Source organism: Thalassophryne amazonica, chromosome 6 (genome assembly GCF_902500255.1).
Source record: "Thalassophryne amazonica chromosome 6, fThaAma1.1, whole genome shotgun sequence".
Taxonomy (NCBI): domain Eukaryota; kingdom Metazoa; phylum Chordata; class Actinopteri; order Batrachoidiformes; family Batrachoididae; genus Thalassophryne; species Thalassophryne amazonica.
Window position 1 is genome coordinate 97,938,505 of NC_047108.1, and position 51,479 is coordinate 97,989,983.

At 41.7% G+C, this 51,479-nt stretch overlaps 1 protein-coding gene across 3 annotated transcripts; it reads left to right on the forward strand.

The window, feature by feature from the left end:
• The first annotated feature begins 1,636 nt into the window (after window positions 1-1,636).
• LOC117512714 (protein phosphatase 1 regulatory subunit 12B) lies at window positions 1,637-51,047 on the forward strand. 3 transcript variants are annotated; one of them, XM_034172896.1, is made up of 9 exons: window positions 1,637-2,185; window positions 23,521-23,537; window positions 23,630-23,759; window positions 26,959-27,063; window positions 28,598-28,600; window positions 29,170-29,224; window positions 29,467-29,481; window positions 29,854-29,885; window positions 50,399-51,047. In XM_034172896.1, exons 1-9 carry the CDS (start codon window positions 2,075-2,077, stop codon window positions 50,483-50,485), a joined length of 555 nt encoding a protein of 184 aa, XP_034028787.1. In that variant the 5' UTR covers window positions 1,637-2,074; the 3' UTR covers window positions 50,486-51,047. The 3 variants fall into 3 exon arrangements, with proteins under 3 accessions (XP_034028787.1, XP_034028786.1, XP_034028784.1); XM_034172895.1 differs by lacking the exons at window positions 28,598-28,600; window positions 29,467-29,481; window positions 50,399-51,047 and adding an exon at window positions 37,066-37,197 and having other exon boundaries at window positions 1,643-2,185; window positions 29,170-29,220; window positions 29,837-29,885; XM_034172893.1 differs by lacking the exons at window positions 28,598-28,600; window positions 29,467-29,481 and having other exon boundaries at window positions 1,651-2,185; window positions 29,170-29,220; window positions 29,837-29,885.
• The last annotated feature ends 432 nt before the right edge of the window (window positions 51,048-51,479 follow it).

Sequence of the window (51,479 nt, forward strand, 5' to 3'; positions counted from 1 at the left end):
GCTCGGCTAGGAAGCTGGACCAGCCTTGAAGGTAGACAGTCTTGTAGGGTGGCGTGACATCCCACTACCTTCAGATGACGCCTGTGACCCACAAGGTTGGCGTCTGGATGAGTGTGACATGTGCTTGCTCCTCACAGAGGAGGCCCTCGAATTGCTAGCCCGTTATCTGGATGGATGAGCTAGATCATTTGGAGGTTCATCTAGTTGAAGAACAGAGCCCACCAGGTAGTAACTTAGGTAGCGGGGTGGATGCCGCTCTCTCTGGGAAAGAACCGGTCTCTCTATGGCGTCCTGGGTAGCAAAAGTAACGCCTGGCTCTGCTGAATCCATAGTGTCGGGGAGGAGCTTTATCCAGCTCGAAGGACCAGTGTAATGGAGAGTTTGAATCTCCATGGGGTGTGCGGATTAGAGCCGGTGACACTACGGGAGTGTGACTCTGGTTAGAGAATCACGGATGCAGTTCAGGAGTTATATGGGCTTTAATCAGAAGAACGTGGTTCTGTGAACACAACACAGTATGCAATATATCAGTAAAATGATAAACAAATATTAACACACAGCATGTTACAGGGTGCTAACTTAGCATTTCAATCATATGACGAACAATAACATCAACAATAATAATAATAAACAAACCTCATTAACAGGAGGTAAAAATAACAACATAAATCAGAATATAAATCTCTTCAGTGCATACCAACAGCAACGGAAATCAGGAGTGCAAATGAATCAACAACCGATTCAGTTAACTGACATTAACAAGAAACCAAGAAATATCTGGATAAACAAATAATCATCTCCAGGATGCATACATGTTGGTGATAACATAAATCAGCTGGTACTTACATTTCTCATTTACACACGTTTTCAGCAAGAGGAGAGAAGCACACACAGCTGTGTAACTGCTCCTCATGCCACACCCTGATCATGCAGGCTGCACATGCACAGGCAGCAGAAAAAAAAAAACTCGGGTGAAACTCCGCCTCTCTTAAAGGGCCAGCAGCAACAGAACTTAGAAGGAACAGAGCTTAATATTAACAAGGCTTTCCTACAGAAAGTACACTGCTCCTTCCCAAGTGCAGGACCAACAGACTGAAAAACTCCTTTGTCCCTCAGGCCATCAGACTGTACAACTCCTCACTCAGGGGGAGGAGGAGAAACAGGAAGACAGGGGACGGGAAGGAGAGGAACAGTAATAGCCAGTAAACCAGCATTGATCAGTATGTCTGGTATTTATATTGTGCATCTATATTTATATTTGGAAACTGTTTTTCTTTTTACTTTCACTTTTGATTCTCTGTGTGCTTCTTACCCCATGTGCTGCTATTCAGTGCTGCTGGAACCTCAATTTCCCAAGGGATCAATAAAGTTCTGTCTAATCTAATCTAAAAATGGAAGTAAAAATAATCAAGGAACATGATCCCAAGTAACACCAAAATGGATGAACTCTTCTTTTTGTCGATATTGTTCATTCCATCATGTTTCATGGATATTGACTGAAAAATGTTTTTGCATAATCCCACTAATAAACAAAAACACCAGTGATCTCCAAGGATGATGTTGGCTCCTCCACTGTCCTTCCAGCTCTGGACTCCTCTGACAGTACATCAGTCGACAATTTTAGCCCCCGGTGGCGAGTCGGCCCAAAGCAGACCCTCTGGCAGGCTGCCACACAGAGCTGCCAGAGCCGGATTGAGCAGGGAGGGGAGTGGAGGTGACAGGGCTGGGAGGTCCACCAAGGAGTGAAAGGAGAAGGAGAGAGAGGCAGCGGTTTTATTTTGGACTTTTCCCTCTCCGTGTTGACACAGTCTTTGCTTGTCATCCACACAGATCACTTTATTATTTTCAGTTTTCTCTGATTACTGCCTCATTGTCTGAGCTTTAGTGGAGGCGTGACCAGAAATCCTTCCAAGCTGTTTGCAGCTCATGCGACTGCGAAGTGGGACTGGAACATAGACACAGCTGTTGTTGGTGAGGATTGGGCAGAGTCATGGACATCTGTGTCACTGCTGCTTGAGGGAATCTGTGAACGAGTGCAGCTGTTACCTGGCGGCTTCAGTGAATGTTAAAGTAGATGTTGGAGATGTCATCCTACTACTCCCGGTCCAAGGATCTGACCCGCACCAGGAAGTCCCTGTCAGACTCGCCGCCATCCTCTCCGTCTGCTATGGAAAAAAACTTCAGAGTAAGAGCAAAACCTTATAGATCTGTGATTTTAAACTATCTGATTCCACTTTACAGAGTACAGGTTGAGGGCAGTGGTTGGGGTATTTTTTTTTTGCCTCTTTGAGCTCATGAAGAATCACAATCTATGAAATTCTTTGCATCCTGAAGGTAAAACTAATGGAGGCTGATTAGTTTTGTGCTTCTGAGGTGCAGATGTTGGAGCTTTAATCCAACAATCTGGTTCAACTCCAAATAATAATAATGTCACATTTCAGTCATTTAATTTGATTCTATAACATTTGATAAATTTGATACAGAAAAAATGCAAAATTTGGTTCAGCTTGATGTATAAAATACATCATTAAGTACATCTGGTTAATTGAATACATATATATATATATATATATATATATATATATATATATATATATATATATATAGTACAGTAACTATCCAGTCATCAAACATACCAATAAAAGTACACAAAAAAAAGCCTGCTTTGCCAAAGAAGCCCTCAGCCCACTTTGCTTCTGTTTGATGCCCATCCGTCAGAGCTGTCATAGAGCTATACCCTGGCTGGTGTCCACTGCACACTTAACTTTTATCATGATCCTCCCAGAATCTACCAGGCTCAAATAAACCAACATTTTCTTGATTGGACTGACCTCCACAACTGCCAGACCTCTGCCTGAGCCGGTGCATACCACAGGTTCCTCAGTGTGTTATGCCAAGGCCATAAAAAATAATTACGTCCTACAGTGAACTGGATGTCTGACATTCAGAAAATAGTGTGTCGTTTTGCGCACTGACATTTGGATTAGCAGAATTAATATGTTCAGATGAACAAAAACACTGATTATTTCATTTCATGACCCCTGAAGTATTTGACTGAGCGCCTGGTCACACTTTCTTGAATCGACTGCTGGATTTGAACCATTCTGTAATTTCCTGTTATTTTTTCTCTCTCTCTGCCTAAATGTTTTATTCTCATGGGTGCTGTTTGACTTTTGTACTCCATTTTGTTATGTCAGTGAATCAAACTGAGCTGAACATGCAGAATGCGAGGCGGGCGCATTTTAACCCGGCTGAAAGCAAATAAGTGGAAAGAAAGTTCCTGCAGCATTAGAGGAAAGTGTGTTTTTGTGCTGTATCGTGCAGTGCTGCTTTTTATCGCATATTTACATTACCGCACGTGGATGCGGCTGCACGTCTTTACTTTTTTAAAGATGTGTCAGTTTCTCTGTACTGTGAAACTCAAAGCATGAATTTTCCATGATGTCAGCCAAATTTGAATTGGCAACGTGCTCATGGGAGAGAGAAAAGGCGGAGGGGATCGGAGGGGTCGGCGCAGTATTTTTAGGACGCACCACGAGTTTTTGATGAGAACCTGCTTCTCTTTAGTGAAATACAATGTGCAATGCAGCTGGAAGCAACAGGCCGAACTATAAACAGGAACAGATTTGCCTTGCTGGATGACATCCTGGTCATCAGACAGATGGCGTGTCAGTGCCAAGCGTTTGAAAAACTCCTGCATTCAGTGTAAACAATAAAAGCAGAAGAAGGAATGGCTGAAAGGAGGAAAGGTGAATGTGGAAGAATCGTCTTTTATGGCTGTGTGTGTAGTCAGGGGTGGAGGGAGAGCATGAGTGCATGTGTGTGTATGTTTTTGTGTGTACTTGAGGGTTTTGCTCATATTTTCCTATGTGACGTAATGAGGTGAGAACAGCCTCTTAGGGATGATTTCACTGACTATTTCAAATTGCTGTTAACTATTCTGTTTATCCATAGTAGTGATCACATGTGTGCTGCCGACCCCCCACACCCCACACACCCCACATCCCAGGCCTGTCTGATGTTGGTCTTGGCAGGACATAAATCTGAAGGCAGTTGTGTTTACAGAACGCCCTCAGTTAAAACTGTTGAGGTTTCCATCTCTCTGTTGTTTTTCTCTTCTGGTTGAGCGTCTCCTCCTGCATCTGTTCTGCTTCACACAGTTTACGGAGCCACATGTGCCACTTCTGACTCTGGTTTGCTCCAAAAAACAAAATCTGATTGGCTTTCCTGTCATCAGTATTTGGTTTATGCTTCAGTTTTAGTGTGATGGCAGATGAACGGGTTCCTGAGGCAGACTTTATTTGATGTCCTGTTTGGATTGTTGAAGAGCTGAAATTTGTAGTTTTTGTGACATACGTGGTGTGTGTCCCGCAAGATCTGCAACCTTTACGCTGTTGAATTTCAGGGGTGCACCAGATTTATACAGGCACATCTCCAAAAATGAGAATATTTTTTGTCAGTTACGGCAGAAAGTCAAAATTTTATATATTCTACTCATTACATATAAATGAATGAATTAATTTTCAAACATTTTTTGCAATTATGACCTACAGCTCAATAAAATAGAATAAAGTTATTTGAAAATTTTAGAATATCCATAAAAAAGGGCTTTACATAAATGTTGAACTTCTGATGTTCATTTATGCATTCAACACTTGACTGGGGTTACATTTGCACAAATCAAATCAAAACAATTTTATTTATATAGCGCCAAATCACAACAAACAGTTGCCCCAAGGCGCTTTATATTCTAAGGCAAAAGCCATACAATAATTACAGAAAAACCCCAACAGTCAAAACGACCCCCTATGAGCAAGCACTTGGCGACAGTGGGAAGGAAAAACTCCCTTTTAACAAGAAGAAACCTCCAGCAGAACCAGGCTCAGGGAGGGGCAGTCTTCTGCTGGGACTGGTTGGGGGTGAGGGGAGAGAACCAGGAAAAAGACATGCTGTGGAGGGGAGCAGAGATCAATCACTAATGATTAAATGCAGAGTGGTGCATACAGAGCAAAAAGAGAAAGAAACACTCAGTGCATCATAGGAACCCCCCAGCAGTCTACGTCTATAGCAGCATAACTGCTCTGATGGTTCAGGGTCACCTGATCCAGCCCTAACTATAAGCTTTAGCAAAAAGGAAAGTTTTAAGCCTAATCTTAAAAGTAGAGAGGGTGTTTGTCTCCCTGATCCGAATTGGGAGCTGGTTCCACAGGAGAGGAGCCTGAAAGCTGAAGGCTCTGCCTCCCATTCTACTCTTAAAAACCCTAGGAACTTGTTGTGTGGGCCGCTGAAGAGGAGGTACTGCTGGCCCACCACCACCAGAGGGCGCCCTGCCTGGAGTGCGGGCTCCAGGCACCAGAGGGCGCTGCCGCCTAATGGGAGTAGCCTGGGTGACAGCTGTCACCCATCACCAGACTCAGCTGTTCCACTCAGCACAGAGGTATATCAGGAGGACGGCGTCTCCACCTCAGTGCCGAGATATCGCCTTATGTTAAAGGTAACGTTCTCTGCATTAATATTCTGATTAACTGGCTAAAAGATTTGTTAAACCTTTGCAGGACAGCTGATTATTGTGAGCTAAATTGCTTGGAGAAGTACTCACCTTTCTGCAGTATTGACGTGAGGTGGAGTCAGCTTCTTCCCTCTCTGTGTACTGGGTGCAGCCGCATCCACACCTGTGTGTTTGTTCTCTTGCCAGCAGTACCGGATCCGACGAGCGGAGGCAGTGGCCACCTGGGAATTCGGGACTTGGCGGTTCCAGTATTTCCAGGGTTCGGTGGCAGGGGAGATCTGGGTGGTTCCGGCTCGACTTGGACGAACGTCTCCTACCTTCGAGCCTGCCCACACGACACCAGTGGAATTCGGTGTAAACCCAAATTGTCAATTGTTGTATTGGTTGTGCAGTTTCACAACAGTAAAACTTGTTATTTACTTTCTCCATTGTCCGTTCATTGCGCCCCCTGTTGTGGGTCCGTGTTCCAACACTTTCACAACAGAACTACAAGTAAGCCTGCAGTCTGAGAGCGAAGCGCTCTATTGGGGTGATATGGTACTATGAGGTCCCTAAGATAAGATGGGACCTGATTATTCAAAACCTTATAAGTAAGAAGAATAATTTTAAATTCTATTCTAGAATTAACAGGAAGCCAATGAAGAGAAGCCAGTATGGGTGAAATATGCTCTCTCCTTCTAGTCCCTGTCAGTACTCTAGTTGCAGCATTTTGAATTAACTGAAGGCTTTTCAGGGAACTTTTAGGACAACCTGATAATAATGAATTACAATAGTCCAGCCTAGAGGAAATAAATGCATGAATTAGTTTTTCAGCATCACTCAAGACTCAAGACAAGACCTTTCTAATTTTAGAGATATTGCGCAAATGCAAAAAAGCAGTCCTACATATTTGTTTAATATGCGCATTGAATGACATATCCTGATCAAAACTGACTCCAAGATTTCTCACAGTATTACTAGAGGTCAGGGTAATGCCATCCAGAGTAAGGATCTGGTTAGACACCATGTTTCTAAGATTTGTGGGGCCAAGTACAATAACTTCAATTTTATCTGAATTTAAAAGCAGGAAATTAGAGGTCTTCCATGTCTTTATGTCTGTAAGACATTCCTGCAGTTTAACTAATTGGTGTGTGTCCTTTGGCTTCATGGATAGATAAAGCTGGGTATCATCTGCGTAACAATGAAATTTTATTTGTAACCTTCATTAATGCTGTTTCTGTACTATGATGAATTCTAAAACCTGAATGAAACTCTTCAAATAGACCATTCCTCTGCAGATGATCAGTTAGCTGTTTTACAACTACCCTTTCAAGAATTTTTGAGAGAAAAGGAAGGTTGGAGATTGGCCTATAATTAGCTAAGATAGTTGGGTCAAGTGATGGCTTTTTAAGTAATGGTTTAATTACTGCCACCTTAAAAGCCTGTGGTACATAGCCATCTAATAAAGATAGATTGATCATATTTAAGATCGAAGCATTAATTAATGGTAGGGCTTCCTTGAGTAGCCTGGTAGGAATGGGGTCTAATAGACATGTTGATGATTTGGAGGAAGTAACTAATGAAAATAACTCAGACAGAACAATCGGAGAGAAAGAGTCTAACCAAATACCAGCATTACTGAAAGCAGCCAAAGATAACAATATGTCTTTGGGATGGTTATGAGTAATTTTTTCTCTAATAGTTAAAATTTAATTAGCAAAGAAAGTCATGAAGTCATTACTAGTTAAAGTTAAAAGAATACTCGGCTCAATAGAGCTCTGACTCTTTGTCAGCCTGGCTACAGTGCTGAAAAGAAACCTGGGGTTGTTCTTATTTTCTTCAATTAGTGATGAGTAGTAAGATGTCCTAGCTTTACGGAGGATTTTTTTATAGAGCAACAGACTCTTTTTCCAGGCTAAGTGAAGATCCTCTAAATTAGTGAGATGCCATTTCCTCTCCAACTTACGGGTTATCTGCTTTAAGCTGTGAGTTTGTGAGTTAGTATCCAAAGTTATGCTCAATGAGGATGTAAAACTATTGACAAGATAATCTATCTCACTCACAGAGTTTAGGTAGCTACTCTGCATTGTGTTGGTATATGGCATTGGAGAACACAACAAAGAAGGAATAATATCCTTAAACCTAGTTACAGTGCTTTCCGAAAGACTTCTGCTGTAATGAAACTTATTCCCCACTGCTGGGTAGTCCATTAAAGTAAATATAAATGTTATTAAGAAATGATCAGACACAAGGGGGTTTTCAGGGAATACTGTTGTCTTCAATTTCCATACCATAAGTCAGAACAAGATCTAAAGTATGGTTAAAGTGGTGGGTGGACTCATTTACATTTTGAGCAAAGCCAATTGAGTCTAATAATAGATTAAATGCAGTGTTGAGGCTGTCATTCTCAGCATCTATGTGGATGTTAAAATCGCCCACTATAATTATCTTATCTGAGCTAAGCTAAGCTTTCAAATGAATTAAAGCTCTGTCTGGGTTTTTGATGAATTAATAAGCTGGAGTGGAAGATTGCTGCTAATCCTCCCCCTCGGCCCGTGTTACGAGCATTCTGACAGTTAGTGTGACTCGGGGGTGTTGACTCATTTAAACTAACATATTTGTCCTGCTGTCACCAGGTTTCTGTAAGGCAGAATAAATCAATATGTTGATCAATTATTATATCATTTACTAACAGGGACTTAGAAGAGAGAGACTTAATGTTTAATAAACCACATTTAACTGTTTTAGTCTGTGGTGCAGTTGAAGGTACTATATTATTTTTTCTTTTTGAATTTTTATGCTTAAATAGATTTTTACTGGTTGTTGGTGGTCTGGGAGCAGGCACCATCTCTACGGGGATGGGGTATTGGGGGGATGGCAGGGGGAGAGAAGCTGCAGAGAGGTGTGTAAGACTACAACTCTGCTTCCTGGTCCCAACCCTGGATAGTCACGGTTTGGAGGGTTTAATAAATTTGGCCAGATTTCTAGAAATGAGAGCTGCTCCATCCAAAGTGGGATGGATGCCGTCTCTCCTAAAAAGACCAGGTTTTCCCCAGAAGCTTTGCCAATTATCTATGAAGCCCACCTCATTTTTTGGACACCACTCAGACAGCCAGCAAAGGAGAACATGCGGCTAAACATGTCACTCCCGGTCCGAGTGGGGAGGGGCCCAGAGAAAACTACAGAGTCCGACATTGTTTTTGCAAAGTTACACACAGATTCAATGTTAATTTTAGTGACCTCCGATTGGCGTAACCGGGTGTCATTACTGCCGACGTGAATTGCAATCTTACCAAATTTACGCTTAGCCTTAGCCAGCAGTTTCAAATTTCCTTCAATGTCACCTGCTCTGGCCCCCGGAAGACAATTGACTATGGTTGCTGGTGTCGCTAACTTCACATTTCTCAAAACAGAGTCGCCAATAACCAGAGTTTGTTCCTCAGCTGGTGTGTCGCCGAGTGGGTAAAAATGGTTAGAGATGTGAACGGGTTGGTGGTGTACAAGGGGCTTCTGTTTAGGACTACGCTTCCTCCTCACAGTCACCCAGCCGGCCTGCTTTCCCGGCTGCTCGGGATCTGCTGGGGGACAGCTAATGGCGGCTAAGCTACCTTGGTCCGCACCAACTACAGGGGCCTGGCTAGCTGTAGGATTTTCCAAGGTGCGGACCAGAATCTCCAGTTCGCCCAGCCTGGCCTCCAAAGCTACGAATAAGCTACACTTATTACAAGTACCATTACTGCTAAAGGTTGGCCGAGGAATAACTAAACATTTCACACCCAGAGCAGAAAAGTACAGGAGAGACAGGAGAAGCCGCCATGCTGAACCGGCTAAAAGCTAGTAGATGCGCTAAGCTAGCGGATTCCTAAAAACACACAAAGTGAATAATGTGTAAATAATTTAGAGGTGATTCAGCAGAGGGAGTGCTTTAGTTAAGGCATGTGAAGATTACACTGTGAAACAATTCGTTATCTAGTTATCTAGATCAATCTAACTATGCAGATTAAACAGCTAACAGATACAGCAAAACACTGCTGTGCTCCGGAACAGGAAGTGATACAATACCGCAGTGAGAGCCAACCACCAGTAGAGCCAAATCACTGCATCAGTGCCGGATGGTATGGAGGCAATCAGCCTGTGCTACTGCTGAGGTGTTATGGAGCCCAAGTTGCTTTGATAGTGTCTTTTAGCTTGTCTGTATTGTTGGCTCTGGTGTCTCTCGTCTTCCTCTTGATAATACCCCATAGAGAATCTACAACCCCAATTCCAATGAAGTTGGAACGTTGTGTAAAATGTAAATAAAAACAGGATACAATGATTTTCAAACCCTCTTCAACCTATATTGAATTGAATACACCACAAAGACAAGATATTTAATGTTCAAACTGATAAACTTTATTGTTTTGTGCAAATATTTGCTCATTTTGAAATGGATGCCTACAACACGTTTCAAAAAAGCTGGGACAGTGGTATGTTTACCACTGTGTTACATCACCTTTCCTTCTAACAACACTCAATAAGCATTTGGGAACTGAGGACACTAATTGTGAGTGTCATGATTGGGTATAAAAGGAGCATCCCCAAAAGTCTCAGCTATTCACAAGCAAAGATGGGGCAAGGATCACCACTTTGTGAACAACTGCGTGAAAAAAATAGTCCAACAGTTTATGAACAATGTTTCTCATGTTCAATTGCAAGGAATTTAGGGATTCCATAATCTACAGTCGATCTAAAGTTTATCAGTTTTGAATATTAAATATCTTGTCTTTGTGGTGTATTCAATTGAATATAGGTTGAAGAGGATTTACAAGTCATTTTATTCTGTTTTTATTTCCATTTTACACAACATCCCAACTTCATTGGAATTGGGGTTGTAAAAGCTTTATCTGTGTTCAACAGACTTTTAAGGTCTTTGTGATGAACTGACTTATGGATGGATGATTCCGCATTTCCCTCTGAGGCCTCTAACTTCATCGGTCCTGGTGACCCAAAACTGGACGTCTTTATGTAATTGCCTGAATTTAGTTTTCTGTTTAATTTGGGGGGGGGGGGGGGGGGTGCACAGTGGAATAGTGGTTAGCATTATTGACTCACAACAATAAGATCATGGGAATGATTCCCACTTGTGGCCTTTCTGTGTGGAGTTTGCATGTTCTCCCAATGTTTGTGTGGGTTCCCTCTGGGTGTTCCGGCTTTCTCCCACATCCAAAGACATGCCGGTTAGGTGAGTTGGAGACTTTAAATTGACTGTGAGTGTGAACAAGCTTGTCTGTCGATATGTGGCCCTACGATGGACTGGCACCCTGTCCAGGGTGTACTCCTCCTCCTTGCACAATGACAGCTGGGATAGGCTTCCCATCCCTGTTAACCTTGATTGGAGTAAGTGGGTATACAAAATGATTCTACACATAACCCTTAAATACAGCCAAAGTTTCTGACATCAGCGACTGATCTGCATTAGTATCACTGACTCACTAAGACAGCCTTTCACTGGGATGCTATTCTACACCTTGTTGCTGTCTGTTCAGTTATGAACAATGATTTATATATTGGTGTTTAGTGATAACATTCCTTTGTTGTGTTGTGCTTTTTGTTTTGTCTTGTTAGAATGATTACAGCAGACTGTCACCCCATTGAGCCTGGTCTGCTTAAGGTTTCTACCTGTCAAAATCAAACAAACAAATGCAGTTACACATCTGAAAGTATACCAGGGAAAAAGTGAGAGCAAGATTATTTTACACCAGATGAGAGAATAAAACTTCACAGATAAAAGTACAGTAAGGTACAAAAACCAGCAGCAACAACAGCAAGTGGATACTAACACCAGTTATCCCCCTCATTAGCATGACCTCACGCTACTTTAACATTTAACAGCTTTGACCAAACTTATTTTTGGTACAAATGAGCCTACACGTGGATGAAGGAAGTCCTGTATTTTTGTAAGCTATTGGGATAATTTGTGTTTGAGACATTATCTGGGACAGAAGTATCTTCCAACTTTTTTTCTAGTAAATGTACAATTTTGCAAATTTAGACTTTTCTCATGGTGGCTCAGTAGTCAGCACTCTTGCCTCAAAGCAGGAAGGTCTTGGGTTTGATTCCACCCATGCCCAGTTTCTTTCTGTGTGGAGTTTGCATGTCCTCCCCGTGTCCATGCGTGTTTCCTCCGGGCACTCCGGTTTTGTCCCACTGTCAAAAAACTGGCTCTGTCCCTGACCAAGGCAGCATCTCTACATCTGGAGTTGGTCCCCAGGTGCCAAACTGTGGCTGCCACTGCTCCTAGGGGTTGGATGGATTAAATGCAGAGGACAGATTTCATTGTATGTATCCATGTATGTAATATGGCAATAAAGGCTCGTCTGTCTTGTTTCTGTGAACATCCTCCTCCAGCCAACTCTGCTTTTTTTTAAAGTTAGTCCTAATCTGTTTTTGGTACCAGCTTGAAAACATGCATTTCTGCTGTAAAGTTGGGTATTTTAACATGGGCTTCTGTGTGAAGTGACTTGCTTTTGGACCCAGCTTCAAGTGGTATTTTAACAGCTTACTCCTCGAGGATTTAGTTCAGTTGAGAATTGCTTCTGACATTATGTGCTCCGGCTCAAACCTTTGAGAGAAGAAGCAGATGCACAAGCAGCACATACTTTACAAAGACAGTTTGCATCACGAGGAGCACAGCAAACAGTTCTTGTTGCATCTACATTTGGTGGGTAGGACTTTATTTTACGCAGTGTCAAAGGAACGATTCCTCCGCAAGTGTTTATACAATAGACCCGCGCTGCCTGTCCTTATGTGGTCATGTGCTTAAGCAGACTATCCAGGGGGAAAAAAAAAACAGGCCTCTGTGACCTCAGATTATAAAAAGCAGTGAGCCAGGAAGAGTTCAGGATGATGATGAGATCCCTTGATCAGGCTTCAAGTCCACTTAAGAACCTAGAAATTGTTGGCATCAAAATTTGTTCCACCAGCAAACTCCTTTGGCAGGCCGATTAAGGATGAGTACATTTGCAAAGACATTTTTCATCCTTTTTTCTTTAGTTTCTCCCAAAAAAATTGTTTTTATTATTTTGATTTTGATAACAAGTGTGTGAAGTTTTACAGCTTCAGACCAGACAAAACCTCAGGACCCTACTGTAATGTTTGGCACCTGCCAAGGTAAGGGTTGCACCCCAATGTCAATTTCAATTCATTTTACACCGAAGACACACCCATAATTAATAAACAGACTAAATATGACACCTTTGCACCCTGCACCTCACATTGTGCTCAGATCACATGTTTTATAAGTAAAAAAGTGGAGATGGGTGCACCCCTAAATTTAGCCGTAGTACGTGCTTTATACCGTGTGCTATACATCTGTTTCAACCCAGTCACCCAGTCTCACGGCAATTTGTGATGACATTATAAAAAGTCCATGAATCTTTTGGCTTGTGACGGGGGGCACGAAAATGGGGTGCTTTTCCTGATGACGGCACAAATAGATTTTGTGATGGGGTACGAAATGTGGGGTGACGGTCTGCGGGGTTATGGTTAGGGTTAGGGGAGGGGAGACATGTTTTTGTTATGGTTAGAGTTAGGAGAAGGGGTTGGATAGCAAAATAAAAAAAGTCACGAAAATTGGGTGCTATTCATGATGGGCACAAAAAAAATGTGAGTCTGGGATGTCTGTGTCCTACTGAACCTCCTATGACTGCTGGGGCCTATCCCAGCAGTCATAGGGGGAGAGGCAGGGTACACCCTGAAGAGGCCTAGTCTATCACAGAGCCACATATAGACCAACAAACACATTGACATTTTGCACAAACACCAATTCTAATTCATCTATTCCAATTCATCCACCAATTGATGTAACACCTGCATGTCTTTGGATGTGGGAGGAAGCCAGAGTACCTGGAGGGAACCCATGTGAACATGGGGGAACATACAACCTGCACACAGAAATGTACCAGATGGGAAGAGATACCACAGTTTTCTTGCTGTGAAGCCACCATGTCGCTCTTCTTTTTCCAGACGAAAGTACATTTTGTATTTCAGATGGCCCTGTGATAGACTTGGTGTCCTGTCTAAAGTGTAGTGACCCTGTGATAGAATGGCGTCCTGTCTAAGGTGTAATGGCCCTGTGATAGACTGGCATCGTGTCCACGGTGTAGTGACCCTGTGATAGAATGGCATCCTGTCTAAGGTGTAATGGCCCTGTGATAGAATGGCGTCATGTCTACGGTGTAATGGCCCTGTGATAGAATGGTGTCATGTCTACGGTGTAGTGACCCTGTGATAGAATGGCATCCTGTCTAAGGTGTAATGGCCCTGTGATAGAATGGCGTCATGTCTAAGGTGTAGTGACCCTGTGATAGGCTGGTGTCCTGTCTGCGGTCTAATGGCCCTGTGATAGACTGACGTGTTGTCTAAGGTGTAGTGGCCCTGTGATAGACTGAAGTGTTGTCTAAGGTGTAGTGGCCCTGTGATAGACTGAAGTGTTGTCTAAGGTGTAGTGGCTCTGTGATAGACTGATGTGTTGCCTAAGGTGTAGTGGCCCTGTGATAGACTGATGTGTTGTCTAAGGTGTAATGGCATGTGATCAACTGATGTGATATCAAAAGTGTAATGGCCTGTGATAGACTGACGTGTTGTCTAAAGTGTAATGGCTGTGTGACAGACTGACGTGTTGTCTAAGGTGTAATGGCCTGTGATCAACTGATATGATATCAAAACTGTAATGGCCTGTGATAGACTGACATGTTGTCTAAAGTGTAATGGCTGTGTGACAGACTGACGTGTTGTCTAAGGTGTAATGGCCTGTGATCAACTGATATGATATCGAAACTGTAATGGCCTGTGATAGACTGACGTGTTGTCTAAACTGTAATGGCTGTGTGACAGACTGACGTGTTGTCTAAGGTGTAATGGCCTGTGATAGACTGGCGTCCTGTCTATGGTCATCTACTGGCGTTGGTCCACATTGGTTTATCAAGTCCAAAGTCAACACAGCTGTCTATCAGCAGATGTTAAGCTCTTTTCTTTTCCTAACAGGACTTTGCACCTGTCCTCAGTGTCAAAACTGCTAGTAACTGGTTTGCTGACCATGGCTGTACTGTACTTGAATGGCTCAATAGGCAATAGACTTTACAAACCCAATTCCAATGAAGTTGGGACGTTGTGTAAAATGTAAATAAAAACAGAATGCAATGATCTGCAAATCCTCTTCAACCTATAGTCAATTGAATACACCACAAAGACAAGATATTTAATGTTCAAACTGATAAACTTTATTGTTTTTGTGCAAATATTTGCTCATTTTGAAATGGATGCCTGCAACATGTTTCAAAAAAGCTGGGACAGTGATATGTTTACCACTGTGTTACACCACCTTTCCTTCTAACAACACTTAATATGCATTTGGGAACTGAGGACACTAATTGTTGAAGTTTTGTAGGTGGAATTCTTTCCCATTCTTGCTTGATGTACGACTTCAGTTGTTCAACAGTCCGGGGTCTCCGTTGTCGTATTTTGCGCTTCATAATGCACCACACATTTTCAATGGGCGACAGGTCTGGACTGCAGGCAGGCCAGTCTAGTGCCCGCACTCTTTTACTATGAAGCCACGTTGTTGTAACACGTGCAGAATGTGGCTTGGCATTGTCTTGCTGGAATAAGCAGGGACGTCCCTGAAAAAATCATTGCTTGGATGTCAGCATGTGTTGCTCCAAAACCTGGATGTACCTTTCAGCATTGATGGTGCCATCACAGATGTGTAAGATGCCCATGCCATGGGCACCAACACACCCCCTATACCATCACAGATGCTGGCTTTTGAACTTTGCGCTGGTAACAATCTGGATTCATTTTCCTTTTTTGTCTGGAGGACACGACTTCCAGGATTCCCAAAAACAATTTGAAACATGGACTCATCAGACCACAGCACACTTTTCCACTTTGCATCTGTCCATTTCAAATGAGCTCAGGCCCAGAAAAGACGGTGGCGTTTCTGGATGTTGTTGATGTATGACTTTCACTTTGCATGGTAGAGTTTTAACTTGCACTTGTAGAAGTAGCGACGAACTGTGTTAACTGACAATGGTTTTCTGAAGTGTTCCTAAGCCCACGCTGTAAGATCCTTTACACAGTGATGTCGGCTTTTAATGCAGTGCCACCTGAGGGATTGAAGGTCACGGGCATTCAGTGGTGGTTTTCGGTCTTGTTGCTTACGTGTAGAAAGTTCTCCAGATTCTCTGAATCTTCTAATTATTTTATGGACTGTAGGTGATGGAATCCCTAAATTTCTTGCAATTGAACATTGAGAAATATTGTTCTTAAACTGTTGGACTATTTTTTCACGCAGTTGTTCACAAAGTGGTGATACTCACAGTTAGTTCCCAAACGCTTATTGAGTGTTGTTAGAATGAAAGGTAATGTAACACAGTGGTAAACATACCACTGTCCCAACTTTTTTGAAACATGTTGCAGGCATCATCTTCAACCATTTTTCCGGGTTCAGGTCGCGGGGGCAACAACTCCAGCAGGGGACCCCAGACTTCCCTTTCCCATGCCACATTGACCACCTCTGACTGGGGGATCCCGAGGCATTCCCAGGCCAATGTGGAGACATAATCTCTCTACCTAGTCCTGGGTCTTCCCCGGGGTCTCCTCCCAGATGGACGTGCCTGGAACACCTCCCTTGGGAGGAGCCCAGGAGGCATCCTTACCAGATGCCCGAACCACCTCAGCTGGATCCTTTCAAAGCGAAGGAGCGGCGACTCCACTCCGAGCCTCCCACGGATGACCGAACTTCTCACCCTATCTCTAAGGGAGACACCAGCCACCCTCCTGAGGAAGCCCATTTCGGCCACTTGTACCCGCCATCTAGTTCTTTCGGTCATGACCCAACACTCATGACCATAGGTGAGAGTAGGAACGAAGGTTGACCAATAGATCAAGAGCTTCACCTTTTGGCTCAGCTCCCTTTTCATCACAACAGTACGGTACAGCGAATGCAATACTGCCCCTGCTGCGCCGATTCTCTGGCCAAGCTCATGCTCCATTGTCCCCTCACTCGTGAACAAGACCCCGAGGTACTTGAACTCCTTCACTTGGAGCAAGACCGTATTCCCTTCCCGGAGTAGGCAATCCATCGGTTTCCTGCTGAGAACCATGGCCTCAGATTTAGATGTGCTGATCCTCATCCCAGCCGCTTCACACTCAGCTACGAACTGATCCAGTGAGTCTGAAGCCAACAGGACCACATCATCTGCAAAAAGCAATGATGAGACCCTGAGCCCATCATATCAGAAACCCTCCTCCCCACGACTACGCCTCGATATCCTGTCCATGAATATCACAAACAGGATTGGTGAGAAGGCGCAGCCCTGGCGGAGGCCAACTTCCACCGGAAAGGAGCCCGACTTACTGCCGAGCACCTGAACACAGCTCTCGCTTTGCGAGTACAGAGATTGGATGGCCCTGAGAAGGGACCCCCTCACTCCATACTCCCGCAGCACCTCCCACAGCATCTCCCGGGCTACACGATCATACGCCTTCTCCAAGTCCACAAAACACATGTAGACTGGGTGGGCATACTCCCAGGCACCCTCCAGGATTCTTGTGAGAGTAAAGAGCTGGTCTGTTGTTCCACGACCAGGACGGAACTCGCATTGTTCCTCTTCAATCAGAGGTTCGACTATCGGCCGAACCGTCCTTTCCAGCACCCTGGAGTAGACTTTACCAGGGAGGCTGAGTAGTGTGATGCCCCTGTAGTTGGCACACACTCTCTGGTCCCCCTTTTTAAATATGGGGACCACCACCCCAGTTTGCCACTCCTTAGGCACTGCCCCAGACCTCAATGCAGTGTTGAAGGGACGTCTCATCCAATACAATCCTTCCACACCCAGAGCCTTCAGCATTTCTGGACGGATCTCATCAACCCCCGGGGCCTTGCCACTGTGGAGTTGTTTGACTACCTCAGTGATTTCCACCAGGGAAATTGATGAAAATGCAGCTGTTTTTTTTAAGTGCTTTATAAATAAAGTTGATCTGATTTGATTTGATTTGGGTTTAGATCAGGGAGGCCGTTCCTCCCAATCACACCTCTCCAGGTGTCTCTGTCATTGCCCACGTGTGCGTTGAAGTCCTTCAGCAGAACAATGGAGTCCCCCACCGGAGGCCCATACAGGACTCCATTCAGGGACTCCAAGAAGGCCGAATACTCCAAAATGCTGTTTGGTGCATACGCACAAACAACAGTCCCCCCCACCACCACCACCAACACCCGAAGACACAGGGAGGTGACCCAACATAACTCCAATATAGCAGCGCTCAGCCGGGCACTCGTAAGTATCCCCACACCTGCCCAGTACCTCACCCCTTGGTCAATTCCAGAGAAGAATAAGGTCCAACCCCTATCAAGGAGAGTGGTTCCAGAGCCGAGGCTGTGCATGGAGGCGAGACCCACCAGATCTAACTGGTATCGCTCCACCTTCCGCACAAGCTCCGGCTCCTGCCCCCACAGTGAGGTGACATTCCACACCCCCCAGAGCTAGCCCTTGCCGCCCGGGTCTGGTCCGCTGATGCCCCCGACTCTCACTGCCACCCAAAGGACAGTGCAGCTGACACCTGCGGTTCCCCCTGCAGGTGGTGAGCCCACAGGGTGGAGATGGAAAATTCATGTTGCTTTTTCGGGCTGTGCCCGACTGGGCTCCATGGCAACCCCAGCCACCAGGCGCACACTGACGGGCCCTACATCCAGGCCTGGCTCCAGATGAGGGCCCCGGGCTTCCTGCAGGCCGGGTCACGTTTCCTCTGCCTCGTTCTTTCATGGTGTCTTGTGAACCATTCTTAGTCTGGCCTCTCGCCTGAGACCAATTTGCCATGGGAGACGCTACCAGGAGCACAATGCTGCGGACAACACAGGTCTCAGGTTTATAGCAGCTCACAAACCTCTCCACCACGATAAGGTGATGGTTCCCGGAGATGGAACCTTATCACTTTAACCAGAGTGTTGCAGGCATCCATTTCAAAATTAGCAAATATTTGCACAAAAACAATAAAGTTTATCAGTTTGAACATTAATTATCTTGTCTTTGTGGTGTATTCAATTGAATATAGGTTGAAGAGGATTTGCAAATCATTGTATTCTGTTTTTATTTACATTTTACACAACATCCCAACTTCATTGGAATTGGGGTTGTAGTTTACAATCAACCTAAAAAAGGTTTGACAAAATTTTGCAGTTGATCACCAATACTTTAGCCAATTCTTTTCTTATGTCAGAGTTGGCATTCTAACTGAGACATGTTGTTTGATAAAACTGATTATGTGTAGTAGTTGAGAATTGAGTTGAAAAGTTTTGTTGACAAAGTGTGTGTACACTTATGCTCATAACTACACGTTTCCTACCACACATGCATTCAGACTTGCACTTACGCTGCACATTTATTTTCCTTCATACTCTTTCATACACATATTTTCAGTAATGCAAACGTTTCTACTTTCATTTGCAGAAACAAATGTTGGAGAATCTGAGCAGGTGAGAGTCTATGACTTAAGGCCTGCACAGGCCTTCAAATCTTTAATTATACTCCATTTGCACAAAATAGTACAAGATGATCTGAGACCATAATTTGCCTCAAGTTATGGGATCACCAACATCCCACCGTGATCCGCCCCTCTGTTTCTGTCAGCATGTCTCTGTTGGCAGATTTTTTCTAAATGATTGTGACAGAAAACAAACTGACAGTCAACACATTGAGCTATCATTCTCTCATAAACCATATTTATCAGCTGGCTGCACTCATTGGTCCAAGGCTGCAGGCAGATGACAGGTCTGGTTCCCTGGGTAGAAATCTGGATAATGTTCTGTTTGCTTGTATAAACAGACACAAAACTACACCTGCCGAGGCCTTTAGTGAGCTCAGTAATTTCCCCTGGACACAATACCTGCAGTACTTGGTGAGATGGAAACATGCTCACAGCAGACCAAAATGAAAGTAACTGTGTTAAAAAAGACAGGGACACTCTAAAGCCTGCAGAGCCTCCAAGCTTCATTACAGCAACCTGGGTCTGTCCTTGGTTTAAGTCACTCAGGGTCACATTAGAAGTTACATATTCTAACCCCACATTTTACTTCCTATTCAAGTCCAGTTGTAACCATTGGCTTCTTTGGCACCATGTAGCTGCTGTTAATAATCAAAGAATGAGCAGCCTTGATTGTGACCTTACAGGTCACTCAAGGGCAAATCACAAGTCGCATATTATCACCCCCACATTTGACTTCCTATCCATTTCTAATACAACCCCTGGCAAAAATTATGGAATCACCGGCCTCGGAGGATGTTCATTCTGTTGTTTAATTTTGTAGAAAAAAAGCAGATCACAGACATGACACAAAACTAAAGCCATTTCAAATGGCAACTTTTTGGCTTTAAGAAACACTATAAGAAATCAAGAAAAAAAGATTGTGGCAGTCAGTAACGGTTACTTTTTTAGACCAAGCAGAGGAAAAAAATATGGACTCACTCAATTCTGAGGAATAAATTATGGAATCACCCTGTAAATTTCCATCCCCAAAACTAACACCTGCATCAAATCACATCTGCTCGTTGACATTAACCCTATGTCATGAAATTGACCCTATGTGTCTTTTTGCAAGGAATGTTTTCACAGTTTTTGCTCTATGGCAAGATGCATTATCTTCTTGAAAAATGATTTCATCATCCTTAAACATCAGAAAAGTGTCCAAAATATCAACGTAAACGTGTGCATTTATTGATGATGTAATGACAGCCATCTCCCCAGTGCCTTTACCTGACATGCAGCCCCATATCATCAATGACTGTGGAAATTTACATGTTGTCTTCAGGCAGTCATCTTTATAAATCTCATTGGAACGGCACCAAACAAAAGTTCCAGCATCATCACCTTGCCCAATGCAGATTCGAGATTCATCACTGAATATGACTTTCATCCAGTCATCCACAGTCCACGATTGCTTTTCTTTAGCCCATTGTAACCTTGTTTTTTTCTGTTTAGGTGTTAATGATGGCTTTCGTTTAGCTTTTCTGTATGTAAATCCCATTTCCTTTAGGCGGTTTCTTACAGTTCGGTCACAGACGTTGACTCCAGTTTCCTCCCATTCGTTCCTCATTTGTTTTGTTGTGCATTTTCGATTTTTGAGACATATTGCTTTAAGTTTTCTGTCTTGACACTTTGATGTCTTCCTTGGTCTACCAGTATGTTTGCCTTTAACAACCTTCCCATGTTGTTTGTATTTGGTCCAGAGTTTAGACACAGCTGACTGTGAACAACCAACATCTTTTGCAACATTGCGTGATGATTTACCCTCTTTTAAGAGTTTGATAATCCTCTCCTTTGTTTCAACTGACATCTCTCGTGTTGGAGCCATGATTCATGTCAGTCCACTTGGTGCAACAGCTCTCCAAGGTGTGATCACTCCTTTTTAGATGCAGACTAACAAGCAGATGTGATTTGATGCAGGTGTTAGTTTTGGGGATGAAAATTTACAGGGTGATTCCATAATTTATTCCTCAGAATTGAGTGAGTCCATATTTTTTTCCTCTGCTTGGTCTAAAAAAGTAACCGTTACTGACTGCCACAATCTTTTTTTCTTGATTTCTTATAGTGTTTCTTAAAGCCAGAAAGTTGCCATTTGAAATGACTTTAGTTTTGTGTCATGTCTGTGATCTGCTTTTTTTCTACAACATTAAACAACTGAATGAACATCCTCCGAGGCCGGTGATTCCATAATTTTTGCCAGGGGTTGTAGTAACCATGCACCTATCTACACAGTAAATTTGCTGAGTAAAATATACTTTGCCGGGATAACATTTAGTCGCAGTCTAATGAGAGTAAAATACACTCTATTATAGAGTGAAATCAGTTCTACCATCTTGTCAAATCAAGTGTTTCTACTCCAATAAGAGCTGATTTGACACTGTGATAGAGTTGATTTAGCACTGTGAAGGAGTATGTTTAACTCTATTTGGAATGGGACCAAATGTTATCCCAGCAGAGTAAATTTTACTCTGCAAAATTTACTGTGTGGCATTGCTTTATGAGTACAAATGGTTCAAGCTTGAGCAAACTTGATTGTGACATTCAAGGGTACTCAAGGTCAGTCATAGTGGTATATTTTGAAAGGCCGCATAAGATTTCCTATTACTGGGTAGTAGTAACCAACCTTGAGGTTTTTTTTTTTTACCTTCAAGGGCACTCAAGGTCAAATGCAGTAAGAATATTAAAATACTGCATACAACTTCCTATCATTGAGTAATAGTAACCAATGATAGCATGCATGGTAATAAGTGACATTTTATTGGCCTTAAGTGACCTTGAATGTGGCATTCAAAGGCACCCAAGGTCAATTGCAGTAATATATTTTGAAAGGCCACATATGACTATCACTGGATAGTCATATGTGGATATCACTGGATAGGAAATGCTCACATTGTCAGTATAGACAATGGCTCATTAATGAGTCTTTCATTGGATTCAGGTGTGTTGGAGCAGGGAGACAGGAATTGTCAGGAATGTGGCTCTCGAGGACCGAACTTGGCCACCCCTGGTATAGACAATGTGGGCACTGAGGTGGTCTCCACATACAAGTACCTCGGCGTCCACATTGACAATAGATTGGACTGGTCGGTGCAGGTAAATGCAGCGTATAAAAGGGGACAAAGTAGATTGTTCTTCCTCAGAAGACTGAAATCAGTTGATGTTTGTAGCGATATGCTTTTCCTTTTTTATGAATCTGTTGTGGTCAGCGCTCTGTTATTTGCTGTTGTGTGTTGGGGGAACAGCTTGTCTGTTAGGGACAGTAACAGACTGGACAAATTTGTCAGGAAGTGTGTGTCAGTGATGGGAGGGAGGCGGCCTCTGTGGGTGAACTGCTGGAGTGTAGGTTGAGGTGTATTATGAATTCTGTTATTAACAGCAAATCTCATCCTCTACACGACACTGTGGTCGCTCAGAAAAGCAACCGCAGTGACAGATTCCTCTCCATGAGATGCAGGACTGAGAGGTATAAAAGATTGTTTAACGCTTCTTGTTAATGTAGTTTTACTTCCATGTGTTTTTATATTTGTCTTATTTATTGGGATTTTATTGTATGGATGAATTGTGTATGTATGTTTGCTCTCGGGCAGATGAATTTCCCCTTACAGGGGATGAATAAAGTATTTATCTATCTATCTATCTATCTGGATAGTAGCAGCCATGGGCCTGTCTAGCACCATTTAGACACCACAAACAAACAAATCTTGAGTGACCTTGAGTTTATGCAAGATCAAATACAATGGTATATTTTGAAAATTACATATGACTTTGTATTCATGTCTAATAGTAACCATGGGTCCATCATTTTCTGATACAAGAGATAGAAGCATTACAAAGTCCCCCACCTCCACCCACCCCCACTCAAGTAATTTACACTTGGCAAAAATGTTGACCATGTGCTGTGACCTTGACCTTCAACCCCTGAACCTGAGAGGTTAATGGGCCTATCCCTATGTGGGACTTAACTAAGGTACAGGTTTTTGGAGATATTTTGTTAATTCACGCACACACGTGCAGGTGAAAACAATAAGCTTTCCAATGAATGTCGGCAGAGTTAATGATGGTAAACCAGACCGAAACCTGCTGAGACAGTCTACTATCATCAGTCTGAGGTCAGTTGTTGACACACCACACAGGCCATATTTTAGCTTCTGATGTCTTGATATCATCACCGTGCTGCGTGGCAACTGGTGACTAAAAGATTATCTGAGCTCACCAGTGAGGATTGACCTGTGTGAACTCTGTGAGTACACTGTAAGAGTGAATTATGTCTTACGTCTTCATGCACATCTTTCCTCTGGGACTCCAGGCCTTTGAACACCATGTGATGAGTTTTATTTGTGTCTGTTGGCTCAGAATAAGAAAGCAACTCACTGGCAAGCTTCTGTTTGTTCTCAACAAAGAAGTACATCAACAGATAACCAGAAAATAACAATTGATTCAGCATTAATGCTGTTTATTCTTTTGTTTTACAGCACGACAGACTGTCAAGGTAAGATTTCAACACTGTGTTGTCCCCTCTGCTATATTTCCTTAAATAACACACACTCATTGTGTCCTGAATATAAGACGTGTTGTCTCCAGGTTGGATTCTGGCAGCGACAGTGCCACAGAGAAACCACTGGGCCGCACCAGCTCCTACACACGAAGAGAGATGAGGCTGGCTGCTCTCAACAGACAGGAGCCAGACGGCATGTCCAAAGACTACAAAAAGGTCAAGACCTCTTGTTTAACAAGCGCATGATTCATCTGGTGCAGAGGTCTAACTTCAAATGACCACGCAGGTTCATGGAGATCAATATTGTCTCTTACAGAATCTTCCAAGGTGCCTTTCTAGCAACTTATTATCTACTATCCCGGCTCCATGGTTTGCTTGTCTTTGATTGTTTGTGTCCAGGTATTGCTAGGGTGAGATCTGCTGAGTGAAGGCACCTGGGTCCACTACTTATGTTTAAATAGAAAAGGAGCAGTTGTACCCTTAATGTCGATATTATGAGTCATACTAATATATTTTAGAAGGAAATGTGTAGATGGGACAATACCAGAATACTTTTTTTAATTAAAGCTTTTTTTTTCTCCTCTACACTCTGAGTCCATAGAAAGTAGGCAGGTAGTTCTCCCTCACCTCCCTTTCAGCCAGTCACCCCCTCTGCATCTGCACTGTAAGTGAATACATAGTGGACAAACCCTGTGTAACCCACGGGTTTTTTAATGGAGGAAGAGCTGATACGAAGCCCATATGTGGGCATCACCATGTTGGGAGCACTGGCGGCGCTTATTCTGCCTAACTAACTAAGCTAACGGGCTAACCTCGGGTTTGGGTGTTTATTACATCACATTTTTGGTGAGTGCACAGTGGTTTTCATAACAGTTTGCTTTGATGCGGACATTAAAAGTTATGAGCCGCTTAGTTTTTCAATACTGGATCAAGCTGCTGATAGCTGTTAAAAGTGCTAACACTTTTAAAATCCAACATTAAATCAGTTGAGAATTTGCAAAAAAATGTCTTCAATGATCCGATAGAACATTTCAAACACAACAAGCCAGATTGTTCTGGGTATTTGGCATAAAATCCTCCAAACAACAGACACAGCCTGCCATAACAGCTAGCAGAAGCATGGAGCTGCGTCTGAGCTACCGACGCTTTGAAGGTCAGCAGCTGTCACTCAAACAACCAAACCTCTAATAGTAAACAAGTTAGGAAAAACATTCACCCCCTGTGCAAACGACAAAAACTTTTTTTTTTTTTTTTTTTTTACAAAAATGTTTATTTATGCTATAAAGTTGGACATTTTAACATGGATTTGAATGAGAACCTGCTCATTTTTGGAGCCAGTCAAAGAACTGTGGCTTTTCTTTTTCTGGGTGAACTTCATCTGAGACTATTGAAGCTTACTGCTTGATGTGCCAACCTGGTCTCACGGAAAGTATACATTAATCTATAGCTTTGTGATATTGTGACGAAAAAGGCCTCATTTTCATCACAGCAGCACAAATTCATTTTCATTCATTCCGTGATGGCTGCACGAAATTAAAAGTGAAGCGGGGGGTGGTGGTTATGGTTAGGGTGGAGGGAAGGAGTAGTATTAGGTTATGGTTAAGGTTAGGGTTGGGGGTATGAGTAGGGTTAGTAATAGTGAGTTAAAAAAAAAAAAAAAACCCCGTCACAAAAATTTGACTCATTTCATGAACGGCACACACCAAAAAAAAAAGTCAGACTGGGCTGGATGTGCCCACAGGCCTCTTTCTCACACAACTTTTCAGCAACACAGGGCAGAAATAACGGTAGTTGGTAAGGTGGAAGAGCTAGTTTTTAAGAAAAAACAATAACAGTGCTTCTGTAATTTGAAGATTCAGATTTAAGATTTCAGATGAGGAGCAAAGCAAAGTTATCTGCAAAAGCTGCCACAAGCAAACTGTATCAAAAGATGGAACCACTTCCAATCTATTCCATCATCTACAGCAGCACCACAAACTGTTTTATGAAGAGAGTGGAATCGGTGTGTATCTGCAGTGTCCACGTCATCGCAGCTGGTCGAGTCTGCCCCAAAATAAAGCTTGTTGCAAGCTTTGTTTGGTAGTGCTGTTTTTCTGATGCATTCATTATCACTTAAAAATCCTCCCCTCTCTCTCTCTCTCTCTCTCTCTCTCTATTTCTCTTTCTCTCATCAAAATAAAAGTGGTGGCCTTCCACATCTCTAAAGAGATGTTCCCTATTGCAACACTGGCTTTAAAAAGTTACTAAAAAGAACTGGCTCACTCTTGTTGTTTGCATTTTTTCCTGATGTCATCAAATTTGGCCATCAGGTATTGTGAAGACTTTGTGCCTGTCTGTCCATCTGTCTGTCTGTGCTCAACTTAAGTCTAGTCCTATTACTGTCAGAGTCTTCAAATTCACAGGTAACATTTTTGGGACACAGAACTTGATGTATTTTAAGAGGTTAAAAGTCACATTCTGTTCCTATTTTTGTGGTATGCTTGCATGGACATTAGCGTGGTGATGTCATTTTCTGCTGTCACTAGCTGCTAACTTTGCTTCATTTTTGGCTAAATATAACACCCTTCTCATATATTATGTACAAACTAGTGATAAAACCACTAATAAACACATCTAAAAACTGAAAGCGCTGTTTTTGTAACCTCATAACACCTCTGGAGTGATTTACAAGACATTTTGCGGACATCAGTGTACATGCTAATGTCCGCTAACTCAAAGCTAACTTCCACTCTTGTCAAAAGCTCATGTACACATACACATACGCCCTCTCGCAGATACCGTTAAAATGTAAATATTGTTTATGATTGATTGATTGATTGATTGATTGATTGATAGAGGGGTTTTATTGAACATGTACATATTGCACGTGAGACAATAGGATCTTAATAACTAATTAAACAGCTGCATTTGATATTTGCACAGCTGTGCTTTGTTGAGCAGGAAAGAAAAACCTGGAAGGCTTCTCATTTTTATTAGTTTTTAAATGAAAGTGCTTATGACATCATACATGTGTTATTGAGTTCAAACAAAATATTTATCTCTTTTTGAATAAAATATTGATATATATTGTGTATCACCATTTAGCCTAAAATTACAGGGTCATGATATTTGGTCCATATGGCCCAGCCATAGTTTGAATTAATCTCTCCAGTGCATTTAATTATTCAGTTGTTGTGTCTTCAAACCATACATAACAAATAAACACAGTCATCTGTAAAACTGTGGAAATCTGTGAATGTTTAACATGAAATCCTAACTTAATTTATCTTTAAATGTTAAATGTTTGTGGCCACATAAACAACATTTGTGTGATGTTATCACTTTGTTGTTTTATTGATTAAAGAATTACTTTCAACTCTGTACTTTCAACTATGTTATTCTTGCAGTAAACCTTCCTCCTCTCTGCTCTTTTCAGATGTATGAGGAAGCTTTGCATGAGAACGAGAAGCTCAAGTCCAGGCTGCAGGACAGCAAACAAGAACTGGTCAACATCAGATCTCAGCTGGAAAAAGTCGCTCAGGTGAACCTTCTGCATCAATGTAGAGCTGAAGGTCACAGCACATGTAAATATAAAGTTATACTCAACACATGTCCACCAGAGCTGTTAACTGTGAACTGAATGTTCATTTCACTGCCATCTCCAATGTTTCCAATCAGTCTCACAAAAACAGACTATATGTAAGTTTTGTTTGTTTGTTTAGATCAGCTGCACATTTTAAGTAAAAAAACACGCCGAGCTGATGCTCGGCCACGTGGCCTCACTGGAAGAAGATGCCCCACGTCAACTCGGTGTGGCCCAAATTGCCACACATCTTCCCTCTTTGCCGTCAGCCATTTGTGGCTTTTTTGTTAATTCAACACATTTAATGAGTGAGAGACGATACTCTGATGGACTGTTCAACATCAGAATCAGTGCACGAGAAGACAAATAGAAGTGACAAAACAAAGCACACAACTTAGTCAAGATGGCATGCACCATATCAAGAGTTTGACAGATTTGCAAAAGCTGTCAAGGGCCGCCAAGGCTGCCAGTGATGAGCAGCTTCTGGTTACTCTTTCTGAGCGATCTACACAGGCTAGCGCCATCTACTGGTATGGCGAGTTTGCATCTGCACAAAGGGTACATGCTAGAAGATCATCTGTAGTCTCCAGTGTGTTCAAATGCAAAGATTCAGACAACAAGGGCTGGATGGTCGCAAACCCATGGTTGGTTGGAGACTCAGCGAGTTGACCTCAGGCTCTCTGGTGTGTCACATCCTTTAGAATGGGCTTTAATTGTGACCTGTCTAAGGCACATATGTACAATAATCATGCTGCTGAACCAGCATCTACATATGGCACACCAGCCCATGACCATCGCATCCAGCTTCAACATCTAACAAAGAGGACTGACTGCACATTTTAGAGCAGTCTTTTATTGTGACCACTCCAAAGAACATCTGTGTAATAATTATGATGTTTAATCAATCAATCAATCAATCAATCAATTTTTTTTTTATATAGCGCCAAATCACAACAAACAGTTGCCCCAAGGCGCTTTATATTGTAAGGCAAGGCCATACAATAATGATGTAAAACCCCAACGGTCAAAACGACCCCCTGTGAGCAAGCACTTGGCTACAGTGGGAAGGAAAAACTCCCTTTTAACAGGAAGAACCTCCAGCAGAACCAGGCTCAGGGAGGGGCAGTCTTCTGCTGGGACTGGTTGGGGCTGAGGGAGGAGAACCAGGAAAAAGACATGCTGTGGAGGGGAGCAGAGATCGATCACTAATGATTAAATGCAGAGTGGTGCATACAGAGCAAAAAGAGAAAGAAACAGTGCATCATGGGAACCCCCCAGCAGTCTACGTCTATAGCAGCATAACTAAGGGATGGTTCAGGGTCACCTGATCCAGCCCTAACTATAAGCTTTAGCAAAAAGGAAAGTTTTAAGCCTAATCTTAAAAGTAGAGAGGGTGTCTGTCTCCCTGATCTGAATGGGAGCTGGTTCCACAGGAGAGGAGCCTGAAAGCTGAAGTTTAATGATGTTACTGATGTTTAATCAGTATATAGAGCAGGTAACTCTGGAGATAAGGAGTTGGACTGCCATATGTAGACCTGTGTTTGAGGTCCTGGTCATCCTGCTGTTTATGTCCTTGGAAAAGACACTTCATCAACATTATCCCAGTCGACCCAGCGGTACATGGGTACAGGCCTTGGTTGGGAAAGTTGCCTGTATTGGAGTGGTCTCCCATCCAGGGGGAGTCGTAGACTTTCATCTGTCTCAAGCTATTGAATCCGGTGTTAAGCTCTGGTACCAATGAGCCTCAGGGCATATATGACATCTATAGGACTTCTTATTAACCAGCATCCCGATAAACCACACCAACCAAGTGAGTGGATATCTCGGAAAAGGTGAAGAGTTCGCTAACACTGATTTTAACAATTTTTTTGAACAAAATTCAATGAAAATAAACATTTGTGTTGCACAGAAGATTTAGAGTGTTTCCTTCCACTCATGGAAAATGGGAGCAAAAACAAAAGGAGCTGCATTCATATATTTGCTGAGAATACTTATACTAATACATAAATGTTATTCTTTCAGTATATTTGCCAGATGTTTAAAATAACACAATTTGACTTCTAGAAACACAACAGGATATCAGAGAGATCAACAGTACTTGAATCTGAGAAAAAGGTAACATATTTTGGAATGATCTTCATTTAGGGAATAACCCTGTTGTGTCTGATGATTTGCGAACGTTCATGCTGGAATTTAGGGTTGCAAATTGAGTTTTACCGGATATTTGCGATCATAATCCATCATGAACGTCCGCAAATCATCAGACACAACAGGGTTATGCCCATTCTAATCCAATTCCATCATTTGCACGGTTTATTGTTCTGTAAGTATTTTGGTCGGCGAATCGTTGTGAAAGGGTGTGGTCTGCTCTTGAAAGTTTACCATACCAACAGTGTCTTCATGCCAAGCTGGAAATTCTGTGAGCAGACCCACAAATTTCTCCATCTCATCACCTGCACTGAGTTAAATCCACCAATCAATCCAGTTAAATCTATTAAATCCACGCATTTCGGCATCGTCGTTGCTCCACTAGTTTCTGTCAGCACCACTGTTGACACCTGTGGTCTGAAATCTCACACGATTAACCGATCAGATTTGAGGAACAAATGTAATTGGATTAGAATATGGTTTTTCATGCTCCTTCACCCTTGCACATATGCATGATTATCCATTAGTTTTTGTTTGTTTACTGTCTTTTCTTTACGGCTTCATGTTTCATCTTCACTTGCAGGAAAACAAGCTCTTGAGAAAGAGTGTCAGACATGGAGGAGGAACTAAAGGTCTGTCAAACGCACTAACACAATGTGCATCTACTTTAAAGCTGCCGTTCGTTCGTGTCTCTGATTTTTGTTTCTAACATTAAAACGCAGTCTGACATTCTGCAGCCAAGCCAGTGTCACTCATGCCAAATCAAGCACGCCTGATGCTTTTTTATTATTGCAGTAGTAAAGGCACATGGAGCACGCCCGCAGGGCTGTGGATACCAGGGGGAGAGGGAAGGTTAATGCTTCATGCTCGTTCCCCTGCAGCCTTCTGCTGCTCCGCTTTCTGCCAGCTGAGGAGGAGCTCCCCTGCTCCACTTATTCCACTGTTGGGGTGAACATTGTGACCTACTTCCAGGCGAATACCAACTGAGTTCAACTGCAAAAGACCTGCTTTTGCATGACATTCAAGCACCGTCTTGTGCATTCTGCTTCAGAACAAACAGGCTGAACTGCAGAGACATTTCACGCCAAGCAGAGTGACCACATAGTTAAATATTTATGAAAGTTTCTGTACTGTAATAACAAAGATGAAGGCGTTATAATTAGGGACACATACGGCAATGGATGTCTGACCCCTGATGACCCCTGTTTCCTTCAGCAGGATGCCCCCCTGCGGTTTCGCTGTGGGTACCAGCCCTGATTGCAGGCTGTCTGAGGGGAGGGGGGAGGGGGATGGTGAGTGGCCACTATGACACAGAAGAGTGATTGACACCTGCCTGTCACTTCACATGCATCTGTTCTGTCCGATACTGGGGCATGTACACGCATGTGATTGCACATGTCCACATACAGCACACGTGGCCATTTACAGCACAGGGTGTCACACCCTGTGCTGTAAATGGGACATTAATGGGACAAGCTGGGTTTTTTTTTTTTTGTTTGTTTGTTTGTTTTTGTTTTGGATGCACAGCACCTTATGGAACAAACTCACTTTCCATTTACATTCAGCAGGCTGCAGTGTCTACATAGGGGGATTTTAGCTCCATCTACAGGAAGCAAAGTAATGGCAGCAGCAGTGGACATTTCAGAAAATAAGTAGAATTACAGTGCATTGATTTCCTTCTGAAGGGGTTTTTTTTCCATATGGACACTATGTGGAAATATAGCCTTGTTTCTCTTAAATTAAGAAGAATTATCCCAATCTCTTCTACACTGAGAGATGCACAAATTTAAAGGTGTAGTCTGTGATTTTCGCAAAATTTACTTCACTTCACAAATCTACATGGGCGCAATTTGGTGGGGGATGGGGGGACATGCTCCCCCCCCCACCTTTTCAACCAGGGGGGACAGAATATGGTATGGTATGTCCCCCCACCCACACCTTCTGCCATATACGAGGTCTATTAGAAAAGTATCCGACCTTATTATTTTTTTCAAAAACCATATGGGATTTGAATTACGTGTGATTACATCAGACATGCTTGAACCCTCGTGGGCCTGCGAGAGTTTTTTTCACGCCTGTCGGTTACGTCATTCGCCTGTGGGCAGTCTTTGAGTGAGGAGTGGCCCACCCTCTCGTCATTTTTTTCATTGTTTAGGAATGGCTCAGAGACTGCTGCTTTGTTTGATCAAAATTTTTTTCAAAACTCTAAGGCACAACTGAGTGGACACCATTCGATAAATTCAAACGGCTGATGAGAGATTTTGGTCTGGTAGTGTCGCCGTAAGGACGGCCCATGGTGCCTGACGGCGATCTGCGCTTTGAGGCCGCAGCGTCTCACCGTTTCAAGTTGAAAACTTCCACATTTCAGGCTCTGTTGACCCAGGAAGTCGTCAGAGAACAGAGAACTTTCAGAAGAAGTCGGCATGAGGAGTTTATTCGGACATTCCATTGTTAACGGACATTCTGTAATGAAAGAACGTGCCGGACAGAGTCGCATGTCGGGCCGGACCTGACCGCTGGGGGGTCGCGACAGGAAAAACACCTCCGTTGGAAACCTTAATGGGCAAGCTGGAACATGCCCAAGCGTTAAACATTTCTCAGTTACTCACTTTGTTGAAAGCCATCCGCCTGAATTTACAAATGGTTTTCAACACGGAGGTGTTTTTCCTGTCGCGGCGCACACAGATTTGCCGAGTCGTCACGGAAACGACTCGACGAATTTGCGCGCACGTCTTTCATTAAAAAATGTCCCCTTAACAGTGGAATGTCCGCATAAAGTCCCCATGCCAGCCTCTTCTGAATCTTCTCTGTTCTCTCACGACGTCCTGGTTGAATTAAGCCTTAAATTAGGATGTTTTCAGGTCAAAACAGGCCAACGACGGTGCCTGGAAGCGCTGCAGGACGTCCCGTTCTGTGGGAAGTCCTTACACTGACAGAAACACCCCATAATCTCTCATCAGCCGTTAAACTTTTCACCGAAAACCAGCTTAATTTCTCGAATAGTATCCACTTGGATATTCCTCACAGGTCCAGAAAAAAAGTTTGATAAACAAACACGCCGGTCTCGAGCAGCGTGTGTGAAACAAAGGAATTCAGCCGAGAGGGCGGGACCACATCTCACTCAAGGCCTTGCCCACAGGGAAATGATGTCACCGACACGCGTGAAAAAACTCATGCATGCGCATGAGGGGTTCAAGCATGATTGGTGGAATCGCACGTCATTCAAATCCATATAGTTAAAAAAAATAAAAGGGTCGGTTTATTGTCTAATAGACCTCGTATGTGTGTACTTGAAACATGCTATGTCAGTCTTATCTGCAAAACCATGTCAGAATAGTATCTTTGTTTCTGCAAGTTTGTATTTTTAGCAGCATTGACTTGTTTACAACACCTGTTCTTGTTTGTCACATTCGGAATTTTCTGGGACTGCATTTGCCCAGATTTGAAACCAAAATAGTTGCCTTTAGGGAGTAGTGTCTACACATAAGTGTCAATGGACCATATGCTAATTTACTAAATTCTGAAAGTTAGAAAAGTTAGAAATCAGAAAAGCTATCTGGGACCTCAGAAAGCCCATCTGCATTATTGCTTGATCAGTCTATGCAAGCAAAAATTATGTTCAGTATGAGTGTTGTCATTAGTGCTACTTTGAGAATTAATTTCATGATAAGTCATTTATCCTAAACTTATGATCTTGAGAAATCTTGAGAAAAAAAAATACAGTATGCGATAGTTAATAATTATTAAGAGCTGTTCTTTCATATTATGAATACATTTTACCATATTGCAGTTTTTTAATGAAAACTTAACCTCTCATTCTTTTTGAGTTCTACATGTGGTGATACCTTGTTTACACCAGGATGTTAATAAAATCATGTTGACTATTCTCAGAATAAAGTACTTATATCCACACTTTCAAATTGTATAAGTCAAATGGTGTCCACTTCACGGTCTTCTCAAAACATTAAAATTACTGTTCTGGGTGCTCAGAATGCATCTGAGCTTATCTAGAAACCGTTGGCCCCAGCCCCCCGGCCTATGGGCTTCGGCCCTGCAGGCCTCGCACTTTGTCCCCCCAATTTCTAGTTCTAAATTGCGCCCTTGCAAATCTAGTTATTAAGAAGTACTACTGTTTCTGTGGTTTATTGCCAAATCACAGCTATTTCTATTGCTAGTGAAGCATTTATTTGAGGGAATTCCATGGTAAACATAGTAACTTTGCACCATGAAGGAGGAAGTGCACGTGTCCATGTGCAAGGTTTCAAGTTTACCTAGACAGGGTGTAAAATGTTCATCTCCCCACTTTCTCATTTTGACAAACCAATAAAATATTGTAAATGTAACAAATGTTAGTTTGACAACCAATGTATTCATTACTTGGTTGAGGTCATGAGATTTACCCATGGATAGTAATTCATGATCATGCTAGCAAGCTAATGCCTAGCTAGTGCTTAGGTAACATTTTAGTGAATCATTAAAGCTAACACCAGTTAGCACTTGAGAAATGACATGCGATTACACTTATTTTATGTTATGTGTCCGAAATATTTCTCACTCTGTCATAAAGATGGATAAACCTGGCATTTTGGGTCAGAAATTTCAAAGAAAAAGTAAACCATTGGACACACTCTGTTTGGCACCTTGTGTAGCAAGGCAGCATGGGAAATATTGCAGTTTGAGGTACCCATACTAACTCAAGTTAACTAAATAACTCAAGTTATCTCTACTTAACAAGATAAGTCTTGGGGCATTAACTCAGTTGAAAGTTGAAATAACTTAGTTGAACCAAGTGAGAGGACCAGTAGTAGCCAGTAAACCAGTATTGATCAGTATGTCTGATATTTATATAGTGTGCATTTGTACAACCCCAATTCCAATGAAGTTGGGACATTGTGTGAAATGTAAATAAAAACAGAATACAATGATTTGCAAATCCTCTTCAACCTATATTCAATTGAATACACCACAAAGACAAGATATTTAATGTTCAAACTGATAAACTTTATTGTTTTTGTGCAAATATTTGCTCATTTTGAAATGGATGCCTGCAACACATTTCAAAAAAGCTGGCACAGTGGTATGTTTACCATAGTGTTACATCACCTTTCCTTCTAACGACACTCAATAAGCATTTGGGAAGTGAGGACACTAATTGTGAGTGTCATGATTGGGTATAAAAGGAGCATCCAAAGGCTCAGCCGTTCACAAGCAAAGATGGGGTGAGGATCACCATTTTGTGAACAACTGTGTGAAAAAATAGTCCAGCAGTTTAAGAACAATGTTTCTCAATGTTCATTGCAAGGATTTAGGGATTCCATCATCTGCAGTCCATAAAATAATCAGAAGATTCAGAGAATATGGAGAACTTTTTATACGTAAGTGGCAAGGCCGAAAACCAACATTGACTGCCCGTGACCTTCGATCCTTCAGGCAGCACTGCATTAAAAACTGACATCATTTTGTAAAAGATCTTACCACGTGGGCTCAGGAACACTTCAGAAAACTATTGTCAGTTAACACAGTTCATCACTACATCTACAAGTGCAAGTTAAAACTCTATCATGCAAAGGAAAAGCCAAACATAAATAATATTCAGAAACGCTGCCGCCTTTTCTGGGCCTGAAGTCATTTGAAATGGACAGACGCAAAGTGGAAAAGTGTGCTGTGGTCTGTTGAGTCCACATTTCAAATTGTTTTTGGAAATCATGGACGCCGTGTCGTCTGGACAAAAGAGGAAAAAGATTGTTACCAGCACAAAGTTCAAAAGCCAGCTTCTGTGATAGTATGGGGGTGTGTTAGTGGCCATGACATGGGCAACTTACACATCTGTGATGGCACCATCAATGCTGAAAGGTACATCCAGGTTTTGGAGCAACACATGCTGCTATGCAAGCAATGTCTTTTTCAGGGACGTCCCTGCTTATTTCAGCAAGACAATGCCAAGCCACATTCTGCATGTGTTACAACAGCATGGCTTCGTAGTACTAGAGTGCGGGTACTAGACTGGCAGTCCAGACCTGTCGCCCATTGAAAATGTGTGGCGCATTATGAAGCGCAAAATACGACAACGGAGACCCCGGACTGTTGAACAATTGAAGTCGTACATTAAGCAAAAATGGGAAAGAATTCCACCAGAAAGCTTCAACAATTAGTGTCCTCAGTTCCCAAACACTTATTGAGTGTTGTTAGAAGGAAAGGTGATGTAACACAGTGGTAAACATACCACTGTCCCAGCTTTTTTGAAATGTGTTGCAGGCATCCATTTCAAAATAAGCAAATATTTGCACAAAAACAATAAAGTTTATCAGTTTGAACATTAATATCTGTCTTTGTGGTGTATTCAGTTGAATATAGGTTGAAGAGGATTTGCAAATCAATGCTGCTGGAACCTCAATTTCTCTGAGGGAGTCTTCCCAAGGGATCAATAAAGTCTAATCTATGTTTCTATCGAAATAACTTTTTAAAAAAAATCTATGCAACTTGTTACATCAATTTTTCTTGTTGAGACAGCAGTTCTTTTTTTAGAGTGCATACTTGTTGACATTATGTCTTCTACACTTCTACACATCATGGGCTAGACCCAGTAGTTACGTAACTCGAGATAGTATCTAATAGTCCTGGTTTAAGGTGTTCTGCATTAACAGCACTATATCTTTCTTTTCTGATTCAAGAACTAGAACTGAACTATGTCACTGCTTTACCTTGTCTTACATTTAGACAAGCTTAATTATTCCTCACGGCTTCTAAACTTGAATAATAATTGGCCAACTTGCTTCAGGATTGTAGACTGTAGACAAATTTAACATCAAAGAATTGAATATAAACAGAGGTTAATAGCAATAACACATTATAGCCTCAAACTCTTTCTTCCTTCCTTGTTTCCAAAAGGCATCTTTCACCAATGATTCAAAGCAGTACCCAGAAATTACACATCTGAGCTCTTCGGTCTAAAACTCTTCAAATGGCTTTCATAATGTGTTTTTGTGTCATAAGGAGCAGCTGGATGTTCTCTTTATACCTCATGATTGAACATTCATGTGTCCATTAACAGCATGGAGAGCCTGGAACACTCCAAGTGCTCTGTGTGTGTTGTATGTGTGTGTTCACCCACAGGAATGGCGTGAAACCACAGACGTCTATGTGGAGCCACACTGAGGTTTACCTCAAAGACACGGGCCAAGAATAGAGGGAAATGAATAATTTCCAAATATGCGCTTGTGCAAAACTCTGAAACAGGACATCTGAGGGTTATGGGTGTCTGAATTTCTACTCCCTTACTTTTGATTCTCATTCAGATACCACTGAGTAGATTTAGCAGTGAACATATATTCAGTATGTATGCATAGGTGGGTGGACATTTCAGAAAGGGCATTCTAGCCCTTGGACGTTTTGGCCTCGTGCTATTACATGCAGATAATGCTTGTGTAATAATATAGTTACATTCAAATGTACTAGAACCCAAATATCTTTATCTTCATTTTTCAATATTTCTGTCAAAACAAAGGGTTTAGGGCAAGGGTATGGGGTATATATAAGTGGTCGAGTTTGGGTTAGGGTTCGGATTAGGAATAAAGTTAGGTTACAGCTCATTAAGGGTTTGAAAGATGTTGTTCTTTGGCCGAAATGTCCTGATCTGGATTATCCAAAATGTCCAAGCCCAAAGCGTTCTACACTTTTATGCACATTGTTGTTCTGTCCTCCCAGGTAGTGCTTGCCTGTTAGTTTTCTATCTGTGTGTTGATATGCGGGCGCGTGCTCCCTGCATGCTTCTCTTTTTCTTACCTCCTTGTGTTTCTCTGCCCCTCTGTGCAGGCTTGTCCCTGCTCTGGCTCAGATCCAGGCCTTGCGGAGGGTGATGAGCATCTCCTGGCTGAGAATAGAGCCATGCTGCGCGTCTCGCCCGCCTCTCTGAGACAACCTCCCTTCCTGAGACAGAGGACCTCTGAGCCTCTAACATCTTCTATCCTTTCCTTTCTGTCCCCTTCCATTAAGCTGAATAAACATCTGCACTCCTCTGTCCTTCTGGTGCCTCCACAGCTCCCTCCATCCTCTGCTGTGTTCCTCTCAGGCAGGTCCTGCTCCTCCCTCTCACCTCTGCACCATTAATTTCCAGACTCCTATGGTAACCCCTGCCGACCCCTCGCTGCAAATCTTTTCTGATACGCCCCCTTTGGAGTGTATTTTTAGCTGCGTTCATGGTGCATGGCTTTAACACTGCACTGGGGTTTCCTTTCATCCTTTGGTAATATCAATATACCATGGACTACAAATATTCAAGCAGCTATTTTCTCCACAGAGGAGTTCATGTTTTCATCCACATCTGTTTGTTCTGTGCAGGACGAGAGCTCATTTTCACTCAATTTATTGAATATGTCTACTTGATAGTCGATGTTATACATTTTCAGGCAAGAAGATTTTAATTTAAAACTGAGTATTTGGGCATTTTACTAATTATCCAGTTTTTCCAAGCGTTGGTTGAGGAGTTTAGTCTAACAGTAAAAACCACATAATCAATTGCCACATACACAAAAACAAAAAGTGTCATATTATCAACCGGGGTGGACAGCTCTGCTCCTGGAAATCACCTGTCCTGCAGGTTTTCTAACTCTTAGTTCCACCCACTGCTAATTAACGAAGGTGTGCCCACCCAATCAAAAACCAAAAATGAATCAACTGTGGTTTGCAGCAGGTTCACATAGAAAACATACCGGGAAGGTGATCTGTAGGTGCAGGGTTGGTGACCCCCTGTTATAGACATTTTCCAACAAACAAATCTCTGTAAATGTGTCAAAAATATAATAAAATGTAAACCTCATCAACTTCACAAAAATCAACTGACTCATATGTAAATTCTGCACAATGAAGAGTAAGACAGGTTTGTTTTCCTACGAAAAGATAGGTGTCACAGAAAACCTAAGGGAGCTGTTTAGGCCCCGTGTCCAAAAAGCATTTTTAAAATTTTTCATTTTTTTCTAATGAAAAAGTGCTAAGAGAGCACCCACTAATGTTTTCATCCCATCTGTTTCAGCATTTTCAGCGGGGAAAAAGACAGCATGTTCTATAACAATAAAGAGCTAAAGACTAGTTTATAGTGTATGGTGGTAAATGTACTCACCCTCAGCAAGAACCAAACATCTGTCCAATCTGCTATCACAGATGAATTTTTTTTGTCTGAGTGACAATTCAGCAAAAATAAACCCCTCCTCCCATTTGCCTGAAACAACGCTGCAATGATGTCACAGCATTTACCCTCAAAAAATGCATGGAATTTCAACTTTAAAAACAAAGCGGGCTGACATTAGTAAAAGTGGTGCGCTGTGAATAAAGATGCTGGGTGCAGCCTTTTTTCCTGGAGGCAGCTGCATGTGGCCAGTGGTGGGCACAGATAACCAAAAAAATTAACTTCGATAACAGATGATAAGATAACTGAAAAGTTATCTTGATAAAGATAAACCGATAAACCACCCAAAATGTATCGGAAGTTACAGGTAATCGATAACCGATAAATTCTGGTGTTGTTTCTGGTACATTTGCAATTACTAAGAAGCTGAAATTAATTTTTAACACAATCGCTTTTGAAAGCATCAAAAGCAACAAAAGACCCAAAGAATGAGCCAGAATGTTCAACTATGCTGCTCCCTGTAGAACACAGCACAGACAAATCCTGACAGTACCCACAAAATCAACTTTCTACTACTAATCATAATCATTTTCTTTCAACATTCTGCTCCTGCTGGAAGCACTTGTTTATTGCAGCACCCCCAACACAGAGACACCCAAAGAGCAGTCATAAGAGCAGCTCTCTATCAATTACAGGTCAGGCGGGGGTCTTGAAAAATAAAGTCATACTAACTTATGGTTTTATGAAAATACTGATAGAATAACTCCATTAATGTCAGTTCTGTCATTTGTACAAAGTTAAAATCTAACATATATCTTTTAATGTTGAATAAGGCACTAATTCTGAGGTTTTGTAACAAACACAGACCGCAAAGCATTCTGGGTAAAGGTGCCTCCGCTAAACACTGATTGGGTTCAGTCATTCATCATGTAAACCAACACATTAATGTGACGGTGTGTCGTGTGTTGGTTTAAAGATAAATGTGCTTTTGTAAAATATTCCATTTTATTTGTAAAAACAGGCATTTTACGGAGCCCTGGAAGTGTCATCACAAAATGTATTGCATGTGGAGAGAATGTGCGCATGTTTTATTAATGCCGTGCACACGTTTGATGATGTGTGCATGTTTTAAAGCTTTTATGATGTTGTAAAATGTGCACTCAATATTATTAAGTAAATAAGTAAATTTATTTATATAGTGCCTTTCACAGACATAAGTCAAAAGCACTTCACAGGTTAAAATGCAATAATAAATAATTAAAACAGATAAAACAAAGGACAAGGTTAACAATTGGTCAGTTCTGAAAAGCCTTATCTTGACACATAAATGTTGGCTTTACACTGTGCATGTTTGGCCATTTTTCAGATGATTTTTCATTCGTGCGAGAATTTTTTGGACCGCGTTTCAGGTTAATCGCGCGTCCTGCATCGTGTAGTGACGTAACAAGCTTTAACATCTCGCGACCATCTCCTGCTGCTAAAGAGCTTCATGCATCCAACCACAGAGCTGTCTTGTAATGTTTTGTGTTGTTGTTTAAACTTAATTTGTAGGAAAAAAAAGCCAAAAATTTGATTTGACCACCATCTGATATAACAGGGTTAAAATAAATAGAACACTGCCATCTACTGGTACCCAGACGCTTAGTACTTCTTGGGGCGAATACTGCCATGAACATTACTGGCCAGTAGATGACAGTAGCGGCCTTGAAAACTTGCCAAACAAAATTCCAGATAATCCGTGTCTGCTACATTTAACTTTTAAGATGCGTGGAATTTAACAAACACAAATACACTAACATCTATAAACCCAGAGAATATATTCACGAGAGTTTTATGCACTAGAGTTTAATGCTGTTATCCATGGAGCCTGAATATTGTCTGAAATGCATTTGTCTTGTCGTGAACGTCTGAGATTACCCTATGCTACCCATAATGCATTGCTGCCTGGCACAGCATCTGCTCACAAAACCTTAAAAATTAGCACATTACTTTAAACCGAAAAACATATATTTGATATTTTCACTTTATAAAGCTTCAGACATGACAGTAATTTTAAATAACTTGTCCAAAATGAGTAGAAAATTAAAGTTTGAACCATAAGTTTAAAAATGTATGCCTCTGGATGACTTGGTGATATTGCGATTATACCCAGTATGGTGTTAAAGGAAATTTTTTTTTTTTTTTTTTTTTTTTTTTTGTGACCGGTTTTCTTTGCCTGCAGAGGATAGAGAGATTTCTCCTGGATGCAGCTCTTTTCTGTTTGCAGAGGGTGGAACTACACATTGTTAGGAAACCTTCAACAGGTAGGTCTCAAAATTGTTTTTCACTGTTCAGCTTGGTTTACTACGTTATCGGTCTAAAAGTTAACGAACTGCTATGGACACCACTCAGACAGCCGTCTGAGTGGTGGTCCAAAAAATGAGGTGGGCTTCGTAGATAATTGGCAAAGCTTCTGGGGAAAACCTGGTCTTGTTAGGAGAGAACGGCATCCATCCCACTTTGGATGGAGCAGCTCTCATTTCTAGAAATCTGGCCCAATTTTCTTAAATCCTCCAAACTGTGACTATCCAGGGTTGGGACCAGGAAGCAGAGTTGTAGTCTTACACACCTCTCTGCAGCTTCTCTCCCCTTCCATCCCCTCATTACCCCATCCCCCGTAGAGCGGTGCCTGCTCCCAGACTACCAATAACCAGCAAAAATCTATTTAAGCATAAAAATTCAAAAAGAAAAAATAATATAGCACCTTCAACTGCACCAATCAATCAATCAATTTTTTTTATATAGCGCCAAATCACAACAAACAGTTGCCCCAAGGCGCTTTATATTGTAAGGCAGGCCATACAATAATTATGTAAAACCCCAACGGTCAAAACGACCCCCTGTGAGCAAGCACTTGGCTACAGTGGGAAGGAAAAACTCCCTTTTAACAGGAAGAAACCTCCAGCAGAACCAGGCTCAGGGAGGGGCAGTCTTCTGCTGGGACTGGTTGGGGCTGAGGGAGAGAACCAGGAAAAAGACATGCTGTGGAGGGGAGCAGAGATCGATCACTAATGATTAAATGCAGAGTGGTGCATACAGAGCAAAAAGAGAAAGAAACAATGCATCATGGGAACCCCCCAGCAGTCTACGTCTATAGCAGCACCACAGACTAAAACAGTTAAATGTGGTCTATTAAACATTAGGTCTCTCTCTTCTAAGTCCCTGTTGGTAAATGATATAATAATTGATCAACATATTGATTTATTCTGCCTTACAGAAACCTGGTTACAGCAGGATGAATATGTTAGTTTAAATGAGTCAACACCCCCGAGTCACACTAACTGTCAGAATGCTCGTAGCACGGGCCGAGGCGGAGGATTAGCAGCAATCTTCCATTCCAGCTTATTAATTAATCAAAAACCCAGACAGAGCTTTAATTCATTTGAAAGCTTGACTCTTAGTCTTGTCCATCCAAATTGGAAGTCCCAAAAACCAGTTTTATTTGTTATTATCTATCGTCCACCTGGTCGTTACTGTGAGTTTCTCTGTGAATTTTCAGACCTTTTGTCTGACTTAGTGCTTAGCTCAGATAAGATAATTATAGTGGGCGATTTTAACATCCACACAGATGCTGAGAATGACAGCCTCAACACTGCATTTAATCTATTATTAGACTCTATTGGCTTTGCTCAAAAAGTAAATGAGTCCACCCACCACTTTAATCATATCTTAGATCTTGTTCTGACTTATGGTATGGAAATAGAAGACTTAACAGTATTCCCTGAAAACTCCCTTCTGTCTGATCATTTCTTAATAACATTTACATTTACTCTGATGGACTACCCAGCAGTGGGGAATAAGTTTCATTACACTAGAAGTCTTTCAGAAAGCGCTGTAACTAGGTTTAAGGATATGATTCCTTCTTTATGTTCTCTAATGCCATATACCAACACAGTGCAGAGTAGCTACCTAAACTCTGTAAGTGAGATAGAGTATCTCGTCAATAGTTTTACATCCTCATTGAAGACAACTTTGGATGCTGTAGCTCCTCTAAAAAAGAGAGCTTTAAATCAGAAGTGCCTGACTCCGTGGCATAACTCACAAACTCGTAGCTTAAAGCAGATAACCCGTAAGTTGGAGAGGAAATGGCGTCTCACTAATTTAGAAGATCTTCACTTAGCCTGGAAAAAGAGTCTGTTGCTCTATAAAAAAGCCCTCCGTAAAGCTAGGACATCTTTCTACTCATCACTAATTGAAGAAAATAAGAACAACCCCAGGTTTCTTTTCAGCACTGTAGCCAGGCTGACAAAGAGTCAGAGCTCTATTGAGCTGAGTATTCCATTAACTTTAACTAGTAATGACTTCATGACTTTCTTTGCTAACAAAATTTTAACTATTAGAGAGAAAATGACTCATAATCATCCCAAAGACGTATCGTTATCTTTGGCTGCTTTCAGTGATGCCGGTATTTGGTTAGACTCTTTCTCTCCAATTGTTCTGTCTGAGTTATTTTCATTAGTTACTTCATCCAAACCATCAACATGTTTATTAGACCCCATTCCTACCAGGCTGCTCAAGGAAGCCCTACCATTATTTAATGCTTCGATCTTAAATATGATCAATCTATCTTTGTTAGTTGGCTATGTACCACAGGCTTTTAAGGTGGCAGTAATTAAACCATTACTTAAAAAGCCATCACTTGACCCAGCTATCTTAGCTAATTATAGGCCAATCTCCAACCTTCCTTTTCTCTCAAAAATTCTTGAAAGGGTAGTTGTAAAACAGCTAACTGATCATCTGCAGAGGAATGGTCTATTTGAAGAGTTTCAGTCAGGTTTTAGAATTCATCATAGTACAGAAACAGCATTAGTGAAGGTTACAAATGATCTTCTTATGGCCTCGGACAGTGGACTCATCTCTGTGCTTGTTCTGTTAGACCTCAGTGCTGCTTTTGATACTGTTGACCATAAAATTTTATTACAGAGATTAGAGCATGCCATAGGTATTAAAAGCACTGCGCTGCGGTGGTTTGAATCATATTTGTCTAATAGTTTACAATTTGTTCATGTAAATGGGGAATCTTCTTCACAGACTAAAGTTAATTATGGAGTTCCACAAGGTTCTGTGCTAGGACCAATTTTATTCACTTTATACATGCTTCCCTTAGGCAGTATTATTAGACGGTATTGCTTAAATTTTCATTGTTACGCAGATGATACCCAGCTTTATCTATCCATGAAGCCAGAGGACACACACCAATTAGCTAAACTGCAGGATTGTCTTACAGACATAAAGACATGGATGACCTCTAATTTCCTGCTTTTAAACTCAGATAAAACTGAAGTTATTGTACTTGGCCCCACAAATCTTAGAAACATGGTGTCTAACCAGATCCTTACTCTGGATGGCATTTCCCTGAGCTCTAGTAATACTGTGAGAAATCTTGGAGTCATTTTTGATCAGGATATGTCATTCAAAGCGCATATTAAACAAATATGTAGGACTGCTTTTTTGCATTTACGCAATATCTCTAAAATCAGAAAGGTCTTGTCTCAGAGTGATGCTGAAAAACTAATTCATGCATTTATTTCCTCTAGGCTGGACTATTGTAATTCATTATTATCAGGTTGTCCTAAAAGTTCCCTAACAGGCCTTCAGTTAATTCAAAATGCTGCAGCTAGAGTACTGACGGGGACTAGAAGGAGAGAGCATATCTCACCCATATTGGCCTCTCTTCATTGGCTTCCTGTTAATTCTAGAATAGAATTTAAAATTATTCTTCTTACTTATAAGGTTTTGAATAATCAGGTCCCATCTTATCTTACGGACCTCGTAGTACCATATCACCCCAATAGAGCGCTTCGCTCTCAGACTGCAGGCTTACTTGTAGTTCCTAGGGTTTGTAAGAGTAGAATGGGAGGCAGAGCCTTCAGCTTTCAGGCTCCTCTCCTGTGGAACCAGCTCCCAATTCAGATCAGGGAGACAGACACCCTCTCTACTTTTAAGATTAGGCTTAAAACTTTCCTTTTTGCTAAAGCTTATAGTTAGGGCTGGATCAGGTGACCCTGAACCATCCCTTAGTTATGCTGTTATAGACGTAGACTGCTGGGGGGTTCCCATGATGCATTGTTTCTTTCTCTTTTTGCTCTGTATGCACCACTCTGCATTTAATCATTAGTGATCGATCTCTGCTCCCCTCCACAGCATGTCTTTTTCCTGGTTCTCTCCCTCAGCCCCAACCAGTCCCAGCAGAAGACTGCCCCTCCCTGAGCCTGGTTCTGCTGGAGGTTTCTTCCTGTTAAAAGGGAGTTTTTCCTTCCCACTGTAGCCAAGTGCTTGCTCACAGGGGGTCGTTTTGACCGTTGGGGTTTTACATAATTATTGTATGGCCTTGCCTTACAATATAAAGCGCCTTGGGGCAACTGTTTGTTGTGATTTGGCGCTATATAAAAAAATTGATTGATTGATTGATTGAATGGCGATTCATCGGAAGATAATTAGTCTGATGATGGTTTTTAAATTTATCTAAAAAGATAATCCGATAATGAAAACATTATCTTCGATAATTATCTGTTATCGGATTATCGGAAGTGTGCCCACCACTGCATGTGGCTACATACACGCTGCAACCTGGTCTCACGGCAAGTCGTGATTCAGCAGCACAAAATATACATTAATCTATTGGTTCGTGATATTGTGACGAAAAGCGCCTCATTTATGTCAAGGCAGCACAAATTCATTATAATTCATTCCGTGATGGCTGCATGAAATTAAAAGTGAAGTGGGGGGGGTCAGGTGTGATTATGGTTAGGGTGGAGGGAAAAAGTAAGATTAGGTTATGGTTAAGGTTAGGGTCAGGGGTAGGAGTAGGGTTAGGAAAAAACCCGTCACGAAAATTTGACTCATTTCGTCACGGGAGCACGAAAAAAAAAAAACGTGAGACTGGGCTGCACGCTGTCCTCATTGAGAGCAATTGGAAAAAAGATGCTGGCAACCATGCAAAAATTGCTACATGGACACAGGACCATAGGCGTGGTGGCGTAACAGCTTGCACGTTGGACGAGGACGCCAGCGACTCGGGTTTGCTTCCCAATGGCAATCATGCTTCCGACTGTCACTCTTAACATTAGTGCTGAGGGGAGGAGTGACACGTGCCGTGGGCCCTTCTGGAAACAAATTGGAGACTTTCGTTGGCTGCCCATGTTAAATAAGAAACTCTTCTTCTTCTAGGCTAAAATTTTTCTTGGATTTTTTTTGCTTGGATAATTTGTACAAGAGCAGACACAGAATTGTGGAACTTTGAACATGTTTAATGGCCCCTACACATACAACACAAAGTTGGGCGAAAGAAGCAGGAACTGGCCGAAAAACCCGCAAAAAAAAAATGAACTGGGGAAGCACGAAAATTCCACCTGCTGGGAGGGACACGCGGTCAGACAGGCGTGAACGATACCGCGGCAAATGTTTTGTGCACGCTCGTGCACGCACGTTAGAGGTGTGAGACCACATCGTGCACACACAGCAGCGGAAGGAATTAGATGTGCAAATGTAAATAAATCAATGAAAATGTCATAAGGACAAATTAATGAGAGAGCACAGAACATTATAAGAAAAATTAATGTAGTGTTTAAATGTAAATCTGGTAATGATTCTGTTCTCACTGTAATAAAATAAAGACCAGATTTTAAATTGGCCATTTCAGGCTTAATTTTTGCTTGGAGCAAATTGGGGTAGTTTCTCTATGCACAAACAGAATTGTGGGACATTGAGGTTGTTAATCATGAAACCCCCATTATGGAAGTAACTATCCAAAGTAGATAAGTGATGTTTGTGAAGTGCCTTGAGACAATTACTCGTGATTTGGCGCTATATAAATTAATAAATTATTATTATTATATTATTATAAAAGCACCTCTTTAAGACTTTTCTCTAATACTTGTTGGACATATGTACTCCAAACAGTGCCCTTGTTGTTTATCTTTGCAACAACCAAAAGTCGTGCATACTGTGTGTACATGTTGAGAATGCATTGAAACAGCCAACCCAGGCAATCTAATGGAACCCATTACACTTCAAAACAAACACGCCGTCTACTGTGGGTGCAATGTGTGCATGTGAATGTGTCTGACTGTGTTTCTGTTCGTACGTTTGCATCACACGGCCCATCGGAGAAGGAACAGATGCATGTAATGTCATTATCTCTGGAAAGGATGTTGTGTTTTCACCAGCATCTGTTCATGTCTTAAACAGATTACTGAAAATTAATGAAGCTGCTTCTCAAAACTTGATGAAATGGTTCGTGTGGGCCTGGAATACCGGTAAATTGTGGAAACAAATGTGTACCTATACAAAGTTAGTAGAGCATATTTCAGTCTGGAATTCACTTTGCTGCATAGGTCACCACAGCATTTCTACCCCCATCCCAAGGTTACAGGTACGTTAAGCATTAAGAACCTTCACCTGTAATCAAACTATTCAAAACACCGATTTGTAACTGAGTGACACATCTTTGTGGCTTGTGGTTTGATTCAAAGACCTCTCACTCACGACACTGACACAATACAGGTCACCCAAAGTGAAATCCCTGCTAACTTATTAAAATTTTGATACAGTTCTGGGTTGAAAGTGTAGATCCCTGACTGCGATCCTTGATGGTGGATTTTTGATTCAAAATACTTTGATTCTGTAGATGGATAAGTTGAGCTCACAAGATCAAATACAACCCTGGCAAAATATGGAATCACCGGCCTCCGGAGGATGTTCATTCAGTTGTTTAATTTGTAGAAAAAAAGCAGATCACAGACATGACACAAAACTAAAGTCATTCAAATGGCAACTTTCTGGCTTTAAGAAACACTATAAGAAATCAAGAAAAAAAAAGATTGTGGCAGTCAGTAACGGTTACTTTTTAGACCAAGCAGAGGAAAAAAAATATGGAATCATCAATTCTGAGGAAGAAATTATGGAATCACCCTGTAAATTTTCATCCCCCAAATTAACACCTGCATCAAATCAGATCTGCTCATTGAAATTGACCCTATGGTCTTTTGCAAGGAATGTTTTTGCAGTTTTTGCTCTATGGCAAGATGCATTATCATCTTGAAAAATGATTTCATCATCCCCAAACGTACCTTTCAATTGTCAAAATATCAACATAAACTTGTGCATTTTATGATGATGTAAGGACAGCCATCTCCCCAGTGCCTTTACCTGACATGCAGCCCCATATCATCAATGACTGTGGAAATTTACATGTTCTCTTCAGGCAGTCATCTTTATAAATCTCATTGGAAAGGCACCAAACAAAGTTCCAGCATCATCACCTTGCCCAATGCAGATTCGAGATTCATCACTGAATATGACTTTCATCCAGTCATCCACAGTCCACAATTGCTTTTTCCTTAGCCCATTGTAACCTTGTTTTTTTTCTGTTTAGGTGTTAATGATGCCTTTCGTTTAGCTTTTCTGTATGTAAATCCCATTTCCTTTAGGCGGTTTTCTTACAGTTCGGTCACAGACGTTGACTCCAGTTTCCTCCCATTCGTTCCTCATTTGTTTTGTTGTACATTTTTCGATTTTTGAGACATATTGCTTTAAGTTTTCTGTCTTGACGCTTTGATGTCTTCCTGGTCTACCAGTATGTTTGCCTTTAACAACCTTCCCATGTTGTTTGTATTTGGTCCAGAGTTTAGACACAGCTTACTGTGAACAACCAACATCGAGCAGATCTGATATGATGCAGGTGTTAGTTTTGGGGATGAAAATTTACAGGGTGATTCCATAATTTTTTCCTCAGAATTGAGTGATTCCATATTTTAAAAAAATATGGTCTAAAAAAGTAACCGTTACTGACTGCCACAATCTTTTTTTCTTGATTTCTTATAGTGTTTCTTAAAGCCAGAAAGTTGCCCTTTGAAATGACTTTAGTTTTGTGTCATGTCTGTGATCTGCTTTTTTTCTACAAAATTAAACAACTGAATGAACATCCTCCGAGGCCGGTGATTCCATAATTTTTGCCAGGGTTTGTATAAGTAATAAGGAACAATGTTCAGGAATCAGGATCAATGACCAGAAATTAGAATCACACTTGAATATTTACAATCGAAGGTCAGGATCAAAAGTCCTTAGTCAGGATCAAAATTCTACCATGATTGTTGGTCTGCAGCTACCAGATCAATGTGAGGCTTTGGGACATTACATCTGGCACCATCAAAAGCAGCATGGGGCACCACAAGGGACAGTCATGTCTCCCTTTCTGTTCACACTCTACACCTCAGACTTCAGGTTGTGGTCACAGTCCTGCCACCTGCAGAAGTTTTTGGACAAATCTGCAATTGAGGGCTGCATCAGCATTGACGAGGAGGATGAGTACAGGAGTGTGGTCGACAGGTTTGTGGAGTGGTGTGAACTCAGCCACCTGCAGCTCAAAGTATCTAAAACAAAGGAGCTGGTGGTGGACTTAAGAAGATGGAAGACCCATCTGAACCCAGGTACCATTAATGGAACTGAGGTGGACGTTGTGGACTACTACAAGTACCTGGGTGTCCACATAGACAACAAACTGGACTGGACTGTAAACACTGATGCTGTATATAAGAAAGGTCACAGCCGACTGTACTTCCTCAGGAGGCTAAGATTTTTCAATGTCTGCAGGAATTTGTTGCAGATGTTTGACCACTCGGTGGTCTCCAGCATCATCTTCTATGCTGTTGTGTGCTGAGGCAGCAGGCTGAGGCAGCTGACATGAACAGACTTAACAAGCTCATCAGGAGAGCTGGCTCTGTCCTGAGGGTTGAGCGGGAGTCTGTGGCGGAGATGTCAGAGAGGAGGATGCTGAGGAAACTGCTCAGTATCCGGGACAACACCTCCCACTCCCTGCATGCTACACTGACGTCTTGTCAGAGCACCTTCAGCCATAGACTGAGACCACCGAGGTGCACCACAGAACGCCACAGGAGGTTTTTCCTACCTGTGGCAATCAGACTGTATAATTCCTCCCCCTTCTGCAGGATGAATACATAATGAACAGTTATTCAGTTACTCAGAGTTATGTGCAATATTATCAAACATCTTGTGCAAATGTCTTCCAGTCATTTCATATAAATTTGTTGTACTTATTGTGTAAAAAAAACAACAACATTGTTCACTGTTTACTGTTTCAGTATCCTATGATGATCAAAGATGAGTAATCAGACAAAAGGTCAACAGTCATAATCAAAGTTAAATTAGAATCATGATCAAAGACACAACCAGAGTCAAAGTTCAGCCATCAGGATCAGTGATCAGTAATCAAAAACGGTCAATTGTCACAATCAAATTTAAATCAGGATCATGATCAGAGTCAAAGATCAGCTTTCACAAAACATTAGTAATACGAAAAAAAAAGGTCAACAGTTACAAAGTTAAATCAGGATCATGAGCAAAGACACGGCCAGAGTCAAAGTTCAGCGAGCAGGATCAAAGATTAGTAATAAATAATGTGTAATCTGTCACAGTCAAAGTTAAATCACGATCACGATCAGAGACATGACCAGAGTCAAAGTTCAGTCAACGGCGATCAGTAATTATGATAAAAGGCAGAGGCGTACACTCTACCAAGTGTCCCCCTTCAAATTACATCTGGAAGCATGAACACTGCATTCCTGAATTGTAACATCATGATTCCTTCACTCGTTCACCAGTGATTGTTGTTTGTCTTTGGTGGGGGAATATTTTGGTTATTTTTGCTGTTTCCCTCTTGAGATGGATGACATATTTGAGAATTTGACCTTCTGTCGTCTTTTTTTTTTTTTTTTGTCCTTTTGGTTTTGCATATCCCACTGCCACCGTCACTCCTCACTGCATGGTTGGTTAGCAAAGCATGTCTTTGTTCTTTGGCCTCAAACTTTTAGTCAAACACAACCTTTTGTTCAGTTACAGTCCGTGTGACTGAATCAACATTCTGGCAGTTCTGCATAATTCTGGTGAAAGCCTTAAACGACAAGCTTGAAACTAAGTCATTAAAACTAAACAGACTTTAATTTATGTGTTCTTCTTTTGTCGTAGGTCTTAACAGAGCTCAAGTCAGACAACCAGCGGCTGAAGGACGAGAACGGGGCTCTTATTCGAGTCATCAGCAAACTGTCCAAATGAGCCACAACCAGAAGCTCCTGCTGTGGGTCTGTGGAGGCTCCAACCCTCATTTGGCAGTTTAATCCTCTATAATGTCCCAAAGCTGTAACTGCTTAATGCCTTCTGGCAATGGGTCACAAACACATCCTGATAAGTCCTGCTGGGATGTGTGAAGATCCACCGAGAAGTCATTACAGCTGGGTGTGATGTAGCTGCAACAACTGTTTCCACTTGATTACAATAGTGTTTTTAAAAAATATATATTTTTAAAAGGTACAAAACAGGGGCCAGATGTACTGTTTGACATTTTAAAGCTTAGTTCACGGAGTCAAATCCTTTTGCATGAAGATGTTGAAAATATGTGAGTATATATTGTACGCACACATCACGTTGTCACTTTATCTGAATTGTAATGTCTGATCTCCACAGACTGCCTTAAAAAGTGACAAATCTGGATTAGGCCAAACAGCCTGCTTTATTCCTATTGGAATAGTGTGTAGTCTGAATGCTAACGGAGCATTTACTGGAAGATCAGCACGTCACACTCGTGACCTCTACTCTGGAATGGCCAAAAATAAGAAAAGCATGGTATGTTTGCTGTCATCAAACTACAGTAGAAATAATCTGGTTTAAGACAAATAACAAGAAGCAGATGATGTCTTCTTACTGAAACACGGTGTACACTAAAACCCAGAAACTGTCGTACACACAAAATATCCAGATGTATCAAAGTGCGCGTACGCATGGATCCAAGCACATTCCGTTTGTACATCCCAAACAATATGGAATTGAGCGCCAATGCAGACATACCAAACTCCTCCCTTTCCACGCCCCTATTTTAATATGCAAGCCTCGGTATATGCAATATACCGAGGGTGAGCTATAGATGATGGAAATGTTAGTGGAGACACACAGTTAATTGGTACCCTGTCAAATGGAGTAAACATGAAACAGAAAAAAAAAACATTAGTGGGAGTGTGTGTGTGTGTGTGTGTGTGTGTGTGTGTGTGTGTGT

Coding starts and splice junctions, on each gene's coding strand:
- LOC117512714 (XM_034172893.1), top strand. CDS start 2,075: ATGTTGGAGATGTCATCCTACTACTCCCGGTCCAAGGATCTGACCCGC. Junction 29,221..29,836: donor TACTTGAATCTGAGAAAAAG/GTAACATATTTT, acceptor CTTCACTTGCAG/GAAAACAAGCTCTTGAGAAA. Junction 29,886..50,398: donor ACATGGAGGAGGAACTAAAG/GTCTGTCAAACG, acceptor CTTTTGTCGTAG/GTCTTAACAGAGCTCAAGTC.